A 72089-nucleotide genomic window follows, 5' to 3' on the forward strand; every position below is an offset into this window, starting at 1 on the left:
GAAACTAAGAGATGTTAATAATGGGGGAGAAGAGAAGGATCTGGAGGAACGTAGACAAAATCATCATAATGAGATTGTGATTCTCAGTTCCTCATCTGATTCATTGAAGCGACATTCTTCACTTGAAGAATTTGGCCTTTAATGATGTGCCTTTTTGTTGTAGGATTCTTGTCAAATGTTGTTGATTAGAACCTTTCTTGCATGCTCCTTCTCATGTGCTTTTTATAATTTTATGTATATTTAAGTGTTCTATGAAGTAGATATACATGAAGTACATGAACTGAGTCAAATGGACTCTTATTGAGCTGCTTCTTATTGAAGTAGCCACTTGTTGGCGAGACATGAAAGTTGACTTGCGAGGATAATTAAGTTATCTTCACTAAGGATGAGAGATCAATGTGTTGTGAAAATTTAAGTTTTCATTTGGAGAGGTTTGCAATTTGAAGGAAAATTCCAAGCGATGGGTTGTAAATTATGATCAATTACCCTATGGGTGATTTGATTTTTAAAAGACCACGCTCCCCCTGTGGGATAGGACTAGGTCTTACCTACAAATCATATCCTTGAATCTTTGCATGGTCAAGTTGTCGGACGAGTAGGAAATTTTCTCCAAGTTAAGACTTAGTAGCTATCTTAAGTGTTTCCCCTATTTTGGAAGGGGGGAACCTTACAACAATGAAAGACAACTAATTTTTGTTTTCTAAAATATGTGTACAAATGTGAAGTAAACTTAAAACACATGTACACATATATCTAAACCTATATCGAAGGTTCTTTTACTTAATATATTAGAAATATTTTTAATTTTCCAAGTTTAGAAGCACTACGTTGGAAGGAAATGCCTATTTTTTTTTAGCTTACGGCCTTTAGATATTGAAAGTTGTGCACATAGTACATTAAGTAAATATTACATAATTTGAAAAAAATCTAATATTTTGGAAATTAATCACTCCATTTAATTTTTCAGATATCTTAAACATGCTAACTCCAAATTCGTTGGAGATTGTAGATCTAGATTTTACTCTTCACTCAAGGTCTTTCCAATGATATGTCACATAAGGGGGTTCTGACAAAATTTTGCACAAGTTCACCATGATTCCATTTTTCAAATGGGAATGGGATTTTTCCCAAATTATCTAATATGGTGTTAATTGGGAATGATGTACTATTTTTGTAGTGAGTTATTTTGATCGATAACTTTATCGATCGATAAAGTTATCGATGATAAAGTTATTGATCAAAATGTAAGGGCCTTAACTTACAACCCAAAGTACGTGATGTGTCATTGTATAATACACATATAAAATGGATATTATTTGCATATAAAATGAATCTCGTTTAATGTATAATGCAGCTTAGGAGAGGTTGACCTATCTTGGGATATAGATTATACATGGATATCATTGATGGACACAAACCATGATCATGATGATGACTTTAGAGATTGTGAGGATGACATGGTTAGTGATTTGATGGATGATGCCACTTTCATCTCATGTGTGGATACAATATCAGTATTTAGTGATGATGATGCTTATGGTGATCCTATTGATCATGTGTTTTCTTTGGAGGACCACACATATGCAGAGGGTTTCACACATAAGGGCATGTTTCATATTTTAGATCGAGCCTATATACATGTTGATGCAATGGATCATGCCCTAGATGATTTGAGCTATGTTATAGTGGATGATGGCATTGGTTCACATGAGTTCTTACACGATGCCGAATTTGAGATGTGTTTCTTTGGCTTCCATGATTGTCTACACGACCCTAGTTTATTTGGAGCCAGTACATTTATCTTTAGGTGCATCATATGCCACTTGGGATGTATGGTAGATGATTATATGGCATACCATTTAGATGCACTTGTGACATCTTTTGGTCTTGATCTATAGGGACCAGTCAACATTCCAGATAGGAGTTTTGCTTCCATTTGGTGGATACCCTAGATGTAAGTTCCAGATAGGAGTTTTGCTTCCATTTGGTGGATACCCTAGATGTAAGTTCCATGTTTTAGTCACAAGGATGGGCTTATGAGCTATCTCTTGGACTTGATCTTCTCTTTGACCTAGGAGGATCCGTGATGCATACTATATTTATCCATTTGACCCAAGAGGACTCATAGCTAGGCCCATCATCAACATTGGCTTCTAGCATCTCCGATTTGACCCAAGCGGATATTCGGCTACCTTCATCATCGATAGTGGTCTCTTACATTTTCCCTTTGATCTAGTTGAGAGATTCTTAGTTTCATCCAACGGAGCCTTTCCATTTAACCCTGGGGGTCATACTACTCATGTTATGGTATTTGGGTCTTCCATGACAGTGACTTATGTCATGATTTTTAGCTTTTTTATATAGCCTTTGTATATGTGTGCACGACCAACCTTCAATTTTGAGGACAAAATCATTATAGGAGAGGATGGTTTGTAATGAAGGTATTTTAGTGAGCACATATATATGGGTGATGGCTCTAGGCACATGGGGCTTAGAGGCATTTTCACATGTGTTATAAAGGGCATATGGGGGCCTTGGGACTATAAAAGGCACTAGCCCTAAGATATTGTAGCTTTTTTACGTATTACCATTTTGGTTATCTTCTTGCCTAGAGTAAGGCTGATTCATGGTAGTCCTTCCATGTTTAGGTGCTACTCCCTATGATGAACTCCAAAAATACTACAACTCTCTCATACATTTTTTTTTTCAAATTCCTTTTGGAACACATTCAAAAACGAAATGCGAAATCTTTCGAAAAAAAAATCATCTTGAGACAGTGATGATGAAAATTAGGTTTTGAGACCTCTTCCATCTCGGATGCTATTGGCATGCACTTTTTCTAGAAAAGTTTATCCTCCTAAGGTATATATATATATATATATATATATATATATATAAGTTTATACAAGAATCAATTCCATACAAGCCAAACCGACTCTCTTATTCTTTTCCTTTATGCTGATCTAGAATTCGGCCTTCCAGCCTCTACAGATTGGGCAAACCTTACGGGACCATACATCTCATCGTCGCGGTAGCTGGTGAGGACTCAAACCGGCATGTTGTCCCCTCAGGCTCCATTGCTCGATCCTCCTTCCCTTTAGAGGGATGTCTACGCACGAAGGTGGGCTTATTCACCACCGCACTAGCATGGGCCCTCAGAACTAGGCAGCAACACAATTACTTACCTCAATCAACAAACCTCATTCTCTCAATGGTATGAGGGATACCATGCAAGCCTTGCTAACAACACCGCCCAGCTACACAAGCACGGAAATGGAGTTAGCGTCGAAGCAAGGAGAAAATACATGTACTCTTTTTCTTAAAAATAGCAATACTAACTATCGATTACAAAATACAACATCATTTCAAATATAATAGCTTCATAGAATTTCTAACATTTTTCAATGAAAAAATTCACATCTTCTTTCTTGATTTATTGATATTAATATTAAAGAATAATTTAAAACCCATTTTAAATGATGACCAAGCTAACCTAGCTACCATTCCCTTGTGGAGCTTACAACAAAAGGGTTGGAGCCATACGAGCATTTTCTCTAGTATTCTTGTCGAGTCTAATTCTCACAATGGCTGTAAGTCCCTTCACACCGGGGGGAGAGAAGAGTTAAGGACACCCTCTCCTCACAAGGGTGGGGTGACTGAAAAAAGGGCTTGTCTGAGAGATGGCTGATTAGGGGGTGTTGTGAGGAAGCCGGTGAGGGTTCCAAGGCACGGCTTGCAGGTACAGTAAGTACATCGGGCATAGTTACGGTATACAGGCTAATGCTAGGGTTGCAGCTACTACATAGTCTTGCACAGACTAGCGGTACGGCCCCATGCTGGGTGTCGGGCGGGTGCAGCCTATAGGTGTACTCTACTCAATGTGCTACTGGCCATGGAGTACACGGGGGTTTATATAGGTGTGCAAGGTACTTTGCGGGTACATAGCAAAGTATGGGTGAAGGGACGATGTACCATCAAAGTGCACCGGTCATCACTGGTCTACATGAGCCTAGGGAAAGGTACGGTGGGCGGTGCATTGTCAAAGGTGTGGTACGCATGTACCCTTTTGGCCAAAGCCAGCATGGGTGTCCACATGGCAGTATGTGAGGACCATATAATGGGTGGTTGGCCTTTGGTCCTTACGCGGCTATTTGTACGGGCACCCTAGTGAGTGTGTACGATCTTTTTGGGTGGGGTTCCCAAATTTGGGGCACTGGCCTCGATTTGCATAATGGAGCGTCTAAGGGGGTGAATTTTTTTTTCAGTGAAAATGTTGGGGATGTTCCCCTAGTCGTTGGGGTGTAGACCGTCCGTCAATCGGATGTCAAGTCATGCATTTATTAAGGTTTAAAGGTCATTGTTTTTTAAACTAAAAGTAACTAATATTTGCGTAGTATAAGTTTGATTTGATATCCGTTTTGGATGCTATAAAATCCTATGCTAGGGTAAAATCGCACGCAAATTCCAAATTTGGACTCAAAATTTGAAGATTCTAAGTAAAAATGGCTCGTTTAATAAAATCACCGATTTTTACACCATAAAAACTCATAAATTCATCTATTACAAGGACATTTTTTTAATTAATGAAGATGGGCATGTTACATCCTTCCCCCCTTAAAGAAATCGAGATGTCCTCATCTCATGAATTGGGGTAATCCTTTAAGAGTGTAGCTTCGTCTTCCCAAGTTGCATCAGGGTAGTCTTTCCACTGTACTAGATGTTCTACAAGAGTTACAGAGTTACCTTTCTCTAGAATCTGTGATCCTACTAGGCTGTAATTCAAGGACTCCTTGAGTAGGGATTACAACTTGGTCATCATTAAGAATATGATCGAGACTAGGTACATAAGGCTTTAACAAACTTACATGAAATACATTGTGGACTTTGATATGGGCCGAGAGCTGGAGTTTATAGGCACTTTTACTTAGACACTTGATAACTGTATAGGTACCACAATACCTTGGACTGAGCTTCTTATATTTACCAAGTGATAGAGAACTACGTTTGGGTCATACTCGTAGAAGAACTTTGTCTCCTTCCTTGAAGATCCTTTCAGACCTCTTGGTGTCAGCATAATTCTTTTACCGATCTTAAGCAGCTTTAATATCCTTTTGGATTACCTTGGTCTGTTCCTCCATCTCTTCGAGCATTTTCCTGGATGCCTCAACTCTTGGTCAGATCTGAGAAATTTAGAGGAGATAAGCATTCTTGCCCATAGAGTGCTTTGAATGGTGACATTCCTATGCTCTGATGATAAGGTGTATTGTAGGCAAATTCTACCAGAAGAAGGTATTAAATCCATCTTCTTGGTTCTCGTCCACAATATGCTCTAAGAAGGTATTGAATCCATCTTCTTGGTTCTCGTCCACAATATGCTCTAAGAATGTCTTCAATTACCTGATTAACTCTCTTTAGACTGGGCCATCGGTCTCTGGATGATAAGCTGTGCTAAAGCAAAGTTGAGTGCCCAAGGCTTGAAATAAGGAATGCCAGAACTTTAAAGTGAAGTCAGAATCTCGGTCACTTACTATCCTCTTTGGGAGACCATGAAGTTTGAAGACTTCCTTGATGAATAATCAAGCAACATCAGAAGCTTTGAAGGTCTTCTTTGCTGGTATAAAGATAAGCTACTTTGGTAAGCAAGTTCGCTACCAAAATTTTAGTCATATCCTCCTTGTAAAGTGGGGAGACTTGTCACAAAATCCATACTAATGCATTCCCACTTCATTTGGGGAATATTCAAGGGTTGAAGTTTCCCAGGCATCTTGACCCTTTCAGCTTTGATCCTTTGGCATGAAAGACATTGCTTCAAGTACCGAAGGACATCATTTTTCAGGCCTGCCCAATGAAAGCTCCTCTACGTATTTAATGTTTTCGCATAGCTTGGGTGGCCTTGCAGTGGGACTATCATGAGATTCATGGAGGATTAGTTTCTTTAAAGCAGGATCCTTAGGGATACATAGCATGTGATTGAAGTAGAGGTTTCTGTCATGATTGCAGTATCCCTTGATTAGATTATTCTCCTTCTCTAAATTTTCCCCCTAACTTCACCATCCTTTGATAATCTGGATCATGAGATGAGACTTCTTTCACCTTGACCAATATGGGATCATTTGGCATCGAAATTGTACTTAAGAAAGATTTATGTATCTGCTACCACATTATCTTTCCTAGGGAGGAATTTGATGTCAAAGTCATATTCTTGTAGGATTTTAAACTGTCTCCTTTGCTGCATGTTAACGTTAGGCTGGGTGAAAATCCACTTCAGATTTTTGTGGTCAATTACAAGCTGGAATTTGCCCGCCAAGAGATAATGTCTCCATAATTTCAGGCAATGAACAACTGCTAAGAGCTCCAAATCATGGGTGGCATAATTTGCTTCAACTTGCGGGGAAGTATAAGCAACTGGTCTTCCTTCTTGGCCTAAGACACCATCAAGTGCTAGACTACTGGCATAACCACTTCAAATTCCTTGTGGAAATCATGAAGTTTTAGGACTGGGGCAGAAGTAATAATGGCCTTGAGCCGAAAAAAATTATTCAGATCAATTGGCACAACCACACTATTTTGCAATCCTTCTTAAGAAGATCCATCAAGGGTGCAGCTACCAGGGCATAATCTTTGATGAAAATCCTGTGCCATCCTGTGATTTCCAAAAACCCATGAACTTCACGAACTGATTTAGGTGTGGCCACTCCAGTATATATTTGACCTTGGCGGGATCTATTGAGATACCATATTCAGAGATGATGAATCTAAGATACTCAATTTGATAAGTAAAGAAGGTACATTTGCTCTTCTTAGCATAGAGTTTATGTCTACGTAGCAATTGCAGAACCCTACGCACATGCTCCTCATTTTCTTCCACTAACTTAGAGTAGACTAAGATGTCATCAAAAAAGACAAGCACAAATTCATCCAAGTAAGGACCGAATATATCTTGCATTAGGTGGTTGAAGGTTGCAGGAGCACTGGTTAACCCGAATGACATTACAGTAAACTCATGGTGGTGGCCATAACAAGTATTGAAGGCTGTCTTGGGTATATCTGCTTCCTTGACTCTGATCTAATAGTAACTAGACCTTACATCTATTTTTGAGAAAACTTTGGCCCCACGAAGCCTATCAAGAAGCTCCACGAAGCCTATCAAGAAACTTTGTCACCCAAAAACCCCACCCCCTCCTCTCGCCGCCTCCAGCTCACAACCCTTGCCTCCTCCTTCCTCTCCACCTCCAGCTGACAACCCCCACCTCCTTGAAGCCATATTACCATAGCATAGCATACCTCCTACGTAGGAACAAACAAAGTGGGATGGAAGAGATGTGCTGGCACATGCTTTGCTTGCTTTGTCAGTCAAGAGGAGTATCATTCCTTACATTCGATCATGCAAGACTACTAAACATTCTTGGGATGCACTTGTGTGATTGTGCTGGGTACGTAATGAAACATGTGTTGCGTATATACGCAACACAATTAGAGTTAGAGCATATGGATGAGGGAGACTCCATAGCATAGCATAGCACACGAGAGAAGAATAGCAATCCAGGCAAAACAAATCTATCATGCATATAGGAGCTCAGGCTTTTGCTACTAGTCAACAAAGAGGCAAAGGTAAATCCTTTCCTTAGGGTAGTTACAAGCCGAAATTAGAGTCATTGGGCAAGCCTGTAGACAAGGAAGGTGGCAAGCCAAAGAAAAAGTTCAAATGCAACTATTGCAGGAAACCAGGTCACTACATTAATGGGTGCAAGAAATGACTATAGAAGGAGAAAAAGAAAGACTCGGGTATGGCTGTAGAACAATTGTGTCAGCATCTAATGTGCAAAAAACAAGGAATCTACAAACTATGCACATGATGATTGGGCTTTCATTGTGCAGTGTAGTTTTGACTCTTTGCATAAGGATGTATGCATGGCTGTTATAGATGTACATGTCTGGTATTTTGAAAGTGGTGCTAGTCTACCATTGGGGCATAAATTCTTGTGCATCATCAAATTCATTTTCCCCCTTGGTTTGTCTAACTTTTTTTCTTCCAAAATAGGTTATTCTATGGGTTTACAATTTCTAAAATTAAAAAGAGTTAATCATATAAAGAATTCATATCTCTTTCTTTGTAAGGGACTAGACATTGGCATCGGGTCACTCCATTTCTAAGACCTTCCTATCCTCAGAAAGAAATCATGTCAACTCCACTTATATAGTCGATAATTTTTAATGGTGATGGTTTCCATACATGGCAAGTAAATCTTAAATTTGTAATCATGAAGGATGGATAGGAATTCTGAGTGGAAGGGAGAATCGTCTTGGATTGGAACGAGAAGAGAAAAGCCATCATTGCATTAGGACTAGGAGATAGTTTCAAGCATTATGGGATATTGCCTTGGAAGAAAATTCAAAAGGAGCATGGGATAAACTAGAAAATTTGTTTGGTATTACATTGGAAGAAAATTCAAAAGGAGCATCGGATAAACAGAAAAGTTATTTGATGCCAAATAAAAGAAGCCTGAAACTAGTTTGAAAATTCAATTTTTTGGATTGGACATGAAACAAAGTGAGTCACTTCAAGCTCACTTAAACAAAATTAATTTTTTGGAATTAGACATCAAAGAAAATGAGTCACTTCAAGCTCACTTAAATAAAATGAAAAGTGTCAAACAACAACTTGCAAGTGTTGGAGCTCTAGTGGTGGATGAGCTCTAGTGGTGGATGAGGAGGATGCCATAACAATTCTTCTGAAGAGCATGACCTTGGAAGCATTTAGCCCATTCGTGGATACCTTAAAAAATCTACATGACCTGACTTTTGATGGCATTGAATTAGCCTTGATTAAAGAGGAGAAAAAACTTAAAGTCACAGCGACTGGAGCTTCATCACATTATGAAGAGAATCATTCTTCACCAAAGGACCAAGGGTCTGAGTAAAGTGTAACTTTTATGGCAAAATAGATCACATGGAGAGAGATTATTTGGAACAAAAAGAACACCATTAAGAGAAAACATAATGATCAAAGAAAAACCAAATGAAGGGGCTTTGCAAAGAAGGAGACCAATCATGGATCATCTCCTCTAATTGATGGAAGAGGGCACCTCTCCCACCTTGTATTTAAACCCACTCATTGTATTCCTACCCTTGGGTAAAGCGAGTATGATTTTTCTGTGAGCTTTCTCTTGCAAGCTTTTTTGACCTTCTAGTAGAAGTAAACAGAACCATACTCATATATACAATAGTTGTAACATTACTCAGGTATCACAAGATAAGAAAATCTAAAATATCATTTGAAAAGGGACATTTCGGATTGATAAGTTATAGTTTGTTATGCACAAAAACCAACACTGCTATACATTGACATAGAATTTTCCCTACATAAAATACCAAAACACCATGACCATTATCTTAACGCATTTGATCTTTGTGCCCACTATGACACCCTATTTTCAACATGCCCATCCCCTATATATGCCATCGCCAATTACATTAGTTATGTCCTTTGTGTGTATTCCTTCTTCACTCATGCCTCTTTGTCTCCATTACCATTCTCCCATGCCTCCATGCTTCTTTATATATAGTTTAATAATGCCTCTCCTATTATACATGCCATACCCATTTGCACCTTAGCCTCCATCCCTCTATGTTACCAATGCATAAGTGAACTCTAGTAGTGAAAACACCCTATTCTTCTTTTCCTTCATGCTAGCATGCATGAATCCAAGTGCCACAATGCGGCCTTGACCCTTAGTAATGCCCTTATGCATCCATAGGCCTCAATACCTTCATGCCAACCAATGTTAAGAAAAGAAAGGGGACTCCCTATACTCATGAGAGAAGAAAATGGACTTTAGGTGCTCCAAATTCCATCATAATGTTACCAACTTTTTCTAGGTGCATAATTTTACACTTTTGACATCCGAAATGAGCTCAGAAGGCCTGAAAATGGTAAAAATAATTGTAAATATGCTTATGTTTGGAATGACTTTTTGGATCTTTTTTTTTTAGAGAGGTTCTAGGAGCGCCTAGGTAACCGAGCACCGATTACCCAGGTGCTATCAAAATCCCTCTTTTTTTTAAAAAAAAAAAAGAGGTTTCAAAAATTCATCCAAACATAGGCATATCTACAGTTGTTTCTGTCATTTTCAGGCCTTGTGAACTCATTTTTTATGTAAAAAATATAAACTTTTGCACCTTAAAAAAGTTGGTAACATTGTGATGGGATTTTGAGCACGTAGAGTCCCTCTTCTTCTCTATGAGCATCGGGAGTCCCCTTTTGTTTCTTAACACTCATTGGGATGGAGGCATTGAGGCTATGGATGCATGAATGCATTACTAAAAGGGTCATTATGGTAAAGGTCATGGAGCCATTGTTGTATGTGAATGCATATTGGCAAGAAGGCAAAGAAGCATAGGGTGTTGTCCATGCTAGAACATTTCTATGCATTGGTAGCATAGAGACATAAAGGTGAGGAAGCATAGAGTGTGGATAGAGACATACATAGAGGATGAAAATGGTGTGGAAGCATAGAGTATATGGATAGAGACATATATAGGGCATGAACATGGTGGGGTAATTGTTGTTGAGGATGACTCAGGGTTTGTGAAGGATCATCTCTCTCTTAACGTCAGAAGTGACCTCTCTATCTTGCACTCATCCTCCACGGACCACTACCAAACAACTTACTTCTATTCAAGCCAAAAGTTGGCCCAATTCAAACAAGGTTTTGAATTATAAGAAGTTGTCCCATTACAAAAAAGTTGTTGATTTGCAAGGGTCCTACATTAGTGGCCTGGATTTCATCACAGGACACTTATACTTGACAAAAGATTTCCTTTCCTCTCTGTTTATCTGATCATTGTCGCTCTCTTATAACTTCACTTCTTGCATTTACCTTTGCTCGGCCTCCCAATCTCTTCTTTTCCTATCCGCCTTTTCCACTTTTGCATAACTTCCATTTGTTGTCGGATGGTTAGCTGCTCTCCACTCTGATTCTTTCTTCCATTCTCCAAACGAACGAGCACTACATTTGACATTTGTTCTTCTCCTACTTCGAATGGGTTTGCACAAGTGTACTCTAGACGATTTGTGTCTTGTAGCCACAAACACAGCCATGGCACTAGTGTTTCTTCCAAGAAGTGCTCTCATTGCTATGCAATTTGCCGCTCCAACTTTGGAGCAATCAACCAAGTACCTTTTGGGTTTTGAAACAACTTGTATCTTTTTTCAGCCACTATTAGAGTGTTTCCATGCCCAAATCCTGGGTTTAGACACCAAAATTTGCTCATCCCTTTGAAGAACACAGGTTTACTCTGAAAACACTCCTATGATAAAACACCTGCTCACAACACACTGTGATAAAACACCTCTGCTAATCGAGATTTCTGTGCTCCAAACACCGTTTCGAGTATCTCGTTGACCTTGGCCAATCTTCTTATGCTCCATTGAGTATGAATGTTTTGTAACAATGAGATTGAATATGAAGTACTCAATTGCCTTAATTGTCTGTTATCTTAATGTCTTGCAGTACCCAGGAACACAACAATTTCAAAGGCCACATAATCCTCATGTAAACCATTTCTTGTGCCAATGAAGCTTTTTCTAGGGGCATGTTTGCAAACCCATATGGGGCACCCGTCCCACCCCATGTCTGCCTGCCAACAACCAAATACAACTCGTGTTGCCAACATGGCAAGAAAAATGGGAGGTGGTTGCTATGAGGATCAAGTAATGGAGTGCTTCAGATGCTGTGGAAATCAATAGTTGTTGTAGTATGTGGTGAATGAAAGAGTCGGTTGCATCCCTATGTATAAAGTAGCTCAATTTGCAACACGAAAGCCAATGGAGTGCTTTGGATGCAGTGGAAATTACCGAGTTGTGGAATTTTCAAACAAGGCAGTCCAAACAAGGTAATAACAATGCATGCATGAAGATTGTGGTGAGAGCCATAGGTATCTAAAGTCCAAGATAGAGCTTGTTAAGGAGATGGAGACAAAGGCATTAGGTAAAGTCTAATCAAATGAAGTTGTGGAAGCCTCCATGGCATACACAACTAAAATACTAGGGAGCATTAGATTAGTGCTCTCTTGTCATGATAAAGGGTGTAAGCACGTTAACGTGCTATGCTTTTTATGGTTGTTAGCATGTACCAAATAGCATATCTTGCTAGTATATGAAAATGAATATATGACGTCTGCACATTGTAATGTAAATATATATTATTTGCTTTGATATTACAAATGGTAATCATGCATTCAACACAAGTTTAGTAATCACGCAAAGGTGTGCTAAAATTTAGGATTTGACATGCATTTGTATTCGAATTTGAGATTGGTCTAAAGTAGCTTTTCAACAGTGTTTCAAAACAATTGTAAAGTCATGAAGATAGTGGGGGCCACAAGCAAGAAGAGGGGAGTGGGGGAGACAATGGTGGGGGGGGCCAAGCCGAAGCCCAAGCAACGTCAGCGTGCAGGTTCTGTTAGGGGAAAGAATGCGGAGGATACTGCCTCAAAGTACTCACCGAAGGAGGACATGGGTTCGGAGTCAGCCTCTCTGCCACCACGACACTAGAGAGAGAAACAGGTGTGGGGGCTCAGGCAAAGAAGCTCCCACTCAGAGCCTCAAAGAGCTGGCTCTAGCTCTCCACCACGGCGAAAAAGGGTGAAGTTGATACACAACAAGAGCTCTCCATTGGAGTCAGTCTCATGAGGTCTCCTTGAAGAAGGAAGGGAGGGAGCTCTTCGACAGACTCTAGTAAGATCTCTCTCTTTCTTTGTCTCTCTCTCTCTCTCTCTCTCACTCCATGTCCATCTCTCTCTATGTATGCTCCCCTCTTCATTCTCTTTGTCTCTTTTACTAATTTCTCATGTTGCATGTATGCAAGCCAGTGGAAATCTCCAAGGTGGTTTATCGGAGGCATAGAAAATTCAATCATACCATGGCGAAGTTCAATAGAGAATATATCCTTGCCATGGAAGGTTCCCAAACTGTTGAGGTGGGGAGTAGTTGACTGACTCCGACTGTCTATAAGCACCTAATGATGTTTCATCACAAAGTCTACCAGAAGTGCCCTCCCACAAACATGGAGATCACTGCAACATTTGCAAAGGGATATGTGAAGGAGTTCATCCCTGCAGGGTTGGTCATGTCTTCCAACTCAACAGAGTTTGTTGTGCGATATTTGCAAGGCCTACAAGGAAAGAGGTGCTATGACAGCCATGTCAAGAAGTGGAGGATGCGTAATGAGGACTTACCAGCACCAAAAGAGGAGTTGTTTGAGGACTTGGGTGATGAGTAGTTTGTACCATCTGATGGCATCCCTACCACCACAACAAAGGCTACGAAAGCCACACCCCTCATCAAACACCTTGTGAGCTATCCAAGAAGAAGGGAGTAGGCCTTGGTCGCTCCACAATACCCTACCCATCATTTGCAGACCCTAATGACGTGCAAAATGAAGGCAGTTGTGGCAAGCACCAAGAGAACCTATGAAGTGTGCAACAGGAGTTAGAGACTCCAAAGGTAGTAAAGGCCAATAGTGAGAGGGTAAAAGAAGACAAAATAGCGACAAAGCCAAACAAACGTTCTTCATAAAGAGAATTATAACGTCTAAAAAAGAAACCCTAAAGAGTTAAGCAAACCCCACTAGGGAATCAAAGCACACATAAGGACTTCCCAAGTAGGAACTAGAAAGAAAACAATGTGAGCAAAATAAAGGAGCAAAATAAAGTAAGTTTTCTGTATCTTTTTTAGTAATATGTTATTTCTACATGGTGACATTGCTCTTGTTTATCCTTTTGCACGACAGAGATGGAGAGTCTAAGATTGTGAAGACGAATCATCTTCCATCACAATTGTATACTGCCACAAATTCTAACAGTTTTCTAGGAGGAAAGAGGAGGAAAGGAGTACAAAAACTTGTGAATAATATACTCAAAAGTGATTGGTACAAATATAAGTTTTCGCTTGTGCCAGAGCGAGCTCAGACAAGTAAAAAGGGATACGATGCTATTTATTCCATCATAAGAGATCCATTGCATTCTAAAGGACATTACAAATATCTAGTGCCAATGCGAAAAGAAATATGTATTTCTCTCTTCGTAAATTCATATGTAATTATTCGTCTTAAACATTTTTAGTATTCCGGTTCTCAATATTAAGACCTTGATATTAAGTGTAAAAATGTGACGACAACCATAAACATGACAAATCAAATAATCGATGTGAGATGATGGATCGCAGAAGATGTAGCCATTTTAAAGGCAGGTGATTATTGTATTGAAACCTAAACCAAGATAGAATCACAACAACTACACCGAAATATTCTGCGTTTCATTGGCTGGAGGAACTCTTCTTGCCTAAAGAGGTGAAGCATAACCACAAGGAGCATGCTAGAAACATGATCATGTGCAACAAGAAGAGTAACATTGCCTTATGCATCAGCAGTAGCAGCAATGAAGTAAGCCCTCATTAACTGATGTCAAAGAAGTAACCAATATAAAGATATGCATGCCTTGGAAAAAATTTTAAAAAAAATTCCTTGCAATAATAATGCTAACACTCTCTACACATGTTACATGAACCGAACTTTTTGGCTGCTCTTCTTCCCCCCCACCTAGGCGAGATAAGAATTTCCACTCCTTTGAGGTAGTCCTCATCTACAAAGAAAATTAAGATGACATCATCTCATCCACCATAGTTATTTGGGTACTTGGTGTCTGAAAGTAGGCATTGCAGTGTCCAAATATATTGGGGGACGAACAATCAAAAGACAAAAAGGAGCGCGACGCAAACTTGCAATTTGATCGAAACAGACCCATAATCAGAGAGAGCACCGTTCTTTTTGGGCCGTGGAATCCAATTCAAAACAAAGAGTCTCCAAATTGCAAAAGGATTTCTCGTTTGAAAGGGATAGAACATGGAGACCATTTTTTGCAGACCTTATATCTAGGAGCATTTATTGTCAGCACTGGCTTAAGGGATGCCACAGACCTAGCAAAAATACTCTTACAATTACACTGATAACATATCTAGAATGCGGACCTGTAGCTAGATATTTAACTTCCAATAATACTACTCTACTGCACAATCCAGCACGTCCACCCATTGCAACCAGCAGGATTGGAACTCGTGACATCACACCTGGGACTCTGGTCCTTTAACCAACTGGGCTACATCTTGATTTCTATCACATAACGCCAAAACTTTTATGGTGTATTCCCCCAAAAAATTGTTATACTCATGATCATACGTGTGTGCTTAAATATTATTTCATGTACAACAGTCAGGGTACACTTACACCTACAAAAAATCTGGCTACAAGGAACTTCAAACCATAAGCAAGCATCTATGACGCATCAGAAAAACAGATGGAAGTAACTGAAGCCAGCCTCTTTCCAACTACTCAAATCAGGTTATCAGCAAAGATCAAGGCGCTGCTTTCTACACTTCCAGTAAGAAATTCGCCCGGCAATAGTTTAGATGCAGCCCATTCAATCTCTGATGGCCACAAATACTTTCGCATCCAATACAGCCACTTGAGATGTCATGAGCAACATGCAGACTTCTGCTTGCTTTCAGGTGAGTCTTTGGCTGCATTTGGTCTGGATATGGTGATTGTTGGTGCCTGCCATGAGCAACACCAGAGAACCGAATCTTCACACCTGAATCAGTGGCACTACACAACACAAGCACTATAGCACTATCCATGAGTTCCTTTTACTTACCTCTGCTTTTGTGGCAGCTTCGGACAGCCTTTGCTTGATGTCCCTTGCAATAGTAAAGAAAACCTGCTCAACATTCATATTTGTTTTTGCACTCTGCAAAAGGTAACACCACACAATGTAAGAACCCATTAGCTGCTTATATTTAAAAGCTCCAGTTAAGGTTGTCCCTGAATACAAGCAGAGGATTGTTACATCTACAAAAGGTTAACCATTGAGGCGCACCTGAGGACCGGAACCTGCTAGTCCATTTCCCTTGAGTATAAACAACCCAACATTCTTCAGCACAATCAAATGGTAACCTTTGTTAACCTGTAAACTTCCATCCTAATCCACGACCTCACCACTTACAATCAAGAAATCCAGCACTGTAGTAGCACCCACTGTTTCACAAATAGAGGCTCCTTGCTACTGAAGGGGAAGCTAACATGGCAGCCTCTCCAACTTCCCCAACCAAAGCAACCGTCAATTATCCTTTTTCAGAAGTCAACTTCCAGCTCATCTATCTCGCTGTGGCCTCTTGGAAAGCACCACATTGGTTTGCAAATTTGTTGGCCGTGGCACGAGCACATTTGGGAATGGACGTATCACCGGTATCCAAGGGACAAGGGTTGAACTCCATGTGGCACCCGCATGTGACAATATACATATACAAAGCATGTTGTGAGCGCTAGTCCAGGCACAAGTCGGCTGGGACCAAGCCAGTGCATTGTCCAGAAAAAAGATACAACCCACTCAGATTTACTTTTGTACAAGTGCACAAGCAGCTTAATATTATAAGCCAAGAGCCCGGCACTTGACACAGGTGTAAACAAGTCTAGGATCCACAAAGCATTCCATGAGCTGAACCAGCAAGTTCCAGACTGGTCAGAAACATCCAGAACAGAATGGACAGATACGGGCAGGTTTCGGGTAAGCTGCGAAGCCAATTGCCATGCAGTCCGTTGAACAGGTCGTGCAGATAATGCTGATTTTCCTATTTTTACACATATATCCCCATTTTCTCCAATCGTCGAGAGGCTGTAGTGCTGGCCAGCTTGCTCAAAAGGCGGCCCAATTGCCTAAAAATATAATAGGCACAAATCCGTACAATTAGGGTTTACAAGCCTTCTAAGCTGCAGCTAAGGTGGGTGGAAAATATCCATTGCGTTGATTTGTGCTTTTACAATCTTCAGGGCCTTGCTTTTTGGCCCTGGAGTTGCTTTTTGAAAAAGTGGCTTTCAGCTTTTTGATCCAGTTCGATGTCCTCTTTCCAATGGTTCCCTTAGCTTTTTGGTCAACAAAGTTTGACTTTTGCTTTTTCTTGCTTTTTGACCAAGATTGATGCTTTTTCCAAGGCCAACATTAGGAACCCTATTTCCATGTGTCCATAATTCTAGACATGTGTTCGGGCATGAGTTCTATCATGTGAAAAGAGCTTGGAGGACCCGAGTAGAGAGTGCAAGAGAGAGAGTGAGATATGGAGCAACTATGCTAAATATACTGAAGTGGTACAATCCCAAGCAAAAGACACAAGCAGTCTCATAAGTGAGGGAGCAAAAGATAGACTAGGCAAAGATACTAGACTGAGAGGCCAGCCCACCTATTTATAGGTGGGTAGTGCTGGCCGACTAGAGACATTGAAGCTGACCGACTGGAGGATTGAATTGGTGTCGATTGGGAAAAAACCATACCGGCTGGGAAAAATCGCAGAAAAATATATAAAATACGGGTGGCCAGCCCACAATCAAGGGCCATGCAAAAGGGGCCAAAAGGACACCAGACATGGGCAGAAATTGGGGATGCATGTGCTAACACCCCCTCTCAGCACAAGATGCTGAACATACTCCAAAAAGCCAAAGACAAAAGAATGCAGCAACAACAAGTACCAGGAACGCTCCACAACAACTCAGCTACAAAAGCAACAAAACAAGCTGCCAGATACACTGCTCCTCTAGAAGAAAACAACCATGTAGGTTGCGTCGTGGTGCTCCAAATATTGGTGCTAAACCTAAATGTAAACACAGTGCCACAGAAATCCCTAGAAGCTTGTAGCTCCAAGAAGATAATACCCTCAAAAGAAATAGAGTCCATCTGCTCCAACTCTGTACCAAGAGTAGCCAAATGCTATACAATAGCATCCTCTTTGAAGGTCAGCATTGCCAGATGTAAGAACTCAACTGCCCTCTCTGAAAACTGATGTCGGGACTCCACAAGCCCAACCAAATTCAAATCCCAATCTTTCAAGTCCTAGAAGTACCATTGTGCCCCAAGCACGGTCACGGACACACCTGACCACAATTCAAAATCCTCACACAGAGGAAGGGAAATAGGAACATTCATAGTAGTGGTAATTGAAGTAGTAGTAGCCTCCTCAATACCATCACACAGCGTAGAAGTAGGCTCCTCCATAGAAGGCAAAGGGACCAGCAACACATCCTGGTCACTCGTTGTTGAAGAAAGTGTCGGAGGCGAAGCAATAGGAGACAAATCCCCCTCAGAAGCTGTGAGCAAGGATAGCCCACTAGCTTCCTCAAAAACATTACCAGAGATATCATCCTGGCAAGGAGAAGTATGCACAGAAACTGAAGGCATGGTAGCAGGAGAAACAAACTCCTCAGATGCAGTGAGCAAAACTAGCCCACTATCCTTTGCTGCAAGAACATCTCCAAAAGAAGTATCCACAAGATCACTGGCTGCATGGCACCCAGAAGTAGAAACCATCTGTCGATCATTGGCATCACCATACAAGTCACAAAGCAACTGCCACACATAGAAAGTAGAAGCATCATCACGAGCATAGATGAAGTGTCGGAGAACCGAATCCTAACAATTCAGGAGGAGAAAGCCATAGATCTGTCCGTCAGTCTTCCTCCAGTGACACACATCCTCCGCAAAGGCAAACTTGTCTGCCTCATCTAGGAAATAACAAGAAAGTGGTACGGGAGCCAAATCTGAAGCTATCATCATTGATCCAACCAATAGGACCAAACCTCATAAGGTAAAACTGTCCAAATCAGAAAACACTGATCTAGATCCCTTCCTCCCACCAAAACACAGCCCTAAGAGACTGGACAGCACGCAAAAGTCCTCCTGTAGCAAAAAATGCAGAAGCTTCTGTCGACTGTACTTGCAACCTTGAGGCCACCAGAAGAGGGAAGCAAAAAATACAGATTTGATATGGAGAGGAAAGGTAGCCACAAAAGGGCCTGGGAATATGCTGTAAGAGGGAAAGGCATCAACTAGGACTGTAGCTTGGGCTCTCCTCAAGAAAAAAAACGCACAATCTCAGAAGAAGAAGTGTCCACCACAGGTACCAAGGTTGCCACCAAAGCCCGAACCACCACAAAACCCCTCTGCAAAAGGGAATGTCCACCGGAGAGGAAAATGCAGCCAAAGAGGGGCTGCTGTCCTGAAAAAACAGGCCGCCTGGATCCAAACTCCAAGTAGAAGTAAAACGCTGATGAGAATATTACCTTTTGGCTGCAAGTGATGAAGCCAAATTGAAGGGAAAACAATCAGCAGAAGCTGTCCAGAAAACGCAGCAAGAAGAAGGCTGCAAATATGAGAAAAACGCAGTGGTTAAGGGGCTGTAAATAGGACTAAATCTCGGGCAGTAGATGGAATCGCTGAACCGGGAGCAATGATACCATGAAAGAGTGCACAGAGCGGAAGAAAAAGAGCACTAGAGTGTGCTAAATAGAGAGTGCAAGAGAGAGAGAGAGAGAGAGAGAGAGAGAGAGAGAGATATGGAGTAACTATGTTGAATATACTGAAGTGGTATAGTCCCAAGCAAGAGACACAAGCAGTCTCATAAGTGAGGGAGCAAAAGATAGACTAGGCAAGATACTAGACTGAGAGGCCCCAATGGATTACTGTTCCGAAATGGAAAGGTTTGTGTATTGGATGTGCCAGAAATGAGGAGGAGGATCCTCATTGTTGGGTTTTGCGAGACCTTAATGTTCAATAGAAATACATAGAAAATAGCAAGAACACATAGTAGTGGAGGATGAGGCTCTAGGGTTAGGGTTCCTAGGAGTGCAAGCAATTATGGTGGCTTGAAGGGCTTCATGGTGGAAGTGTACATGCAGTGAGAGAGAGAGAGAGAGAGAGAGAGAGAGAGAGAGAGAGAGAGAGAAACTCAATGCTGTAGACATAGTTGCAATGAAACGCGTTTCATTCCATCTCAATGAAACAAAACGTTTCATTGGAATGAAATGCGTTTCTTTCATGTTGCCTAGGAAAACCTACGTTTTTCAACGTTTTCTATCCAGAGAGCACGTTTTTCAAAAAAAAACGTCTCCAGGCGACTGAGAAACTGATTGAAGGAGCTCCTGCCTTGCACAAATCAGCTCCTCTAGTTTACTATTTGTCATCATTCATGCATGATTGCATCTATCAGGCTTCAACATGCTTTACTTTGTGTATTTTAGACTTCAGTTTACTTTTTTTGTATCATCTCAGGATTCAAACTTTTTGTGATCACTTTGAGTGCCATTATTGAGTAGTTGCCATTATTGATGATGAAATCCAGATCTTGATTCTTGATGTTGCTAGTTTATTTATGCCAATTGGTCAATGACACAGTTGGGTGCCCACTGTTACTGGGTCACCCAGATTCTTTAGTTTTAGCTTGTAAATATGTTTTAATGTGTAAATGATGCATGTTTAATATTGTTTTGCAGGGAAGGCAACATATTTTTAACATATTATAAACCTGTATATAAATTTTGAGGCCTGTACCCCCCTTTTTGTATGAAACGTTTTTGAAACTTCTGGAAAATGAATGAAACGTTTATGAAACACGTTTCATGAAACGCCTGGCAACTATGGCTGTAGAGCAAGATGATTGCATGATCTAATGATAGATTGATAAATATGTTGAAGTACACCAAGTACATGGTTTTATAGGTTTCAAACCTTATCTTTTGACTCACATAAATCACATACATCTTATCCAGTTATAAGAGAGTGTTCACACCTAAGCAGGTGTTCATGCACACATATACACGAATAAGGCTGCACACACATACATACGAACACATAACCCTTTGGGGGCACTACACACATGGATACACAAATACACAAGATTCCGAAATACCCAACAAATCCCCCCTTCGGAGCGAAGGTGGTGAGACCCTCACGTAAAAAAGTTACTACCACCATCCACCTTGCTTTAGAGCTAGACTCACCATCTGCACCTCTCGTGCCATGGTAGCCTCTCCTATCAGGGTAAGACCGAGGCAGCAAGGCGGGAGAGTATATGTCTAATGCTTTCAAAGCATACTTGGCTGGAAAAGGCATTAAGCACCAATGTACTATGCCATACACACCAGTGACCACAACCGAATGGTGTCGCAGAAAGAAAGAACATGTCCTTGATGGAGATGGCCAGATATATGGTCAAGGACAAGGGTTTGCATTAAATTCTGAATCGAGGCAATCATGTGTGCTATGGATGTTTTGAAAAGATGCCCTACAAAAGCATTGAAAACCATCACTCCATATGAGGCTTGCCATGATAAAAAGCCTAAACTTGATTACTTCAGGTTTTTGGTTGTCTTTCATATGCCCATGTGCCTCAACAGATGAGAAGCAAGCTTGATGACAAGGCAACAAAATGGGATACAACAATGGTAGCAAAGGTTACCATCTCTATAATCCACTCAGCCAGAGGATTTTTGAGAGTAGAGATGTGGTGTTTGTTGAAAATGTAAATCAGCATATGGGTAGACAGCTGTACAGGGGTCAACAAAACATGGTTGAATGGCTGCTTCCACTTGCAATTGATGGTACAGCAGTACAACCCGCAGTGGAACATGTGTTGCAGCCAAGTAGACATCATGTGGATGCTGAAATTCAGAAAAATGAACAGCTTGTTATGCATGATGATGTAGAAGAGGTGAGAAGAGCGGATAGTGCTACAGGAGGCCAGATCAGTCCCTAGATGGTTGGTCTGAATTTTCAAGAGAGCAAACTCTCAGCTCCTCTCAATAGCAAGACACAAGCTCAGTACAAGACGGCTTTCACTACTACAGTTGAGTGTGTATGGTTGAGAAGAATCAAGATTGATGTGCCCCATGTCAAGATTGAAAGGATCGGGGAGCATGCACAAGCAAGGAGAGAGGGAGAGAGAAGGAAGAACACACAGCACGTAGGTGGGGAGACTCCCAAGTGGTAGCTCCCCCTATACAGTATAATCACTATATGTATAGGGTACAGTGGGCGGGCGCCCGTGACTCGGGCGGCCGGGCAAGGCACATACGCCTTTACCCCAACAAAGATGTTCTCCCATATGATCCACAAAACAAACCATCAGTCCCACACTAGATTATTTAGGCAGAGTTTGCTGCAGCCTTGATGGTAGTGGGAGCACTCTTCCAGAAAGTCATGTACCTAGGGTTTGCACTTTGCAATATGTTTCATTTTCAGCCCTTGCAACATAATGCTGAAAACACACAAAGACCTCCGATTTGCTTTCAAAGGGTATACTTAAGCAAATCTAGAGTAATCATAAAGGCGCTCTAGAAGAAGCCACATGTAGGCAAAGCGCGTCGAGGATGGCTTCTTCATCTCCAAGTCGCTGTGATGGCAAAAGATAGCAAGGGCTCTTTGACTGAAAAAAGTGACAATTTGAGTGGCTTGTGTCACCACACTCTTTACCCACTCTAACTTGCCTATGTCAAGGCAATGAGAGGCACAAGGAGTCCATACTATGGACTTAAACTCCTCCTCAAACAAGCGGCCCATCTTGCGGCAATTGGACGCATTGTCCGTAACCACTTGAACTACATTTTCGGGGCCAACCTACAAGAATGATGGATCATGGATCATGGATGCAATCATGCATGATGCATGAAAAAGGAAAAGAAATAAGACTTGAAAAGTTGAAAGTTGAGTAAAAGGCAAAGGCTAAACTTTGAAGCTTCAAACTCAAAAATTAAAATTGTATCTTATCTCGATTATGGCTTGTCGAATGTGGCGATAGATGACCTTGCCTGAGGTTTTCTTCCCCGCCTTTCCGGTATCCACGGCCCGCAAGAAGTATGTGCCATGAGGGCAAGATACTAGAATGTTGAGGATGCTCCTCTTTTATGGTCCATCCGTCGGAGAGGATGGAACACCCATACTTCACCCATCCCGCTCGGACGGGCTCGAGGGTCTTGTTGATTCTCTCCTTTCTTCATCAAGTGCCTTCGTGCGCATGTCGTTGTAGGTGATGCCATGCCAAGGGCCATGGCATGGTCCTACTTCGGCAATGGCTCTCACCATTCTTTGCCATTGAGGAGTTTTGAGGACAAGAAATGCGAGATAGCACTCAATGATCGTGCGTGCAATCTCCACATTTGCGTCTTGTTGCTTTGCTCGGACCCAAGAGAGAGAGGCCACATTTGCTCCAATGGAGCCTCCAAGAGTGGCTTGCCTCGTGTGGAACCTCAAACTCACTTAGCCTCTCTGATGAGGGGCTGGAGTTGGTGAAGGGGGAGAAGGATGCGGAGAATGAAGAGGATGTATCCCTTGCCGGCGCGATGACTTCGTGTTGAGTGGCGGCAACGGCGGAGGGGGCTCTTCCACTATTACTTGCTTTTCCAAGCAAGGAGTACTTCTTCACAATGCTATCGGAAATGTCTTGAGGGATCATCTTGTAAGGTGCAATTTGCCCCCCCATCTTGGAGAGATGTGCAAGAAGCCTAGTGACACTACTAGTGTAGGACTTGCTACAATACTTGCAAGCATAGTTGCCCCTAGTTCGCGAACCGCCACAAAAGTTCGATTTGAACGATTCGGTTCCATCTGGTCGATCAGAGATTATCGTTTTTTTTTCTGACCTTTTTTTTCGTTGTTTTCGTCCATTTTTTCTGCCGTTTGATGGCCCTTTGGAGAGCCGTTTAATGGGTGTTTTTTGGGGCTCTTGCTTGCCAAGCCCTTTGGTTGCCATTGCCTTTGCTTGAGGCTGGCGTCTCTTAGCTCTAGGCTCTCCCTATTATCTAAATTCTATATAAGAGGCCCTCCCCAACCCCATCCTCACAAGTTCTCATTGCTCAACCCTCCCCTCACAAGAGCTCAAGTCTATCATCTATCCCCTCCCTTGAGTCCCCTCTAGGCTCTCTCCCTCTTCCTCAAGGGCCAAGGCCTCAAGCCTATCATCTATCCCCTCCCTTGAGTCCCCTCTAGGCTCTCTCCCTCTTCCTCAAGGGCCAAGGCCTCAAGCCTCCCCCTCAAGGCTGAAGCCTCTCCCTCTTCCTCAACTTTCTAGCCTCTGCGCTCTCCCTCTTGAGTCTTGAGTCTTCCTCCTCCCCCTCTTCCTCAAGCCTCTCCCTCGCTCTCCCTCTCTCCCTCTTCCTGAAGCCTCTCCCTAGCTCTCCCTTTCCTTCTCCCGGGATCCTTCTCTCCTCTTTCACCATGAGAGAAAAGCATGAAGCCTTTACTTTGCATGCCATTACCCATTAGAAGAACGAGGCGAAGTCGGGGGCATGGAAGTGGACTTGCAAGTATTGTGGCAAGGCTTACACTAGTAGTGCCACTAGGCTTCTTGCACATCTCTCCAAGATGGGGGGAGCAAATCGCACCTTGCAAGATGATCCCTCAAGACATTTTTGATAGCATTGTGAAGAAGTACTCCTTGCTTGTTCCACACCAAATTTAAGGCTGATGGTACCTTGGACAAGTACAAAGCCCGGCTTGTAGTGTCATAGATATCTCCTCCAGCCGGGTGAAAGGGAGGAAGCAACGGCTAGGAGATGGGAGCCCAACCACCCACATTGCTCAGTGCCCTAGGGTGGTGTGTGTGTTGTTGCTGCGTGATTTTGACATGGTATCAGAGCTCGGCCTATGTGGTCTTGGGCGGTCCTAACCTCTATTTGATCGAGGTGCTCAAATTGAAGGAGGGTGTTGGAGGTGGAATTCTCGTAGCTACTCTCGGGTTATCGCATGACTAGAAGTTGTGGTGGACGAGCATGGGAAGTCAAAGAACCATATATCGAGTGTGGTGGCACCTTGTCATAGATATCTCCTCCGATCAGTTTTTTTTTTTTTTTGGGGGGGGGGGGGGGAGGCAACAACTAGGAGATGGGAGCCCAACCACCGACATTGCTCAGTGCCCTAGGGTAGCGTGCGTGCGTGCGTGCTGCGTGACTTTGACATCGTCGTCATCTTCCCTCTACTTCTTCACGCCACCGTCTCCTCCACCTCTGCTAGTGGCAACCGCCCTTCCAGCGCCAACTTCTACCGTTGCTCCGCCCTCTGTGCGCCACCTTTGCCTGCACCACTTCTGCCATTTGTGCCACCGCCTGCACTATAGCAACGCCACCTTGTGAAGACACGCCGCTGTAGCTTGCGCCACCCCGAGAGCTCTGCCTCACCCTGTCGCCTCCGTCTAAGTGTCGCTTGTGCCCTGTCGAACCTGGCTGCACCGCCACCCTGCCTATTGCAGCTACCTTTGCTACTGCTTCTAGTCGCTGCCTCTGCCTACAACGCCGTCTCTACCCTGTGTGACCATCGCCTCCACTTCTGCCAAGAACGTTGCCGCTCTGCGCCACCTCTGTCTGTAGCGCCCATCTCCACCCTGTGTACCACCTGAGTATTGTCAGCCTTTCTAAACCCGTAAGGAGAAGAGGAATTACCTTGTGGAGATACTTACTCATTATTTTGGGTGTGAGCCAAGGATTGCCTTTATCCACATTGAGTATAGAGAGCTTTGTGGATATTTGGGAACATCAGTTTGATTCATCGGATTTCGGTACTAGACCGGTGTAAGACTCTTGTGGGTCATCCTCGTGGTCAGCTCTTAGCGTCAGTTATCTTGTGCCTCAACATCGACCTCAGTCCGACCTTGACATCAACACTTTGTTTAATATTGTATTCATTTGTTGTATTGGTCCTGGCTTGGAAAAGCCCGTGGATTATTCTTGAAATAAATTCCTAAAGAGGAAGTGGAGCATGTTCCCCGCTCAGCGTGTACTGTGTGAAACCCCGGTCCCCTATTCCCATCTCTCTCCCCCCCTTCTCTCTCTATCTTTATCTCTCGTACACATGGTTGCATCTATCACTGCACGCTCCGTTGGGCTTACATGGGACTCGAGAGGTCTTGCTTTTTGCAAAAACCTACCATGCTTTGCTTTTACTTTTTCACTTTGCTTTCCTCTTTATTCTTTTAATAATAAAATATTGCTCAACTTTTGACCATCTTTCCAAAGTTCTTTTACGCATTGCTCATCTGGCTTCAGGGCCGAAGCTGTGAATCACCAAGATCATTGTATATATAGCATGTTTTGGCAATATATAATAGGTTAGGTCTCTCTCTCCTTCTCTTCTGTCTTTGCTAAACATAGGCTGATCCAAGCTAATCCTTGATTTGGGCAACAAATAAACACAGATTTAGGACATGATTAGAATCTTGTCAAGCATTGGAACGATCCAAGTGGACATGTATCACGTCGGCCAAGTGTGAAGAGTCTTATCCTGGTGGTCAACAACTTTTCAGTATTTATTTGTCCAAAGGCTAGTCAGACAGGTCATTTAGTATTCCAAGCCCTATATAAGGCCAAGTAGATCATCTCTCCCCGGATATGCAGCTTGATGCCATGGTGGATGGGTGAGTGGGTTTCCCAATCTCACCTTTACCATCCACAGGATGCTCTCACCCTAGGTTGCCGGATTGAGTCACGTCCCAAGCTCTCGTACCAATGAAGCATATACCAACCTAGGACCGTATGAAACAACGAGGCCTTCTTTAAACCTTTAGTGAGTCTTTAGCAATCCTTTAAACAGCATACATGAATCTGAAAGATGTAGTCGAGACAACACCAGATGTGTCACGTGCATCCCGCACTTGGATGCCACGTACACATTTCTGTATAGAAGGTGCAGGACCTGGGATGGTGAACTGGTCCCATGTGAGCCCAGTCCAAGACGAGTCAGCCAGGGATCCATCTCAGTCGTCCGAGGTCAAGTGTGCATTGTCCTGCACATGAGTCAAAGGTCACATGTGCACTGTTCTGCACATGAAACAATGCCAGTCCGCGCTGTGAGTCTCCCTCTAGAATGATGTCAGTGGTTCTGTGTATCTGGTATGGTACCGGATGTCAGATCACTGAGTAGATAGTGGTTAGGACAAGGGGCCAGCCCATAGGGCTATACCCCGGATCTTAGTGTGGGCATGGGAATGGTGTAGAACCACCCCCATGAGCGCCAGGAAGGCCCAGGCTGAACCCACCAGCCATGGAGGGGCTGTAGGACAGCCCTAGGGCAAAGATAAGGCTATTTCCAGGAGTTTACAACCTTTATATGGCTGTAGGGCAAGTATGGGGCAGCCCATACAGGCTGCCCAGCCCTTCGACTATGGGCAAAAGTTGTGTCCAACCAATCAGAAGCAGGCGCCTGATGTCCAGCCAGCCAGGAAGAGATGCGCAGATTTTATGGGATTTTTTCCAGCATTTAATGCTGAATTTCCAGTCGTGGGACATTTCTGGGCTGGCCGACTGCCTTTATGCTGGCCGACTGCTCCTGATGGGGTAGTATAAATAGAAGTGTCCATAATCCCATTCATTCATCTCATTATTCACCAAGAGCTCACGCCAAGGGAATTGCTAAGCAAAGGGGTGGAGAACTGAAGGTCAAGGGCAGGATTTTCCAGCCAAGAAAAGGTCCAAGGTTGCTGTATTTTCTTTCAGATTTTCTCATCATTCTAATAAAGCAAATACACCATCCGTGGTGGGGGCCCAACAAAGGGTAATTGGGACCCAATACTGTGTTCTCTCCATCTCTCCCTCTCTCTCTCTATTTTCTGCACATCTCCTTTCAGTTTGTGCGTTAATTTCCGTCGCGATAAGAGTACTGAATTCTGAGTTTTGAACTTACCGATTCTTCTCCGAAGCTTCCGCATATTACAGTGGTATCAGAGCCTACTTCAAGTACAAAGATTCAGCAAAGAAACCAGATTTTTTTCTCGCTCGTGTGGTTGGTTTTTAGACACCGGTGGACTACCCCTTTCGGAGTGACTCCTGTCCCTCAAAGGACAGTTGGTTTTTAGCCGCCGGAAGTCTCCCACACAAATAGTGGATGGTCAAATTGCGTTCCGGAAAGGAATTGCATTTTCCCGCTATGGCGAGCTTCGACGACGAGAGAGACCAAGAACCATGGGACCAGAGTGCACCAGGCAGCCCAGCTAGGGCACCAGGCTTGAGTGTCACAGACATGTTCCAGCAGATGATGCGAGCAATCGCAGAACAAACCGCCAAGTTGGATGAGCAGAAGGCGCAGATCTTGGCTCTGGAGGAGCGTACCCGCTCTCCAGCGTCGCGTTTTCCATCTCCTCCTCCCTCTCCTTCCGTATCCCAGATACCAGATCCTCGTCACAGGGACCCTCTCGTCGCGGGGTCACAGCTACAGCCAAGCTCCTTGCTTGAGTTGCAGATGCGTGCATTGGAGATCCGACAACAAGAAGACAACGCCATGCGATGCATGGAACACGAGCGTTACCTCAGAGCTTTGGACGCCAGATTGACACCGACGGCGCCCTCAAATCATTTTCCTGAGAAAATGAATTTCAGTAAGTATAATGGTAAACTCGATCCCACAACTCTTTATTCATGGTTACATCAATTTGAAGCTTACTTTGCCGCAGTGAGAAAAACAGATACTGACAAAGTGATCTTAGCCAGTTGGTACTTGGAAGGTGAGGCCATTCCTTGGTGGACTCAGTGTGCTCATGCCCACACCAGAGTAGGTGTGGGACGAGTTCGTCCGCGACCTTAAGCATCGGTTTCTACCGCCCCACTACCTTGAGCAACTCGAAGACGAGTTCCGGGGAGCGTGTCAGAACGCGCAACCAATCCTTCAGTTTGCCAATAAAATTTCGACCTTATGTCTGCAATTAGGCTTATATGATACGGACAAGAAAGGGCAGTTTTTGTATGGCCTGGACACGCAAATCCAATGGGAGGTGCGTATGTTGAGGCCAGTCACCTTTGAGGACGCACTCTCGCTTGCGCAGAGTGCAGAAATGAAACACAATGGCGCAAGCCCAAGACTTCCCAGCCGGCTTCTCCCAGGGCTAACGCCTCGGGGGGCAAATGCCAGAACCAGACGGGGTCTTCCCTAGGACAGAGCCCAAGAGCCTTTGGCTCCAAGAACTCGAACAATGCGTCTAAGCTTACTCCGGACCAGAAAGCGGAGGCAGGCAAGACAAGTGGCAAGTTGAGTGCTGAGGAGCTTTCTCAGTACAAGGAGGAGGGTAGATGTTTCTTTTGTCATACAAAAGGACATACTTCTCGGGATTGTCCGAAGAAGCCTCCAAAGGCCGCCGCCGCCTCCACAGCTTCCGTGGTGAGCTCAGCTCCCACACAGACCCCAGCGGCTAACCCTAGTTCTTCAAACCCCGGTGCTTCAGTTGGAGCAATTATTAGCCGGGAGCTCGAAGATAAGCAGAAGGGTGTCCATGACCAGGAGTATGAGCGCAACGAATTGCTCAAGTCCTTTGGCTACATAGGTGGCCAGAGAGTCGTCGTCTTGTTTGACAGCGGTAGCACGGAGGATGTGGTCACAGAACAGGCCGCTAGGCATGCCCGTTTCGAGCTGACTTTGGTGGACAAACAGGTTGAGGGTTTTAGCACAGGTATGACAACGAGCGTCAAGTATGAAGCTCTAGGTGCTAAGTTAGTGATTCAGGGCAGAGAGTTTGTGCATGACTTTATGGTTGCGCCTCTTGTAGGAGCAGACATAATTTTGGGTATCCAGTGGTTTCACAAGTTTCTTCCTGATGTCAAGTGAGACAAGCACACGTTCCAGATCAATTGGAATGTGTCAAACACCCCGTGACCATTAAGTGTGAGCCAGGTATTCCGAACTTTCCGCTCATAAGCCACTTGCAGGCTAAGCGAGCGGTCAAGAAAGGCGCACAATGTGCGATGATTTACATCCAGACAGCCCAGACTGTTGGGGTAAAGGCATTATGCCCACCCTTACAGTGTGTACAAGCCCATAAGTTTTATAGTACATAGTACACTTAGTACTTTTAATGCACTAAGTGCACTATGTGCACTAGAGCAAATATACATGTGTGATAGGGGAGTCACACACTCATACTTTGTGAGTTGACTTATCCCCACATGTCTCTCTCTCTCTCTCTCCCTTCTTCTCTGTGTGTGTCTCCCACATGAAACCCTAATTGTTTCAGCTGAGCTTCTTTAGCTCCCTTCAGCTGGTATCAGAGCTAGCACGAAGGCAAGGTGGGCATTTCTCTCCAACTACTCAAAGCGACATCGGCTGTGTGGGTGTTTCTACTACTCCTCTGTCGGGGGAAGAAGGGCACATTGTACTACTGTGTACGCTGGCAAACAAGGTCATATGGCTTCGTCTGTAGTGTCTATGGACCGGCAGTTTTGAGGAGTTTCGCGCGCAGCTGCAGGAGTCGGGCGCCGTGCGAGAGAGGCTCCGTTCCATCATCGCCGACCTTGATAGCGCAACTCGCCTCATGCAAGCTCAGCTCCTCCTCATCCACCATTCGCCCGGTCCGGCCTCCAACATCAACGGAGTTAGTGGGGAGACAACCATTGCCGCCCGACTCGCTGGGGCAGCGCTCGCAGCAGGAGAGGCGCCTATAGCGAAGCTCCGCCAGCCTACAGTTCCGTCCTCGACGCCGCCAGCTTGCAGTTCCATCCCCGACACTGCCAACCTGTAGTTCCATCCCCGTCTCGCCGCAACCAGCCTGCAGTTCCGTCTATCGTCATCACCAGCTCCCCGTTACAGAAACCGCCTGCCCGTAGAACTTGAAATACGACGCCCCCCTCTTTTCTGCAACAAAACTCAAAAATTTCAGAGGTATTTGCTTGCATGTCCATTATCATCAATTGAGCAGGTACAGGTCCTCATGGCTCAAATTTGAGCACAATTGGCAACATTGGGTGACATTGGTCACATTCCGGGTCAATTGGCAGGAAATTGGGTGTTAACATTTGGGGCTTTTGATGTAATTGTGCCATTGGGCATTCATACATGTTGTATGATGGAAGCAATCTCACATTCGGGGCTAAATTGCAGGAAATTGGAGTGCAAATCAAAGGGCTTTTGTGCCAATTGGGTTGATTTGCATGCAAGCACTGGCATTTGATGCTTTGGGCAATGTGTTGATGCCTGTCAAGCACTCAATGTGCCATTAAATCAAGGGGCTTTTATGTATTGGATGTATATGTGGCCAGGGGGAAGCATTGTGAAGACTCTGGATGCCTTTCATGTGCATTAATGTACCATTCATGATCAAAAATTGATCTTGAATCAAGGGGCTTTTCAAGATTCTGTGCTTGTTGAGCTTGGCAAAGCAGCAGGGAAGACTTTTATGCCTTGAACCCTCAGAAATCCACTTGCAGTCAAGGGGCTTTTGCCCAATTTCTGTCCGGGACTGTTGTATGCAGTGGTGAGGACTGTCAAGGTCTGATTTTCACTCATTTGGACAGCCAGGAGAGCATTTATTGCTACTGTACTTGCTGGTACAGATTTGGTACAACTTTGTACAAGTTTTGGCATGGCTGTACATTGATTTGAGTGAGGAAAAGGCTCATTTTCAGCTCCTGTACTTGCCGGTACAGATTTGGTACATTTTTGGTGAGCACTTAGTACTGTTGTACAGTATTTTGGAAGGGGAACAGAGCACATCTAAGGTGCTGTCATAAATCTGCAGCAACCAGATTTTGGTGATTTTATCACATTCAGTGGGAGGAGAGTTGCATTCGTGCTTCCGCAGTACTTTGTGTGCTTTAGTGCAGTGTTTGCACATCTTGCAGGGAGTCAGGCATTGACTGTGTCAAAGGTTGCATATTGCTATGGCAACCACAGGTGAGAGCTCTTCGTTGCTTCACATCAAGAAGCTTGAAGGCTCACATAATTATGACATTTGGCAAACCCAGTGCTATAATGTGTTGCTCCAGAAGAAGCAACACAAGCCCATCAAAGAAAGGGGTGTAATGCCCGCTTCTCTTATTGCTAAAGAATGGGAAGATATGGATGAACTGGCAAGATCCACCATCATATTGTCTGTGTCAGACTCTTTACTTTTCAGCATACGTGAAGAGAAGACAGCTTGGGGAATGTGGCAAAGATTGCAGGACTTGTATGCCCAGCAAAGTGCCTCAAGCAAAGTGTATTGGTTGAAGAAACTCATAGGTCTTCAAATGAAGGAAGGGGCATCTATGACAGCCCATCTAAATGAGTTTAATGGTGTTGTCAGCCAGGTCATCAATCAAAAGTTGGCAATGGACGATGAGTTCAAAGCCACCTTTCTCTTATGTCTTCACTTGATGCCCATTCACTCCATGCAGGAGATGGTCATGGTATGCACTCATGGATCATTGATTCAGGTGCCTCCTTTCATGTCACAGGTTGCAGAGACTTGTTTGTCAGGTATACTGCTGGCAATATAGTAGTTTATTTAGGTGACAACCATGCATGCCAGATTCTTGGCAAAGGTGATGTGAGGCTTGTGTTTTCAGATGGCTCACAGCTTATGCTCCATGATGTCAGGCATGTGCCTGAGATCAAGAAGAACCTGTTTTCTACTGGACAGCTTGATGATGCTGGTTATGTTACTACATTTGGTAGTGGAAAGTGGAAGATTAGTAAGGGCTCACTGGTTGTTGCCAGAGGCTCTAAGGTGGACACTCTTTACTTGATGCATGCTAATGTTTGTCACCATGCTAATGTAAATGCAACCGAGCTGCCGGAAATCTCTGTGTGGCATAGCCGGTTGGGACACAAGAGTGTCAAAGGAATGGAGCAATTGTCTCGTTTTGGTTACTTGTCTTCTCTAAAGTTCTCAAGATTTCAGTTTTGTGAGCATTGTATATATGGCAGGCAACTCCAGTGCCCCCACAAGAAAGCTCTTGGACAGAAAGATGCTCAGTTAGAGCTTGTGCATACAGATGTATGTGAGATGCCTCAGCTTTCTTTGGGAGGGGCAAAATATTTTGTGTCTTTTATTGATGATGCCACATGCAAGGTGTGGGTTTATCCTCTTCGTTTGAAGAGTGATACATTCTCAGTGTTTGAGAAGTTTGTTGCTCATGTTGAGAATCAAACTGGCAAAACACTGAAGGCTTTGCGTTCCGACAATGGTGGAGAGTATATGTCCAAACAGTTTCAGGACTTTTGTGATGCTAAAGGCATCAAGAGGGAGCTCTCTGCTCCTTATGATCCTCCACAAAACGGGACAGCAGAGAGGATGAACAGGACCATTCAAGAGATGGTCCGTTCTATGTTGTCACATGCTAGGTTACCTCATGGTTTTTGGACTGAAGCTGTTATGACAGCCGTTCATCTTATAAACAGGTCACCTAACACGAGGCTTGGTGGGAAAGTGCCAGAGGAAGTATGGACAGGGAAGCCTCCGTCCTACAAGCACTTGAGAGTGTTTGGTTGCGTTGCGTACGTGCACATACGCAGGGAAATACGCACCAAACTTGATCCTAAGTCTCACAAATGCATATTCCTAGGATATGGTGACAGAGGTGAAATGGGGTATAGACTTTGGGATCCAGTGAATAGAAAGATTATACGCAACAATGATGTCATTTTTTATGAAACATGCATGTATAAGGAGCCTGCAAGGCAACAGGAGCCTGGCAGAGTCATCTTTGATGATGATGGACATCATGGACAACAACCAAGGGCTGTAAATCAGCCATTACAGCAACAAAACCAGCCCTTAAATGGTGCTGAAAATGGCCCAAATGGACAGCCAGAGTTGGCAGAAGATATCCCTATGGATATCCCACAGTTAGAGGAGATACCGGGCATAATCTTTCAACCTTATGGCATGGAACAGGAGCCACCAATAGGTGATATGCAGGCTGAACAGCAACCTGCAAATGATGATCATTGGGTACGGAGGTCCACAAGACCCTCCAGACCCCCTGACAAGTTTGTTCCAGGGATTGACTACTTGATGCTCACTGACTATGGGGAGCCCTCATGTTATAAGGAGGCTTTACAGAGGACAGACAAGGCTCTTTGGGAGCGTGCTATGAAGTCAGAGATGGATTCTCTGCACAAAAATGGAACATGGAAGTTGGTGCATTTGCCTACAGGCAAGAAGGTTTTGCCATGCAAGTGGGTTTACAGGCTCAAAGTTGCACCTGATGCAAAGCCAAGATACAAAGCCAGGTTAGTGGCTAAGGGCTTCAAGCAGGAATATGGTGTGGACTTTGATGAGATCTTCTCTCCACTGGTCAAAATGACCACACTTAGAGCTGTATTAGCTTTGGTTGCTCATGATGATCTGGATTTGATTCAGATGGATGTGAAGACTGCTTTTCTTCACAGTGATCTCCATGAAGAGATATATATGCAACAGCCAGAGGGTTATGCAGTGAATGGAAAGGAGAAGCTTGTATGCAAGCTGAAAAAGAGTCTTTATGGGCTCAAACAGGCACCAAGGGAATGGTATCATAAATTTGATACATTCATGAAATCCCAAGATTTCAGGAGGAGTGACATAGATCACTGCTTATACACCAAGAAAGCTTTGGATGGCAGTCTATTGATCCTCATCTTGTATGTTGATGATATGTTGATTGCCGGGAAATCTCGTAAAAAGATGGATGCCTTGAAGAAGAGGCTGCATCCGACATTTGATATGAAGGATTTGGGTGATGCAAATCACATTTTGGGTATGCGGATACTTCGGGACAAAAATCAACATGTGTTGTATTTGTCTCAGAAGGAATACATTGGCAAAGTTTTGCAGAGGTTCAATATGGAGGGGGGGAAGAAGACTAGTACTCCTTTGCCTCCATATGTGAAACTCAGTGCTATGGACAGCCCACAGTCGGATAGTGACAGGGCTGATATGGCCAAGATTCCGTATGCTTCAGCTTGTGGCAGTCTCATGTATGCCATGGTTGCTACCAGGCCGGACATTGCATTTGCAATGGGAGTGGTTACTAGATACATGGCCAACCCTGGCAAGAAGCATTGGGAAGCAGTGAAAGGTGTCATGAGATACCTGAAGGGCACACAGGATATGTGCATCTGCTTTGGCAAACAGGATGCATTAGTGCATGGTTACACGGATTCGGATTATGCCGATCATCCAGATAACTGGAAGTCTACTACCCGTTATGTGTTTACATTCACAAAAGGTGCTGTGTCATGGATATCCAGGATGCAGAAGTGCACTGCCTTATCTACTACAGAGGCCGAGTATATTGCAGCCACAGAGGCTTGCAAGGAGGCATTATGGCTATCTCGGTTAGTGGTTGATTTGGGTTATACAGGGTCGAAGCAATCACGGAGAGGCCTGAAAAGGGCAATACGGAAATGGGGAAAAGGTGGAACAGGGTCACCACAAAAGTGGAGCTGATTCCGGGTGAAGTAGATGGCCCACAACGCCCAGAATCGCGTCCAATCAAAGAAAAGCACAAACTCTGAAAGGTCCAAAGGTAATCTACCAAAGATCCAAAAAAGGCGCCCAAATCAATGGCGAGGGAAACGAAGCTGTAAGGAGCTAGAGAGGCGGTGAGTACAGTCGCGAGAATGCTGACATGTGCATAACATATGAGGCACAATCTCAGCAGTGCGGAAGCATCGACGACAAAGAGCTGGAGCAATATGCCAACGTGCAAGCAAGGCTCCTATGGGAAGCACGCCAATAATGCATCTCCAAAGGAAAACCCGTTGTTTGAGTCGCATCTTGGATTTCCATACCTTTTTTAATGTAAGTCGCCACCAAGACAACCGCTTGTCAATATGCCAAAGACTGGTCCCATGATCCACAATCAAAGGTGGAGGAATAAGCAAGCGATGTGCCTTTGAGACAGTGAGGAGATAAAATGGAACAACTGGATAACCCAGCTGCTGACAATCAAAAGAACAATCCTGCAATGCATCAACCGTCTCAAGAGGAGGCACTGGCTGAAAGGGCTCCAATAGCTGAATAATCTCATGCCAAATCGGACGGTGGTGCATTCCTAAATGAAAAGTCCGGAGTGCTCTAGGAAAAGACAAAACCATGCCATGCTCATCCACAACATCATGCACAGAACGGATACCCAATACTGATAAATGATAGGCTCGTCGAGGATGATCCAAAGCAAGTGGTCGAGGAAAAGCCCAACTCCAATGAATGCTCTGAGTGCGGAAGGAGTTCCCTCTGTTTGGAGGCCTACCAGACCAATGTAGATAACAAAGGATATGCTACCAAGCTGTAATCAAAGAAGTGGCATAAGGACAACCCGAAATGCGACCAGTGATATGCCCAAAAATGACATCAGAGTAATCAAAAACCCAGTGACCATAAGCATCAACTCTCATATTGACACATAGGGCTGCCAACATTTAGGTCCAAGGCCGTTTTCGACATGCAAAGTCGATAAGCAGCATGGCTTTCCAGGCAAAGACATGGTATTGTATATCAAGAATATTCAATCCCCCATGCATCTTTGGCAAACATATCCAAGCAGCTTTCAACAAATGAAGACCCTTACGATCTGACTAAGTCTTCCAAAGGCACTCCATAGCATGAGACATAAAGGAGTCAATCTGTCTGCGGGTCCAAGGCAACAAAGGAAGGTAGAACTGAATATATGCCATGATAATAGACTGAACGATTCGCAGACGAACATGTAAAGGCCAAGTAGACAGCTTACAATAGTTAATTTTGCATTCCAAACGAGTCATGACCCATGCAACCTCATCTTTTAAGGAAACATCCCATCCAATCGGATAACCCAAGTGCCTTACCAATTGGCCTTTAGGAACAATCTACCCTAGCCACAAGAGAGAATGCCAAAGATATTGTTTGAGTGGCAAAAGTTTGGATTTTGAGAAATTCACATTCAATCCAGCAGCCAGCCCATAGAGCAAAATGGCCTGCATGATGGCTTGTAGATCTATAGGTGTATTTTGGAGGAAGAACGAGTCATCAACATAGGCCTGAGCCACAAAAGTAGAGCTGATGAAAAAAAGTAGAGCTTTTGGGCATCCTAATACCATGCAAGCTGCCTTGCTGTGTAAGTTTGTCCATATATAACAACATAGGATGCGTAGCAATAGCATATAGTGAACTAAGCGGACAGCCTTGCCTCACAGATCTACCCAACGACCATGGGGCCGAAAGCTCACCACCAAGGATACTGTCACCAATTGGCCGACCATTTGGTCCCTCTCCAGATTTTTGTCTTGTTCACTTGAGGCCAGGCTGGTGTCTCATGTGAAGGGGCCAGTATTTTGCATAACATGGACGGGAGCCAAACTGGTGCCACCCGTGTGTTAGCAGGATGGTGTTGTATGGACGGGAGCCAAACTAGTGCCACCCGTGTATGACCTCGACTGAGTTCTATCCATGGGATTGTCACGCCATGGAAGAGCCAGTATCTGTGCCGTGTCTTGCCTATGGGACTGTCACTCCATAGGGAGGCTCATGCCTGGATCTGTGTCTTACCTATGGGACTGTCACTCCATAGGAAGACCGGAATTTATACTTTCTGTCGTGCCAATATTTGTGTCGTGTCTTGCCTATGGGACTGTCACTCCATAGGGAGGCTCATGCCTGGATCTGTGTCTTACCTATGGGACTGTCACTCCATAGGAAGACCGGGATTTATACTTTCTGTCGTGCCAATATTTGTGTCGTGTCTTGCCTATGGGACTATCACTCCATAGGGAGGCTCGTGCCTGGATGATCTGTGTCTTACCTATGGGACTGTCACTCCATAGGAAGACCGGGATTTATACTTTCTGTCGTGCCATCACTGTGCCCGACAGGAATGTCTAGTACTTGTTCCATAAACGGGAGATATGTCCATGATACTGTTTCCACATGCATTCATGTTTGCATGTTGGGAACTGTTTTCGCGTGACTTGTATTCTTGTGTTTGCCTGCCTGACGTGCCACTTACTGAGCGGGGACGCCTGCCATTGAGTTGTGAAGTTTGCTCTAACTTCTGATGAGTTTTGCTGCGTGTGAACAGGTAGTAAGTGTATTTCATTTGTTTATTTTATAGCATTATTTCTAACCTTTGTTTTTTTTTTAAGGTTGCAGGTTCACACTCATTAATGAGTGGGCGGCGGCCTCAATATTTTATGGTGCCCTTTGGTAGGGTGGGCACCCTTTATGGGCACCCACACATGGGCTATGGTGGGGAGAAAAGCCCTCCCTTAATCGTGTGTGTGGGGGTGGGTGCATGGCCACCGACCCACCCCCCCTTGGGAGCCTTCGAACTGGCCGCCCCCATGCAAAGGGTGGGTCGGCCAGCTATACGAGGGGCCCCCACCATCGCTTGGCACCTCTCTCACTCTTGCTCTCTACCCCACAAGCGGGCTGCAACAGGTGACTCTCTCCCTTTTTCCATCGCTTGGCGACCAGGTGGGCAGCAGCTGCAGGCAACTCCCTCTCTTGCTGGCTGGCGGGCAGCAACCAGGCGGTTCTCTCTTGTTGGCTATTGGGCAGCAACAGCAGCCAGTTCAGGGCTTTCTCCCGTGCATGCACAGCCGGTCAACAGCAGTCTGCAGCAGCCCATCTCTCCATCAAGCGTGAGCTCCAGTCGGGTGTGTGTGGCAGCCCGATTCGGACCCAAAACAGTCCCATATTCAGGTCTCTCAATACTTGATGCTGTAGCCCGGGAATAGTACCACGAACTCACACATATTGGCCAGCTTATACTCTGTTGATACCAAAGGTTTTTGCAAAGCTTATTGAAAGGGATTCAAGCAAAGGTCCTTGGTGTAAATCTTTCGAGGGATATTCACTGCTGCTAACACCCGTTCGGTGCCGGGTAGTCCAAGCTTTTGGAGAACCACGGTCCGTGGGTGCCAAGATCGGGAGAGCCAGGCGTTAGTACGGGAGTGCCTGTTTGTGCGTGGTCCTGGAACACTAGTGGGGCGCTATCTGCGGATTCCAGTGAAGGCACGGGACCGTAGAGACTAGACTTCTTCAAGTGGTTCGCTCTACTTCGAACGTCTACTTCAAAACTATTGTTTGGTAACTATATTCATTTCAGTTGTACATGGACATCATCTGGTTCAATGAACCCATGGAACATTGTACCCCTTAAATACTCCCAATAATATATTATATATATTGAGGGGGGGTCGGCCCGTTCCGGCCCCAGTGCTGGTGTCCATTGATCTTTATTTCATTTCAGTTTTTTTTTTCAGTTGTTATTGAGTTGTCCATTCATATTGTGATATTTAAGTTGTGCTATTACGCATGTGGGTTTGTGGGTGTCCAATGGAGTCTACTCCCACTTGACGGGATCGGTCTCAAATATTGGGCAATGCCATCTTGATATAACCAATAAATCACATTCCTCATTTTGGGACCAAAGCCCATCCGGTCCATGACCGTAGCGATGAAGTCCCAATGGACAGTGTCAAATGCTTTTGCAATGTCAACCTGTAGGATCATGACATCCTGCGCAGTATACTTGGCATATTCAATGCCCATATAAGCATTTGCTATGTTGTCCATAATTTGTCTTCTAGGAAGACAGCCATATTGCGTTGGATACAAGCCAAAGTGAAGTATGCCCTTAATGTGATTGACAATCATTTTGGTGAGCAGTTTGTACACAACAGGCATAAGCGAGATGAGTCTCCAGTCTTGGAGAGTTTCACTGAGTTGCATTTTGGGCAGTAATTTCAGCAAGCCTACTTTCCAAGAAGCTGGTGACATGCCAGTCTGCCAGCTGTGATTGATCATACACAACAAAGGGATCTTGAGGGCGGGACAAAAAGCATGGAAAAATTCTGTTGTCAAGCCATCCCAGCCTGGGGATTTCCATTTGCCTAAGCATGTAAGAGCAAACTACAATTCCTCTTCAGTAAAAAGGCCTTCCAAGGTTTGTCTGTGCCTCTCATCATGAGAGACGATCAGCGTGACCTCATGCAGTAACAAGGTACGAGCTGCCAAAGCATCATCCAAAAGAGGCGATGGAGGTACAAACAACGCTCTAAAATAAGCGTCACACACACACACAAGGAAGTGCACAATCGTGTTAGCTTGTGAGAGGAAAAAGCATGTAACTCAATAATGTTAGTTGTACCAAAATGAAAGTAGAATAACATGATAAGGTAACACACTAAATGGCTAGGGTGTGTTCCTAAGCACTATGGAGAAAACCCCTTCTAAGGAGAGTAAAAGGTGCCCCAATTATCCTATGGTGTTCACACACCACTGCCTATGAAATAGATATCAACAAACCCCCCTTGAGCAATGATGTGAACACGTACAGGGATAGACCAAATAAACCCAAAACTTTCCAAAAAACTTCTACCTTTTCACAAGAAAGAGCCTTCGTGAATAAATCTCCCATGTTATCATGTGTAGGTACATATACCAAGCTAATCTCCCCTACTAAGAGTCTTTCCCTGCTGACATAGCGATAATGCACCTCAATGTGCTTAGTGCGAGCATGAAACACTGGGTTTTTCACAATTGCCAATGCATTCTAGCTATCAGTGAAAATGGTAGTGGAGGACGATTGTCCAACACCCAAATCAACCACAAGGCATCTAAGCCAGACACAGTCAACTGTAGCTGTAAAATCTGCCTTGTACTTAGCTTCACAGGTGGAAGTGGCCACTGTTGGTTGCTTCTTAATAAGCCATGATATACATGAATCACCAAGACAAAAGCAGAAGCTAGTAGTCGACACTTGTGTGTCGTAATGTCCAACCCAATCCAAATCTATAAAGGCATGCAAACCCCCCCCCCACCACCAATAATAAATCAAGCAACAAACAACCTGTTGATATAATGTCTCATCAAAAGGCTCTCCAAAATCCTGAATGCTAAGCCTCGCACCTATCTCAACTGGTGTAGACATAAACTTACAATCCTCAAGATTAAGCAATCTCTGCATGTATTTTGATTGCATCATGACTATGCCATCTACACGCTGTAAGAACTGAATGCCCAAATATAAATGCAACTGGCCCAAATCTGACATCTCAAATGACGAATGTTTGTCGATGACACAACAACATACTTTTCCGTAGATGAGGGAAACCTCCAAAGATTCGCTGAGGCGATAGAGATCTTATGTCGTGCATCTGGAGCACAGATCAGCTGGCGCAAGTTGTGTGGATTCTAGGTTGGCTCATCGCCCACCTCGACTTGGAGTCCAGATGAGGCTTTTCAATGGATCTCGAGTGGCACTCCAATTTGTTACCTTGGATGCCAGGTGGGCATCAATATCTCCTCAGTGGCCGGGTCGTCATGGCGAACCTAGTTCTTCTCGCCACCATGTGGTACATCACCTCCTGCTGGGCCTTTTCCCAACTTACATTGGTCGGATTCAACGGTTGATCCACAACTTTCTTTGGGCTGGTAGCAATACGAGGCCAACCTAGAGAGTGATCATTCGGCGCAACACATGGGGGGCCTGGGCATCATCGACCCCTCCACTCAGAGCCACACCCTTCTAGGCAACTTGAAAGTTCACGGCCTTCTTCTAGGTGGGGAGTCCTAGAAGGACTTCCTCCTAGCTAGGATCTCTACCCGCATCCCGATTTTGGGAGACCCTTGGCCCCAGAGTACAAGATGGAACTTCACATAGATGCAAGCTCACAACTTAAGCCCTACATTTGAGGACATATTTGCAACCAGCCTCTTGCATGCTTGGGATCATCTCAGACCGGCCCTTCAACAATCTGCTCTAGTTGCATCCGAGGAGCATCTCCAACAGCCTTTGATCTAGAACACATTGGTCCACTTACCCAAGGGAGCTAAGTATGGGTCCCGCTCAATCACTTGGAGATCCGCTTATTTTCAGCCAGCTACCTACGGAGGCCCAAGAGAGGAGCCTCACTAGGATACAGAGTAGGGGCAGACGTAGCCTCGAAATCGACTCTTCCATTCCTCCCGAGGTGGCTAGCACCCCCCCCATCCCGGCGCGCAGTGGTTGGGAGCGTTCACCAAGCACGACATACCTTTGGCTGTCCATGGAGCTAATGAGAGCTCCGCCTTACCCACCTTCTCTATCGGACCTCATGGCAAACTTGAGAGAGCAAAACAAACTCTGGAGAACTTCCATGGAAGTCCTAGAGGATGAGGTTGATTGATTTCCATGCGCATGAGTGGCACATAGACCCTCCGCCGGCCAAGGTGGCAAGGGAGAGATTCTGGCGTTCATGCCTTTGGGAGGGTCGGCCTCTCAAGCGACTCCAGTGTGTTAGACATCCCCTACTTGCTCGCTTCCTATTTGGTATCCTATTTTAGCCTCTAGGGCTGACCAGGTTAGTCTGAGGGACTGGTCACCCCTCACATGTATTTTACCCATATTTATTCCCCATTTATGGTCCTAGGTATTTTTCCCAGTCGTGGAGATATTTATCACCAGTCGACTGCCTTCATGTAGAGGTATATATAGCCGGCATGCCTCCCTCATATTCATTGCTTGCCTAGCTTGTCTAGCTGCAGTCCCTCACTTACGAGGTTCTCCCCTCTTGCTCGGGACATGTATTCCTTTTGGTGATGATATTGAGAGCATGTTCTCACCTGTGTTCTCTCTCTCTCTCTCTCTCTCTCTCTCTCTCTCTCTCTCTCTCCCCTGTGTTTCCACTTTCCCTTCTTCCGCTGCACATTCTATCATGGTATCAGAGCACCGGTGATTTTCAGCGTTGGATGCTCCCTCCTCTACCTCTTCATATCTACGTTTTTCCGCCCATGGACAGATCTGCGTTTTTTCTCCAGTTGAAGCTTGCGTTTCAGATTTTCAAGGGCTGATTCATAACCCTTCAGTGGGCTGCAGTTTCTTCTCTTCAGGGCATCAGTTTGCAGCCTGTAGGCAGCCTGACGGGAGTTTTTCTGGACAGCATACCTGCCCATCTTGGCGGCACCTTCCAAGGGTTCTCAAGCATTTTTTTCAAGTCTGGACAGCAACATAGCTGTCCCAAACAGGCTGCGTTTTTTGGCCTGTTTGGGCTTGCTTTCCTAGCCCTGATCTTGGAGCTCTTTGGGCTCCCTTTTGCCTATCCTTTCTGGTTATCTTGTGCCATCCCTCCCACCCCCTGATTGTTCTCTGCAGCAGTTCTTGATCCGAGGCTTCAGCATTTCCATATTCAGCTCCTTTTACCTCTGCGTTTTCAGATTTGCAGCCATGGTTGCTGCGTTTTTCTAAACCGATTTTGCTAGTAGCTCTACCTTCACTTGGGCTTCATCTGTTGGACCCGAAGGTAGCTTCTCTTCAGCGTTTTTCCTCATAGGAGGTGGTTGGCCTGAATTTTCAGGTTTGTAGCCCTTGTTTGGCTGCGTTTTCTTCTCCAATGGACACAGATCACTTGCAGAGAGGGTTTCTTGTTTGGATTGTGGCTGTGGAGGCAGTTTGGTACTTGAGGAGGATTCTGAATTTCAGATTTCAGTCAGCATTTTGCTGATTTTGGAGCATCCATACCTGTGTTTTGTTCCTGGCCTACACGGTTTCCCGGTTTCTACATGTTCCTTGCCTTCTGTTGGCGGTGGAGTGCTATTTTTTGCTGGATAGCAGTGTTTTGGCTGCGTTTTGCTTCCCAGAGGAGTTTTACACTCAAAGGGGGCCTTTCTCCAGCTACTTCACTTGAGGATCAGTTTCGGGAGCTGTTTTGTATCTATGGAGACTTTCTTCTATGACAGGAGTTTACAGTTATTTGGAGGAGAGCAATGATCCTTTTAGAGATCCTGAGCAAAGTTTATTTTGCCCGAGCTTGTGTTCTTTGCAGTATTTGCAGTACAAGGAGGGTGTTTTGCCCTTTTGCGGTGTGATCCTTTCACATGGATCTTTTATCTGTTGCTGATTCTTGAGATCTGGTTCTACTTCTGGAACAATCTTCTGCTATCTGTGATGCTATTGAGGACTTTGTTACCACTGCAGTTTATATTCCTGCTTCCCTTCCTCATTGTTACCACTGCAGTTTATATTCCTGCTTCCCTTCCTCATTGTGAGGAGTCCATCTCTGCATCTCTTTGTGATGCTTCTGAGGATGCCCCTCCCCCTACCAGCTTTGCACGTTGCTTGTTTTGGAGGATGCTTTTTTGGACTCCGGTGGGATGCTTTGGATCTATGGTTGCTAACCGTGCCTCGGGCACAGTGGTACTTCCAGAGTTTTTTGGATTTGGATCAGAATCAGGTTGGACTTATATCAGTCCGACGATATCTTTTTTCAGAGAGGGATGTGGAGTCCTTTCAGCTTGCGATACCCACCTCAATGGTGTGTACTTATGTTCAGTGAAACCGGCCTCTGATAGAAAACCAGAGTGCGGTAAGAGCTAACACACGTCCACTTGTAGTCTAGATGAAAAACCAAACACAGATTGGAGCTAGAGTGCCCAAATCTGAATACACAACGACACCTGTTGGCCCCAAAGCTTGGCGCCCCTTGCGGTATTTCTTTATTCCATTAAAATAATATGTATGGCTGAGTACAACATAAAAACCAGCCAAGAGTTTACACCTGTAGTCCAATCTGACTGCCCACAAATCCTTCTCAGCACAGAGGATCTATGCACACAGATCTGTGTCTTCAAACAACACACTGTGCCTCCCTCTGATCAGCCAAGTTCACAAAGCAGGCCAGCCATGGGCATACATCTGGCATAACTCATAAGCATGATACATATTCTCAGCTCAACATACATGTGCTGTTCAATCCCTGTCTTAATCTCTTGTCAATCTGCTATACTCCTCCTCTCACAAGGAGCCAGATAACACATACCTGTAGCAGACATCAAGCAATAGAAAGAGAGATGGATGAACAGAGTCAAGGCTTACCAAGTTCAGCTCGTGAGACAACTCTGGAAGAAGCAACAGCACTAATCTGTGCCTGCAGGCACTTGAACCCACAATCCTGCTTCACACATGTGCTTGCACTTGCCTGTATCTTCCTCCTGATGCTCACTCCTATGCTGTCCTTGAAAGTACAGATCTGAAAATCAGCACTGTACTTGATTGTACCTGACTGTACTTGCCTGTACTCGACGGTACGGTCTTTCTGCAGAAAATCAGAAGTGGCCGCCTGCTGGATTCTGCTGCTGGTTGCCTGCGCCTTCCTGCTACAGCACTGTCCAGCACCTGTACTTGGCCTAGAACTGGCCGTACAGTGTACCTGCAGCAAGTACAGGGCTGTACTTGCAGTCGTACAGCGCTGTACAGCCTGTACCCTGCAGTTGCAGGCGCCTGTACCAGCCCCACAGACCTGCGCCAATCTGTCCACAGCAGTCCGTACAGTCGTACAGCACTGTACGGCTGTTGTACAGCTTCTTTTTCACACAGTTCAGCAGCTAAAACCAGTCTTTTGCAGCCGCCTTGTGCTTTCTCAGCTTTCCCACGATTGTACTCCAGCGCATGAAGAGAGGCTCCTCTTTTGCTACACGACTCCCCAAAAAAAGAGGAGAGAGAGTGAAGAGAGAGAAAACCTCCTTCCCAAGTTAATCCCTAGGGCCCCAACTTAATAAGTTCCCTAGGGCCACTAAGGCCTAGGGGCAACTTTTATAAACATTAAAAGTTAATGTTTTAATGTTCCCCCTTCACACCTAGGGTTGTCCACACATCTTTAAACACTGTCCGGGCACCCCCCATGTGAATCATAAAATATTCTGACCCTGCAACCACCATGCCCACACTTGTCCTGCTCCATTTTCACAGGGCCATGACATACCCCCCTCTTGAAAGATGGCAAGCGTCCTCGATTGCATTCTGGTGATGCATCAAAATATCCAAAGTGAAATATACAATATGGCAAGATCAGCGTCCCAATCTCTCTGAGCCATACACATGTATCATCATTCACTGCAAAGCAATGGCATAGTAATAGTCCAAGTTGTATACCACTGTGAACCATACATATCCACAAAAATTTCCATGTGACTAGTACACATATATCATAGAAGTCCCATAAACAGATGTACTGTCAGCCTCAGTACCTTCGGATGAGATAAAATCTGCACCAAGCGACCTCTAGATGTCATCTGAGCCTGTCTGTATCAAGGGAGTGGAGGTGCTACCCCCCTCTTGAGCATCAGGTAATGCTCCAGACCCATGCTCTGCTGAACCTGAGTGAGCCACAATAAGAGTCGGCTCTAACTCAAAGGCATCGAGATAAAGCTGCAAAACCTGAGGTGAATCTGTTAAGTCACCTTCCTCCATCCACTTCGCATCCATCGGTGAATAGTTCTTGAACTTCACAAGATAGCGACGGGAAACTTTACCTCGTACCTTCCTTTCTTTATGTGCCAGTATCTGCTCTGGAATCAGAACCTCATCAAGTTCCTCAACTTCCGGCTGAGCCTCATCTGATACATCCTCAGGCACATCCCCACGGAAAGGTCTAAGAAGACTCACGTGAAAAGCATTGTGAATCCGCCAGTGATCTGGTAACTTCAAACGATAGGTTACCTCACCAATCTTTTCCAAAACCTGAAAAGGCCCATAATATCGCATACTCAACTTAGGGAATAAGCGCTCTTTACCCTTCATCTTCTTGAGTCTAGCCTTTTCAAAGCGCAAAAGAACCCAATCACCCAATGCAAACTGTAAATCACGTCTGTGACGGTCTGCGGCTTTCTTTTGCTTCTGCTGAGTTTTCTGGAGGGCCAACTTAACTCTCCGATAAGCTTCATCCAAGCTCTCCACATACTGATCAGCCTCAAAGATCTTATCCTTTGTATGCAAAATGGGTGGTACTTTCTTCCCTCCTTCTACAATCTCAAAAGGCGCCTTGCCTGTCGAGCTATGTACAGTGTTGTTATATGCAAACTCCACCAAAGGAAGATACTTTTCCCATTGTTGCTTGTGCTCTGACACATAACACTTTAGAAGATCCAACACTGTAGAGTTAGCCTCTTCTGACTGACCATCTGTCTGTGGATGAAATGACGATGAAAACTTGAGAGTTGTACCCATGTTGTCAAACAACCCTCTCCAAAACAAACTCGTCATCCGTGGATCACGGTCACTAATGATAGACGTAGGCAAGCCATGATACTTGAAGATGTTCGCCATGAACAACTTCACCATATGATCCACTTTAATTGTCTTCCTCACGGGAATGAAATGAGCCTGCTTACTGAACCTGCATATGATTGTCCAGATACCATCATTTCCCGTTTGTGTCCGTGGAAGATCAAATACAAAATCCATGGCAATGCTCTCCCAAGGTCTATCCGGAATAGGTAAAGGCTGTAATAACCCTGGTGTCTTCTGACGGTCAAACTTTACCTTCTGACATACGATGCATTGCCTCACAAAGGCATCAACATCTCTCCTCAAGGTTGGCCAATAAAAGAAAGTCTCCACTGCTTTGACCGTGGCGTCAATACCTCTATGACCTGCATACGGTGGAGCATGACTTTCAATCATAACCTTGAGTCGCAATGGCCTGGTAACACACAGTCTGCCATGCATCAATAAAAACCCATCTCTAAGAGTGTAATGCTCATGCCGCTGACCCTCAGACATCTGATCATACAACCTTTCAAAATCCTCGTCATGGGCATACTGCTCTTTCATTTCATCAAGCTCATGGTGATAAGCAAGTGAAACTGCAGAGACCTGTGGCTTGCGTGACAAAGCATCTGCCACTACATTCTTTTTGCCTTCCACATGCACAATCTGGAAGTGAAACATTGACAAAAAGTTTGCCCAACGCATATGCTTCTCTGAAAGCTTAGTCTGCGTGAGGAAATATCGCAAAGTCTGATGATCTGTCTGCACAGTGAAATCAGCCCCAAGCAAATAGTGTTTCCATGTAGAAAGAGCGTGAATTACAGCCAACATCTCTTTCTCATACACCTGTAAATGCTTCTCGGCATCTTGCAAAACTCTACTCTCATAGGCTATCACGTGTCCTTCTTGCATGAGAACTGCACCAATGCTACTTCCACATGCATCACACTGGACAACAAAAGCCTTTCGGAGGTCCGGTAACACCAATACTGGGTCCGAAGTAAGCTTTTCTTTGAGCTTTTTGAATGCTGTAATTTCCCGATCAGCCCATCTAAACGGAGTTGCTTTCTTCGTCAAAGCATGAAGAGGCGAAGCAATTTCAGCAAAGTGCCGTATGTAACGCCTGTAATAGGAACACAATCCTAGAAAGCTGCGTACATCATGCACGGTCCTCAAAGCTGGCCAATTAAGTATTGCTTCCACCTTTGCTGGATCCATACGGACTCCATGACCAGACACAATATGCCCCAAGAAATGTATGTCCTGCAAGAAAAACTCACTCTTCTTGCCATTAACCACCAACCTATGGTTTCTGAGTTCTGCAAACACAATGGCCAAATGCCTTCTATGCTCTTCCTCAGTTTGTGAATGCACAATCATATCATCAAAGAATGTGCCCACAAACTCTCTATGAGGTCGGAAAATCCTGTCCATCATTCGGTTAAATGTGGCAGGCGCATTCGTCAAACCAAAGGGCATAACCAAGAACTCATACAACCCAAACGTGGTTCGGAATGCTGTCTTATGCACATCCTCGGGTCTAATGCGTATCTGATGATACCCGCTTTTCAAGTCAATACGACTAAAAACTGTGGAGCCCTGTAAGCGGTCCAAGATGTCATCGATCCTCGGTATGGGGAATCGATTCTTGATGGTATTCTTATTCAACGCCCTGTAATCTATACACATGCGCCAAGAACCATCCTTCTTCTGCACTAAGAGCACAGGTGAGCAAAAGGGTGATGAGCTAGGCTGTATCAACCCCTTATTCAATAGCTCCTGTACCTGACTCATAATCTCTTCCTGTTGGGCTGCACTAACACGATACGGCGGTCTATTCGGTGGAGTACTACCAGGAATCAGATCTATGGCATGATCTTCTGGCCTCTCAGGAGGTAATTCTCCTGGCAATGACTCGGAAAAACAGTCTTGAAACTCACTTAAGAAATCAGCCCTGTCTTTATCTAACATTGACAAATTAGACTTAGACTCATCATCCTGTGCATCCTTTACATAAATCAAGTACGCGGAAAGATGCTTTTTCATTACTGATGAAATCGCCGAAGCGGATACAATAGGAACAGATTCCCCTTTGAGTTTTACATCCAATACATGCTCTTTCCCTCTATGAGTCAGAGTAATTTTCCTATTGTAAGTATCCACCACCGCATGTACCCTGTGGCACCATGGCATCCCCAACAAAACATCACAGCCATCCAAAGGCATGATGAAGAACTCTTCGCTGTCCACATAACCCTGCAAATGAAGCCGAAGCTTCCCAATGATAGGAGTAACAGGTTCTGCATACCCTGGACAAGCCATATTTGCCTCATGTAACGGCCCCATCTCCTCTGCGCGAATCCCCAATCGGCCAGCCAAATCTGGTGAAATGAAGTTGGCTCTAGCACCTGTGTCAAAGAAGATCAAAGCATTCTGATCTCTCACTTTGCCCCATGCCCTGCACAACTCTGTAGCTTCACCACTTAGCTGCTCACCCACAAGATCAGGAACTAAACCTGCAGAAGGCTTTTGTTTCTTTGGCTTGGGCTCTCCTTTATTGTCAGGGTCCTTCTTGGACGTTCTTTTGGGACAATTGAATGACATATGCCCCTCTTCAGTACAGTAAAAGCACTTTTGAGCATCTCTCAAAGCCTGTCTTTCCTCAGAAGTCCTTTTGGGCATTGGCAACTTCTTATACTTTGTCTCTGTAGACCCTTTAGCATCACGAGAAGCATGCCCAAATTTTTCAGCTTTCTTGCCCAATTTCTTACTGCCTTTAAATCCAGATGAACCACCTGTGAGTAACGCATTAGCTGTCATAGCATTTTCAATCATCTGTGACATGTTCGTTACTCTTGTCTTTATACAGTAATCTCGTACCTCCTTGGGCAGCCCACAACAATACTTCTCTACCTGCTCAGATAATGGCACGGCACGATAAGAAGTCACTGGGAGTAGAGCTTCCCAAAACTTCTTGTTATAATCCTCCAAACTATCACACTTTGAAGCATCCAGCTTGTGCCATGCTGTCATAACATCCACCTCAAATGTAGATGTGAGCCATACGGAAGAGAAAACCTGTTTGAATTGGACCCATGTGGTGGGTGCTATGCCCTGCAAAAGAAGAGTAGACCACCACTGCAAAGCATTGCCCTTGAGAAAAGTGGCAGCTTTCCTCACCTTCGAGGACTCTGTGTAATTCCCACCAGAAAAAGCAGCATCAAACTGCTGTAAAAAGGTAAGTGCCTTCAATTTATCCTTGGCCCCACTGAAAGTGTCAAACTTCACTGCAGCTCCCCCTTCCTTGTAATCCTTCGCCTTGCCCATAGGCGTTAGATTATCATATGGAAGTGGTTTCGTAAGATTGCTGCCCCCAACATTCATACCCATCATTGGGTCAACATTTCCCATTCCAACACCAGGCATACCATACATCCCAGCCATGTTTCCATACATGCCATGCTGCATACCTGGCTGCATGCCACCAAACATATTGCCTTGCATCCCAGGTTGCATGCTTCCAAACACATTTCCTTGCATACCGGACTGCATACCACCATACATATTCCCTTGCATGCCAGGCTGAAAATTGGCTCCAAAAGGCCCATACATACCCATGCCTCCCTGAGGATAACCCCCAGTCATGGATTGAAACACTGAGCCACCACCAAAGTACCCTGGATGCATGTTCTGCTGAGGAATAGGTGGCTGTCCATAGAAGGAACTCTGTGGGTTTGCACCAAAAGCATGCTGCATGTTCGGAAACTGTGCAGGAGATGGATCCTGTGGAGTGGTACCACTATGACCATGAGAAAGATTCTTCGAACGAACCTTCTTCTTCTTTTTCTGGGGCTCTGTGCGGGGCTCTGAGCGAGATCTCATAAATTCAGCAAATCTCTCACTCTGTGTGAGCTGCATAAAAGTATCCATAACACTAGCCAAGCGATCTTTGAACCGAGCATCATCATCCTCTTTACTATGCACATCTTCTGGCTGTGTTACATCCTCATAAGGCTCAACATCTGCAGCCTGTTCTCCTGCAAAAATATCCTCCGATACATCTCTTTCAGGAGAAGTCTCTTGCTCTTCTTCTTCTTGATAGAAGTACTCTTCCTCTGTATCAGACATGGTTGCTGAATTTTCAGCGATGGCTTTCTCCAAAACAACCACGAGCTCACCCCCTTCAGAAAGTTGATGATTGGTCCCGGGGACGGAACCTTGAAACCGGCCTCTGATAGAAAACCAGAGTGCGGTAAGAGCTAACACACGTCCACTTGTAGTCTAGATGAAAAACCAAACACAGATTGGAGCTAGAGTGCCCAAATCTGAATACACAACGACACCTGTTGGCCCCAAAGCTTGGCGCCCCTTGCGGTATTTCTTTATTCCATTAAAATAATATGTATGGCTGAGTACAACATAAAAACCAGCCAAGAGTTTACACCTGTAGTCCAATCTGACTGCCCACAAATCCTTCTCAGCACAGAGGATCTATGCACACAGATCTGTGTCTTCAAACAACACACTGTGCCTCCCTCTGATCAGCCAAGTTCACAAAGCAGGCCAGCCATGGGCATACATCTGGCATAACTCATAAGCATGATACATATTCTCAGCTCAACATACATGTGCTGTTCAATCCCTGTCTTAATCTCTTGTCAATCTGCTATACTCCTCCTCTCACAAGGAGCCAGATAACACATACCTGTAGCAGACATCAAGCAATAGAAAGAGAGATGGATGAACAGAGTCAAGGCTTACCAAGTTCAGCTCGTGAGACAACTCTGGAAGAAGCAACAGCACTAATCTGTGCCTGCAGGCACTTGAACCCACAATCCTGCTTCACACATGTGCTTGCACTTGCCTGTATCTTCCTCCTGATGCTCACTCCTATGCTGTCCTTGAAAGTACAGATCTGAAAATCAGCACTGTACTTGATTGTACCTGACTGTACTTGCCTGTACTCGACGGTACGGTCTTTCTGCAGAAAATCAGAAGTGGCCGCCTGCTGGATTCTGCTGCTGGTTGCCTGCGCCTTCCTGCTACAGCACTGTCCAGCACCTGTACTTGGCCTAGAACTGGCCGTACAGTGTACCTGCAGCAAGTACAGGGCTGTACTTGCAGTCGTACAGCGCTGTACAGCCTGTACCCTGCAGTTGCAGGCGCCTGTACCAGCCCCACAGACCTGCGCCAATCTGTCCACAGCAGTCCGTACAGTCGTACAGCACTGTACGGCTGTTGTACAGCTTCTTTTTCACACAGTTCAGCAGCTAAAACCAGTCTTTTGCAGCCGCCTTGTGCTTTCTCAGCTTTCCCACGATTGTACTCCAGCGCATGAAGAGAGGCTCCTCTTTTGCTACACGACTCCCCAAAAAAAGAGGAGAGAGAGTGAAGAGAGAGAAAACCTCCTTCCCAAGTTAATCCCTAGGGCCCCAACTTAATAAGTTCCCTAGGGCCACTAAGGCCTAGGGGCAACTTTTATAAACATTAAAAGTTAATGTTTTAATGTTCCCCCTTCACACCTAGGGTTGTCCACACATCTTTAAACACTGTCCGGGCACCCCCCATGTGAATCATAAAATATTCTGACCCTGCAACCACCATGCCCACACTTGTCCTGCTCCATTTTCACAGGGCCATGACATTCAGCATTGGGCAACTCATGTTATGGAGTTTGAGTAGATGGAGCCCATCTTTTCTACAGAGTCTTTACATCTTGCGATGCCGACCTTTTCAGAGGATGCTTTTGTTCAGCATTTGGCTACTCTTGGCACAGAGTTGGAGCAGATTGACTCTATTTCTTTTGAGGGTCCCAATGAGGAGCAATTTGCTTCTCCCAAGATTGATTATCTACAGGATCTGATCTTGGTTGGTTATGAGGTTTTTTTACATACCTTCTCCAGGCTAGATACACGACATTCGACTTCGGGGAGTGTTCTTACACTTGGGTTTGGAACCATTATTTGGAGCAGCACGTCACAGCATATATGGTTGTTTTCTTCCACAGGAGCGGTGTACCTGGCAACTTGTTCTGCTGCTTTTGTAGTTGAGTTACTGAGAAGATTGCTTGTGGAGATTTCTTGGTACCTATTTCTGCAGTCTTTCATCTTTGATCGAGGACGGCGTCTCTGGCTTCTTGGAGTTTGCTCCGCATCCGGTGCTGAGAGGGGGTGTTAGACATCATCCCCTACTTGTTGGCTTCCTATTTGGTGTCCTATTTTAGCCTCTAGGGTTGACCATGTTAGTCTGAGGGACTGGTCACCCCTCACATGTATTTTACCCATATTTATTCCCCATTTATGGTACTGGGTATTTTTCCAAGGTCGTGGAGATATTTATCACCATTCGGCTGCCTTCATGTCTCATATTTCATTGCTTGCCTAGCTTGTCTAGCTGCAGTCCCTCACTTACGAGGTTCTCCACTCTTGCTCGGGACATGTATTCCTTTTGGTGATGATATTGAGAGCAAGCTCTCTCTCTCTCTCTCTCTCTCTCTCTCTCTCTCTCTCTCTCTCTCTCTCTCTCTCGTGTTTCCACTTTCCCTTCTTCCGCTGCACATTCTATCATAGTGGGACTACGGGGGAGTGGACATAGCAAGATCCAGATGACAATGAGGAGACTCTCGATACCCCCTTCTTTGCCAACACCACATGGTTCGGCCGCAAGACTTAGATGCTAGAGATTGAGGACACTCCAACAGCAACAGGATACTCGCAGTCTCAAGGCCCCCCGTCAGTTTCTATCAGATTTCAGGGAGAGGCTCTGAGACAGTTTTCGATCGCGAAAGATCACTCCCTTTGTGAGGCTTCTGGCACATCAGGGCCTAGCAGTTAGCACTTGGCTAGCCATGAGAGATGGTAGGCCAACAATATGTTCAAGGTGTGGCCATCCCCAGGAGTCCCAGCGTCATTGTCTTTGGGATTGCCCGAACGCTCAACAAGCTTGGCAACGGATTCTCCGCGTCTTCACTATGGACCGAGCCCCCTCCCATCCCAGTTAGGTGGGGCATAGTTGCTTGGGCCACCAAGCCCGAGACCATCATGGCATATGAGGAGGATGGTGGGGGACTTACCCTTCAAGTCTCTCACACTTCGTATTTCTGCAATGCCAATCCTAGCTCTATCCACTAGTCATTGGACTCTAAACTCTAGCCACAGATGGCAACAGTATTGCTGCGTGGCACATCTGGAGAGCTCGAAGCAACGAGGCCATCGAGCTCTCGAGGCTCTAGCCAGAGATGGGAGATACTGCTACGTGGCACATATGGAGAGCTTGATGCAGCAAGGCCATCGAGGGTACCCTCAACCCGCAGTAAAGTCCATCCAGAGCATCTAGCTTGATATCATTCATACCCTTCGTGGGTAGTGGGAGGGGGAGCTTCCGGGTGGCTCTTATCACATGCGAAAGCACCATGAGACCTTCCTGAGGATTTGGCATCATGGTCCCTTTCTCACTGACAATGGTGGTGAGCTCACTTGGCACTATAGACCACCTATGGTTGTTTCTGTCCCCATTGTATGAGATAGCCATCTGCTCTTAGAGCGACCAACCAATTTAAAAAAAAGTAGCACATTTGATAAGCCAGTATCACACCGCACCTCAATGCATGGTGCATGTGACATTCCCTTCTCCTTGGCTTGGCGATAGTTGCATGGCCTCCAAGTAGTCCGCCAATAACTAGGGATACTCCTTGAAGAAATCCTCGTCCAACCAAATGGCATCATGAGTGCCTCGATCCTTGAACTTTGAGTAGAGCTATCTAATTCTTCAACTGGAACCATGTCCACGTATGGAGGAGAATCTGCTCGGGTTTAATGACTTCTAATTCCTTGACCACTTCATGTTGCTGCTCATTTGGAACCTCTTATACGGATGGTCCAACATACGGCTTTAACCATGAGCCGCGGAAGACATCAAGCATAGTCGATCTTTCTAGCAACTTTAACTTCATGGAGACATGACTGTGCTTCTTTACAATAAGGAACGGGCTAAAACTTCGGAAAGAGAGCTTGCGACAATGCTTGCCCACTTGCTTTAACCGTTGCTTCATGCTGAAATACACAATCTCCCTCCTTGTAGTTGACATCTCTACAAGACTTGTTGGCTTGCCTTGTGTATGCTTCATGTGCTTTCATTAGGCGCTCCTTTACCGACTCAATGATCCAGTGTAGCACTGTTAATAAGCCAGTGTGTCACACTACACCTCAACGCATGGTGCATGTGAGTGACAGCTAGTTTCATGTGACAATTCATTCCAACTAGAGAACCCAACTTAGCTACTTATGATTTGCATTTGGAGAACAAGCAAAATCCTAAAGTGCTATCGCTTTCGTTATGGATTGCTCTTGAAATGCAACGTGACTCAAGGAGTCATGCCATTTAGGCCAGGACTTTGAGTGTGACTTGAGAGAATATTAATTCTTCACGAACAATTGCTTCGACTGGAAATCCTCTTCTACGAGCCCAAGACTAAAAGGTAGAAAGGAGGAAATTTCATATTTTGGTCTTGATTCATAAGGGTTCAAGAGTTCTTTTCAGTTGCAAGCTTTCTTGTCCACGTCATGGAAGAGAGGAGATCGAGACAAGGAAATAAGACAGGCAAAGAAGACGGGCAATTGTCTTTGGTTATACTTGAAATTTTTCAAAACGATTGATTGATTTTTGCATCGTTGCAACAAGGAAAGCTCCATTAAATCAAAAGAAGGGCCTCCTAACAACTAGGAAGACTTTAGATGTAAGGAATGGATTTGCCCCCAAAAGACGTAGAAAAGCACTTGGGCATTTGTAAAAACTTCTTGGGCGGTTTACGAAATCTACCCAACTAGATTAACTCATCACCACTCACACAAAAGGTTACCACTCTCCAACCCTATCAAAACATTCACGAATGGTGATTGAAGCCCATCAATTCACTCATATACTACCCTACATCATTTATCCTCCAACTCACCAACATGTCAACAATAACAGTACACTACACACTCTCACTTGCAACAAGGCATCAACTAACAATTACCACATGCTTGAGACAATAATGTACCACTCACAGTCTCATAAAAATTCAGTCCGTATTCACTAGCCAAAGCTTGACCACGGGCAGTTGAAACAGCCTGCCAGATCAATGAGGAGACAGTAAGAGCGTTCAAATCCTGTATAGCAGCGAAGTCCTTCAAAATGCAAGACATTCCAAGAGCACATCTTACCCTCTTGCTTTCATCCATGTCAGCTTTGTTACCCACCAGGATCTTGTTGACATTGTCAGATGCATGTTGCTCAATGTTCTTTATCCAGTTTCGGATGTCTAGCAATGCCCATTAGGAGCACAAAGCAATAAGCACGCCTTCACATGAAGCTGGAGCAAGGAAAGATAACCTCCCAAAAAAGCTTCAAGACTCATAGCCCTAGATATAAAGAAAATAAACAACAAAAGCCTCAACAATGCCATGCCCATGTAGATCTGGACTTCAGAAGGATACTATTGAAAGAGGACTCATCGGTAACATCATACACAAGGATGATCCCCATTGCCCCTCTGTAGTAAGCTGTAAAAAGGGGCAGGCAGATCATTCTAAAAAACTGTCATTGCACCTAAAAAGACCTTGGAAAAGGCTGGATCCGAAGCTTGACCTGTGGTGATTGTTCGAAATCTCTCTTGACCCGCGGTATCCCAAATCTGCAGCTTGACGCGCTTGCCATCAAGATCTATGGTTCTGATCTTGAAATCGATCCTTTAAAGAAACACGGTGGCATTGCAGAGCCCACGAAAATTGGGGCAGACAAAAAACAAACATTATCAACAAAACTCCTGGCATTTACAGAAAACCATAACATTAACAGAAAACCCTAGCATCGCCCTGACATCTCCCCAAAAGGAAAACACCATAGCCGAAAATCTTGAAAACGAAGCGCAAAGCCTGATATTGCAAGAAAACCCTAAAAATGACCGACAGTGCCGACCGAGCGAAGGCGATAAACATACCCTATCGTCGTGATAAAACTCGTCGTGAAGGTGTCGTCCGAGAATCGCAAAAGCAAGCAACTTTTCCCCACACCTGCATCGGCGAGACGGACAAATCAGGGAGCCGCCATTGCCGAAGATTTGTCGAGCATCGTCACAGAACAGAAGAAAACCACTAGCTATTGTGATGGAAAGGTGAAGATGGCGATGAAGGGTTACCACTATCCCCGATCAGCAAAAGCTTGATGAGGTAGTCGTGATCTCGAGCTCTGGCTGCCGCAGATGCCATGAGAAAATAAAGCAGGAAGGGTGTAGGGTCAGGAGAGTTAGAATTTCTTCCTGCAACACACAGACGAGGGGTACCTTACGCAGAAACAGCGAAAGAAAGAGTAGATGATAACGAGGAAGAAGGCAGGCCAGTTAGCTAAAACCAGCTGCCCCCACTGTTTACTAAGGGACCGTTAGCGCGAGAACAAATGTACAAAGACATGTGAAGCTAGTGAATTATTTGTTGTAACCTTTTATTTTATTTTAAGGAATGATTTTTCATATATTTTATTCAGAAAAAAAAACAGATAGATTTAAGAGTTGTCCACATAGGACCAAGTTGGCCTCTTTGACAATTAAAGAGAATGTGGGGGAGAGAGAGAGCTTGAGTTTCTTGTTGCAAGAAACACACACACACACACACACGAGAGTGCAAGACACAAGACAGAGATGGATGGCTGAATTTTCTTCTATCTTCTTCTCTTCTCTATAACCATATAACTAAAAGATAAGAGTACATACATAAAGGGAAAGTACTCTCCTACAACAACATACAAAGTGGTCAGTCTATAGTGTGAACCCGACTATATGAGTTGGCGCTATAACTATGCCATAACTCTAGTACTCCAAAGTGACTGTCACACAACCAGTCATCCACTGGCAGTATATCAACCATAATCTCACCAACCATGCCAATGGCATAAGTACGAAAGCTGTCACCCAGACGGGTCATCAATGTCCGCCGTAGCATTAGTTAAGCTCAATATCTCAACACTCCACACACTACACTTCAAGTAAGCCCATAAACCTATGGAGCTTCAAGTGAAGATGTCAGCCACCTGATCCTCTGTGCTGACATATACCATATTTACATCACCTGCTAGAACCTTCTCCCTCACAAAGTGATAGTGCACCTTAATGTGCTTCATTCTAGCATGGTATACTGGGTTACTGGCCAACTGTATGCTACTCATGTTATCATAATAAATGACAACTGTATGCTACTCATGTTATCACAATAAATGACAATTGCCCTATCCACGGGCTCACCCATATCACTAAGTAGCATTTGAAACCAAGCTACCTCACAAGCTGCCATAGCAACACCCCTGTACTCTGTCTCTGTACTACTCGACAAGGCAATTGTTACCTACTTCTTACTGCTCTAACTCACAATAGCAGTCCCAAATGAGAACATAAAACCATTGTTAGATCTCTTATATGCAGCCCAATCAGCATATGTGTAACCATGTAGCTGTATCTCTATACCAGCCTCATAGAAAAGTCCATAATCAATTGTGGACTTCATGTACCTAAGAATCCATCTAGCCGCATCCAAGTGTGGCTTCCTAGGAGCCTACATAAACTGACTCACAAGTCCAACAGCATGACTCAAGTATGGCCTAGTAATGGTCATGTAGATCAAGCTATCCACTATGTGTATATATGTAGTGGGGTCCTCCAAAAGCTCACCTGTATCTGCAAAAAGCACTGTGCTCTGCTCCAATGACACTGAAATAGGTTTACAACCTGTCATACCATATTTGGACAACATGTCCAAGCCATATTGCATCTGTGCGATAACAAAATGGCATGAGGTGATCTCACCACCTCTATGCCCAAGAAATACCACAGCTCACCCAAATCCTTAATCTCAAACTTTTGCTTCAAAAGCCTCTTGACATCATGTATGTCAACATCACTATCACCAGTGATAATCAAGTCATCCACATAGATGACTAATAACATGATCCCTTTATCTGCCTTTTTCACATAAAGTGAAATATCTATATTGGATATTTGAAATCCAATGGTAGCAAGATACTCCCTGATCTTGTTTAACCATGCTCTGGGTGCTTGCTTCAAGCCATACAAGGGTTTGCATAGCCTGCACACAAAATCTAGGTGTGCATCACTCTCATAGCATGGTGGCTACATCATGTAAACTTCTTACAAATCACTATGCAAGAAGGCATTCTTTACATCCATTTGATGTAAAGACCAACCCTTAGTTGCAGCCATAGTAATGACAACTCTCACGGTTGCCATTCTTGCAATCGGGTTAAATGTATCTTCATAGTCAGTGCCATAAGTATGCGCATAGACTTTGGCCACCAATCTTACCTTACACGTGCTCACTGAACCATCGGTGTTATGCTTGACTTTATACACCCACTTACATCCGATTACCTTCTTTTTCTTATGCAAAGGCACTAACTCCCATGTTGCATTGTATCCAATGTTGCCATCTCCTTATTCATGGCATCTTTCCATTTCTTATTTCCAACTGCCTACTCAAAACATGTGTGCTCTAATTCATGTATTGTTTTAACCATGTAAGCATAATGATGGGTTGTATATCCATCATATCTCAACCGGTCCAACAAGGTACCTAACCCTCGTAGACCTACGTACACCTGGATCACTACCAGGTGTCCTCAAAATAACCCTTGTTCTCCTTACACTAGGAGCAACTACAGATGGAATACCAAGCTCCTCATCAAGGCTCTGTTAAGAGCTTTTAGAGTCACCATCCACATATGAGTGACTTGCTGACATATCAAGCACAAAAGGTTGATCTACCTTTTCCTTCCCTTTGAGTGATACATGTGTATCTATATATGTCCTCCTCAACCTACCTGACCATAGGCTAGTATTGGATCCACTGCTAATAAAGGACTCTCCAAGTCCACTAAGCACCTATGATTGTTGCTCTACATGTGGTGCAGCATCAACATTTCTTACATCTTCATCTTCTGTTGGCTTCACTGCTGGTGCATACCAACTACTCATCTCATCAAAGATAATATCTCTGCTTACTCGCATCTCATGAGTGGTAGGGTTATAACATCTATAACCTTTCTACTCCATAGCATAACCAATAAAGATGCATTTCTCTAACTTTGGATCTAATTTTGTTCTCATTTCATCAGGAACATGCACATATGCAATACACCCAAACACTTTCAAGTGAGACACATGCGGTCTTATCCCTGTAAACTTTTTGTTTAGGTGTCATACCATGAATAGCTGCAGTGGGTGTCCTGTTTATAATGTACACAGCAGTTGCTACTGCTTCTGCCCAAAAATAATGTGGCATATTCTTTTGAGCCATCAAGGCACGTGCCACTTCTGCAATGTGCCTGTTTTCACTTTCTGCAACACCATTCTGCAGAGTATACCTGCATGTAAATTGTCTCTTGATTCCCTACTTCCTCAGGAAATCGCTGAACTCATTGGAGAAATATTATCCCCCACTATCTAATCTCAGTCATTTTATTTGCATGCCTTTTTTCCTTCTCAACCAAGGCTTTAAATCTCTTAAAGTGAGCAAACACCTCACTTTTCTCCTTTATGAAGTAAACCCACACTTTCCTAGTGTGGTCATCAATGAATGTAACATAATGCACGCAACCTGCAATTGTTGCAGTCTTGACCAGTCCCCATACATCTAAATGTATGACATCTAATGGCCTTGCACTGACATGCTTTTCATATGGAAAAGCATGTTTGGACTGCTTACCAAGCTGGCATACTTCACATACTTTGTGCATACCACTTTAGGAAACCTACAACAATATTTTGGGCCTGCATAGACTTTAGTCGTTGTAGATTCACATGGCCAATGCGCTTGTGCCATATGTCAATATCTATAATGTCACATATTCCATGTGCAAACATAGTTGCCTTTACTTCAAGCCTTTTCACATCCAAAGTAAACATCCTGCCATTTTTGTTACCCTTTGCAACCAAGCGACACTGATTTTTAAAGTCTCGCACAAAACATCCTTAAGGATTAAACCTCACTTACAGACCCTACTCAACCATATGTCCAATAGAAACCAGGTTCTTTGTAATTTGGAACATGAAGTACATCTGCCAAGTACTTCATTTTGCCATCGTGCATAGACAATGGTACTTTACCAACATGCGCAATGGGATGCGCAGTATCATTACCTGTTTCTACATAACTTGGTTTTTCTATTTTTTGCATGTCTCTAAACCACTCAGCATGACTGGTCATGTCGTTAGAGGCGCCAAAATCCTCATACCATGTATCTTGAGATCTTGACACATCTCCTATTATGGAACCGAGCTTGTGCTGCATCACAAACAGCTGCTCACTTATCTCATCACCTCCCTACTACTAGATGATGCATAGTTGCCTTGCTGCAACTTTCCACTTTTAATATCATTTTGCTTTTTATAGCAGTCCTTTGCCATGTGTCCTGGTTTGCCACAATAACAGCACTTTATGCTGTTTGCATTTTGATTTCTTTGCCAACCTCCTCGGTCTCTTTGTCTCCCTGTGCCTCTAGACTAGTCTCTTCCACCTGTGTATGATTGGTGCTAATGCGAATCATGGGACTGTTGTTTTCCAGAATTCTGATTTCCTTGTCAACCACCACCTTGGCCTTGACCACGATCTCTACCTCTGCCTCTACCTAAAGTAGAGTAAAAGGGCTGTTCCGATGTGTTCATGCTTTGTAAAGAAGAGCCGTCACCTAGTGACTTTTCTTCTCTTATCAACATAGACACCAAGTCCTGAAAGTTGGGAATATTATCCCTAACTGCAATGGAGATCTTGAATGGCTTGTATTCTTTGCCAAGCCTATTCAAACAGACACTCGCCAAATCATCATCTTCCACCGATACATTGATGGACCCAAGGGATTCAACAATGACTTTGATCTTTAAAGCATACTCATTAATAAACATGCTTTTCTTTTCCACAGTATGCAGTTCTTGCTTTAGCTGCAATTTTCTTGCCTTTGTGTTGGTTTGGAACATCTGCACCAGGTTCTACCATGTAGTTGCCGATGTTGGAGTGTTGGCATCCTGTATGTGTCCTATCATCATGTCTGTGACACTAATTGAAAGCATTATAATACATGACTTTCCTTGCACCCTGGTTCCAATCCTTGAATGCCTTTATGTCTGCTGAAGTGGCATTCTCTTCTTCAGACAACTCAGGGGGCTCCTCATTGTCTCCTTTGACATGGTTCTAAAATCCAACCCATAAGGACATTGGTCATTCTGAACTTCCATGTATGTAAGTTTTTCTTATCCAACTTCTCACTGACAATCTGATTGATTCCATTAGACATGTTTTCCTACAACAAACTGCAACATACAATTTATGTATGCAATCTGTAACACAACAATATCTTCTGTGACTACTGCAGTGGTAATTTAGCATAACATGTAGGTCACCAGATCTAACCAGAGTACATATACATACACCCAATGTCAACAATACATGTGCAAACACTGTCTGTACTCCCAAAATGCACTGCAACAATAACCAGATTTCAACTAGAACTTCCCAAAATTATCAAAAATATCTTGCAGTGAGAACGGAGATCGAGACGCGTCCGAAATGCGAATCTGGCCGCAAAACTTCAACACAAAGTATTACGCACCACATAGGCACTTCCAAGTCTACGAAGACAACTCCCCAATCAGCGATGTGTAGCTCTCGCAGCTACCGATGGGTGTTATACCTAAACTAAGAAGGGAAAGAGATGATGATGCTCTTACTCGTGTACTGCTTCCTTGCTTGCTTGTTCTCGACTCTTGCTTGCCTCCTTAGCTCTCACACAAACCGGAACTCTGATACCATAAAGAGTGTGGGGGAGAGAGAAAGCTTGAGTTCTTTGTAAGCAAACACACACACACAAGAGTGCAAGACACAAGAGAGATGGATGCCTGAATTTTCTTCTATCTTCTTCTCTTCTCTACAACCATATAACTAAAAGATAAGAGTACATACATAAAGGGAAAGTACTCTCCTACAACAACATACAAAGTGGTTGGTATATAGTGTGAACCCGACTATATGCGCTATAATTATGCTATAACTATAGTACTCCAAAGTAGCTGTCACACACAACCTGTCATCCACTGGCGGCATATCGACCACAATCACACCAACCATGCTAATGGCATAAGTGTGGAAGCTGTCACACTATAGTAGCTGTCACACACAACCTGTCATCCACCACTGGCGGCATATCGACCACAATCACACCAACCATGCTAGTGGCATAAGTGTGGAAGCTGTCATGTAGGCGGGTCATCAATGTTCACCATAGCACTAGTTGAGCTCGATATCTCAACAACAATGGGTGTAGAGTGCCCTTAAAAAGCACATAAATCTCTATTTGGCACACATATATCATGCCTCTTTGTGAAGAAAATGGCTACAATAGGAACTAAAAAGATGAGGATGAGAAATTATGCTTTTAGGTATTATGCATTTTTTCAATTGATTGACAATATAATAGACCTACCCAAGCTAGTGTATGTACGTGAAAGCGAATGTTTTACACTCTTATATACACCTACACTTTGGATGATGTACCTAAAAATTTTACTCTAAGAAAAATAGGTCTTGTGCATTTTTTCAATTGATTGAAGATATAATAGACCTACCCAAGCCAGTGTATGTACATGAAAGTGAATGTTTTACACTCTTATATACACCTACACTTTGGATAATGTACTTAAAAAATTTACAAAAAAATACGTCTTTGTTACCTTAATATAGAAAAGTGAACTATTATTTTTTGACACCATTGACCCATGTGGCCCATGTGATATTTAGGGAAGATTAAGTTAAAGAGATTTTCTGACGTCATTCACCCATGTGGTATTTAGGGAAGAATAAGCTATAGAAACTTTGTTCTCTTGAAGACAAAAATGTAAAGGATTCAAAGCAATATCTTAAAGTCTTAACAAGACAATTTGCATAAGAAACATAAGTTAAAATAAAAAACACAAGATCTTCACAAAATATAATAAAGAACACAACAAGAAACTTTTATAATTCAATGCTCCACCCTCATAATCATTTTTCCATGTTTTAACTTGTTCATATCTATAAGGTTCTCCTCATATAGAAAAGCCATGATTAAGAAGCAAAGCACTCAAACACAGTCATTTGCAACCAAGAAGGTTAGGACAACTTTCTGAAGTCCTTGCTTGCCGTCATATAAGTGGTTATATGCATGGTCCTCTTTACACAATAGAGACACATATAAAACTAGAGGGGTGTATCTTATTCAAGTTAGGGCCACATACAAGTAGCAAATATCCAATGACACCGTTTGCATGGTATGAGGAGTATTTCTGTGGAAGCTAGTTGAATGTAGATTGAAAGCTAGTTGTTTATGTTGAGTTTTTTTCAGTTAGTTGGCCAAGAATGTAGATCAAACCTCTTGGGGATCTATATATAAGGACTTGTATGCTTCATTTTCCCTTGAGTCATTCAAAGGTCTCCTCTTTCTCCATCATATCTTTTGTATGCCATCTAAGCTCTCATCTTATGAGTGTATACCCAAGGAAAACGATTGAAGGAAGGTGTCGCTTCTTTTAAGTTATAGAGCAATACTTGAATTTTGTTCTTCTTATATATACATTAAATCTTACTGTGAGGTATCCTTGTGCTCTAAGTGTGAGTTGACGATTTGTATAAGATTGCTTGAAGAAATTGCCAATCTTGAAGCTCAAGTGCTATGCTTCTATTCCATCCAACTTGATGGCACAAGCTATTGTATTCGGAATTAAAATCTAAACACAAACTTAGAGGTGTTCCATAACCTTAAGCCAAAAGCATAAATTATCATTATGGGGGGAAAGGTTTAGGTGATTCTCCACCTATACAATGAGGATAAGAATCTATAGAGAAGATGTCAGAAAGAAATGATTCCTTATCTAGCCAAGAAGGAGGCATTTAAAAAATATACATCCTCGGCATGCTACATGCATCTAGTTTTACACAATGCCATTGTCATCTTTCATGCCAGATGTTCCTTGGTGGGACTAGAGAGCTTTTGAAGATTGCCTATAAAATATACATCCTTGGCATGATGGTGGGACTAAAGAGCTTTTGAAGATTGCCTATAAAATATACATCCTTAACACTCTACATGCATCTAGTTTTACAAAATGCCATTGTCAGACTTTAAAGATTTCCTATAGAACCTTATCATCATTGATCACGTAACCTTCGTATATACTAGAGGATATAGCACACATTGAATTTGGAGAAAGTGTTGTTTCAAGGATCCTTAAGAAGTTTGCAATTGGCATTGACCTAGGACTCGATGGGTTGTCAAGGACCTAGGGCACACAACCTTTTTGGGTAGTATCAAAAATCAAAGCTCTCTTGGAGTAGGCTGAGCAAAAGGACTTGTTGTGATGTAAACATGAAATTGATATCACACAATATACATATTGTGATGTAAATATGAAATTGATATCTAATACATGCCTCAAAGTTACATATACACCCTAGCCATAAGTTCACACCAGGTAGGACATCCTTATAAAAGACTTGGCTTTATAACATTAGCCTTGCACTTTATGGACTAGTTACAATAACTCTTTGATAATTACTCGTAGCTTATTTCATCAAAATAATGATAACATTAGCATTGCATGGTCTTCATGGACTAGTTATAATGACTTTGATAATTACCTGTGGCTTATTTCATTGAAATAATAATATGATGGACCATTACAAAACTTAAGCTACAAAATGGCATTAGCATGCCTCCCTTCCTAAAGGAGGTTCCATCCTCGAAAGCCTACCTGGTGAGCTTTTAATTAATACTAGCAGTACCAATTACTAAGAAGGTTGAGGCTACTCATACTAATGGATTGTTTCTTTAACTATTGCTATGAAAACACATTCTTCAACATCTATATCAAGATAAGTTTTAATACTTTTTAAAGTGTCTTTAGGGTTAATGGGAATAGAACAAGATGAACTAGAAACAAAAAGAGTGCAATGTAGTGGTTTTCATGATTATAGAGCGAATTGTTTATTAGTAAGTGTTTTATGTGAGCCCTCTTGTTGGTGTCATAAGTGTGGTATGTGAGTCCTCTTGGTTGCCTAAGTCCTTTGTCAATGTCAAGGCATCCTTATTTTGTGGCTCTTTGTCCTTATCTCTAGTTGTTGGTGGCTTTACATTCTCGAAGGATTATTCCACATCTTCAAATAGATTTTTATCTTTATATTGTCATTGGGGTAAGCAGCATGAGAGTCATTTTAAAAGAATAGACCCTTCTTGCAATTATAGACTACATTGTTTTTGGCTTCAAGGTATCTTATGGTATTTCTCACTTTGAACTGTCTTTCATTTACCTAGTTATGACATTGTTTTTGGCTTCAAGGTATCTTATGGTAGTTCTTACTTCAAATTGTCCTTCATTAGCTAGTTACTACTATAAGCTTACCTTGAGTAGATTTTTTGATAAAGGTTTAGGTGTCAGTGTGCTACAACTCTAGCATTTGCTATTCGTGCTTCTCATCGTCTAGTAATGTGACATCTTGGAGGACTGAAAGTTTAGTATTATCACATCTTCATCTAGTAATGTGCCATCTTGGGGGATACATCATCTAGACTAAAAGTTTATTACCATCACATGAAGAGGGAGCTTAAAGATGTTTCTTAGAGTCTCTAAATGTAGGGGGGCATGGCAACCAAGGGATGTGGAATGATTAATGATTCCATTAACGTGATAAGGTGGTTGATTCCATTAACGTGATAAGGTGGTAGTCATTATGAGCAGTTAATATCATGTTGGAGAAAAGATAGGGTTAGTGTAGAAATAGAAAGGTTAAAGGATTAAGAAGGCAACCTCGGAGAGCATGGCAACTCACCTATCTTTGCAGTTTAGCTTAGCACTTGGTGTAGCTGTGTCTTGATCTCCTTGCCACCTTATATTGCCTTGGCGAGTGCTATAGCTCTAGCCTTTGAAAACTCTATACAAAGATGTCAGATCTCTACATCTCTATTTGTAGGGCTCTTTGGTGTAGCATATTCTCTTAAGGTGTTGTGCCTCATGATTCCTTAATATGCTTTCCAATAGCCTTCTTTATCTCGAGCTGGATATCCACTACTATCTTCTCTAAATTTCAATGCTACTTTGAGGTCCTCAAGTTGGATATCACTACTATCTTCTCTAGATTTCAATGCTACTTTGAGGTCCACTACTTCTCTAGAGATTATTGTCTAGTAATGTCTAGTATAATGACTCTATTAAAGCATCTATTGCCTTTACTTGTTCTTTCAAGCTATTTTTGTTCATTGCTATCTCTTTATTCACTTTGTTTGCCTATTTCTTTACGGCTTCTAACTGTTTGTGAGCCTTGTCTTGATGTCGCAACTTTAATGCTTCCTCTTTGCTTTTCGATCGCTTTTGCTACTCCTTTCATGGGATCTTGCCTACTTTTGCTTCTTAGCTATAGCATTGCTTTAAATTGTGTCTTCATAGCCTTGATGGTGGTCATGACTTATGTCGTGTAAGCATTGCATGTGTCACCATATCCATTGCATGTGTCTTCATAGCCTTGATGGTTGACTTACGTTGTGCGAGCATTGCATATGTCACCACATCCAACATCTTGTTTTGCAAAAGGATCCAAACCCATGGTCATCTGCAACTTCATATGCTTCTTGAGTCATGTGACCTTCCTTTATCTCTTTGATATAAATACAGGCATTCTTGAGCTTGTCACCAATGGTTGACTTTGCTTTGCTAGACTCTCCTTAACCACGAGTACTTGTTACCATGGGAGTCTTGACCAATGGTTGACTTTGCTTTGCTAGACTCTCCTTAACCACGAGTACTTGTTACCATGGGAGTCTTGATTAGAGAGAGGTGCGATAGTAGCTAGACTAAATTTTCTAATAAGAATATGCCATTTTTGTGGGCTCTAGCTATGGCTCTAACTCTTGTTGTGGTAGCCATTGTTGAAGCAACACTTCTTATGTCCCTTTGTGCACCTCTAGAATTGCCATATTATATATGCCGTTTTTGTTGGCTCTGGCTCTGACTTTTATTGTGGTAGCGATTGTTGAAGCAACACTTCTTGTGTCTCTTTGTGCACCTCTAGAATTTCCATATCATCTAGGCCCATCATCACTGGTAGGCAACGGGTTGTGTAGGGTTTTACTACTATAGCCTGTGAAGTTTTCTCCCTCTTCCTCTTATCTTTATTATGGCTTTTTGAAGATTTCTCTTACCTCTAGATGTTGGGGTGAAGTATTAGCAAGTGCTCTTATCTATTGAATGGCAAGTGCTCTCTCTCTCTCTCTCTCTCTCTCTCTCTCTCTCTCTCTCTCTCTCTTTGTGGAGGTACTCCTTCTTCAAAGCATGATAAATCACCTCTATTAGGACTTATGGATTTTTTACTTTAGTTTGATAAAGTTTTACATGCTATTTTGGTCTCTTGGTAGAAGTGATTTTCCAATTGATAGGTTAGCCTTGGTTGATCTGATGTGCCATATTCATATTATTACATCTATTTGATTAGCTTCACTATAATGATGAGATGGAGAGCTCTTGCACCACATACTCAAGTTTTAGGTTCTTAAGGGGCTCGGTCACTCTGCAAGATATCTATACTTCATGATTATCTGCTTCATAAAGTACTTAAATATATATAAAAGCATAAAAAGCACATGGGAAGAAGCATGTAGAAATAGGTCCTACTCAACAACATTTGACAATAATCATGCCACAAAAAGGGACATCATCGAAGGCCAATTTCTTCAAATGATGAATGTCAATTCAATGAATCAAATGAGGAACTTGGAATCACAATCTCATTCTGGTGATTATGTCTACATTCCTCCGGATCCTTCCTCCTATTCTCCCCATCATTAACATCTCTTATTTTCCTAACTAACACAAATCACATGTAACTCTGCTTTTGATTGCCAAAAACAAAGTGACCAAAAAATATAAACAAACAAAAATACTCACAAAAATATGAAAATGCAATCACTCGTGAAAATCCCACCACCCCCACCCCATTAGGAATTCTCGCTAATCTGTAACCTTTTCATTAACTAACTATCCCTTCTTATTCCTTCCGGAGGAACAAAGAACACTGAATGTCACTCAACATTAAAAGCCATCAATAAAGCTTGTCAATTCTCCCCACACAAAGGTCTTCAACGCGAATAAGGACGCGATCGACATCAGGAAGGGGGGAATGTTAACCCATATCGAGAGTTAACAAGATATACTACCATTATTTATATCAAGGATTCAAGGTAGATACACCCAAAGGTCATACATTCAAGATATGAAGCAAAGATGTCCAAATCTACAACTTGGACGGGCGCCCGGAATGGTCCGATGGAATACTTATGAAAATTCCCGCTTCACGAGCGTGTGGTAGCAAGTTAGGATGAAGTCCCAAGTGATGTACTTCATGGATATATTATGAGAGTAGTCATTATAATAGTGTTAGGCCTCTTATGAGCCTAAAGTGCCCGGTCGGCCACAGTTTAAGTGAGTGTGAACACTTATAGCCATGTATATAAGTGAATATCTCCCATAATACAAAGGACTCTCCCATTGTGCAATAGAGTCTCACTCTTGCTAAGTCTTTTGCTAATCTCTCTCTAATTCATGCCAGTGAGTGTGTGTGAGTGAAGTGAGGTGAGAGGAGGGACGAGCACACGTAGTGCAACACAGTGGTGTGACAACGCTCATGGGAGGTGCAGTGGAATTTCATCTAAAGGAGTTATAGAGCTTGGAGACCTCAAGGGTTACGAGCTTGGCCATTGGAGAGATCCTCAACGACAGTTGCAGTTCACCAGGTAATCTCTTGTTGGATGTGTTTCAAGGGGGGTTTGGGTGAGCCATAACAAACGAGATGCAATTACACGTGGCGTTTGTGCCACAGGTGATGGCACTAGCATTGGTTGCTCGTCTTCACTTTAAAATTTCAAAGGTATCACACATCTATGGGAGCCAATGCTTTGCCCTAAGGAGATTGATGTAGGTTTTCATAATAGAATGTGTCTAATGGGAGAGTGCAACAATTGTGGTATGAAGATGTTGATACTTTCTTCTTAGAGACAAAAACTAGAGATAAGACCATTATTGTAAAGGTATTTGAATATGTGGATGTAATGGGGCTACGAAAATAGAGTTTTGCTTTGAAAGGACAGTGTGTTTGGTTAGATGGTGCAGCCTCACAGTTTAAGGCTGCCATGCCTTTCTATTTTGTTGCAAGATATGTTGGACTAACAGGGATGGAGATGAGCTGGCTCTGCTTTGGAATAAGACATGGCAAGGGAGTGCATGTTAACCCAATTCTAGGGTTAACAAGAGCTACCAACATTATCTTACATCAAGGAGTCACGGTAGATACACCAAAGGGTCATACATTCAAGATATGAAGCAATAATGTCCAAAGCTACAACTTGGACGGGCGCCCATAATGGTGTGACAGAGTTTATGGCAATTCTCGCTTTAAGAGCGTGTGGTAGCAAGTTAGGATAAAGTTCTAAGTGATGTAGTTCATGATTATGAGAGTAGTCATTGTAATAGCATTAGGTCTCTTATGAGCCTAAAGTGCCCGGTCGGCCACAATTTAAGTGAGTGTGAACACTTATGGCCATGTATATAAGTGAATATCTCTCATAATACAACACACTCTCCCATTGTGCAATTGAGTCTTGCTCTTGCTAATCTCTCTCCCTAATGCATATTAGTGAATGTGTGTGAGTGAAGTGAGGTGAGAGGAGGGACGAGTACTCATAGTGCAATGTGACGGTGTGACAACGCTCGCCGCGGGAGGCACAGTGGAATTGCTTCTCAAGGAGTTGTAGGGCTTGGAGACCTCAAGGGTTACGAGCTCGACCACTGGAAAGATCCTCACGACAGTTGCAGTTCACCAGGTAATCTCTTTTGGATGTGTTTCAAGGAGGGTTAGGGTGAGCCATAACATTTTTGGTGCCGCTGTCTGTTGGGGAGCCATCCCTTGGCTTTTTCCATCGTTTTTCTCTAATCTACGTATAACCCATTTCCCATTATCTTGATTTATGGTTTCCCATGAAAAAGATTTGGATTGGATGGTGATTTGTGTGAGATTTGGTGTAGAATAGCTCTTTTTTTTGTTTTTGAAAAGAATACTTTTTGCTTAATTTTTAGATTAATTTATTATTTTTGTTGTTGTTTTTGTGGTTTTTCATGTTCTTAGGGCTTGCACATAGTTTTTATTAGGCTTAGTTTGCATCCATTGCATCAAACAATGTAATAGAATGCAATTTTTAGTGAATGTTAGCTCTCTTTATAGTGTTAAACATAGAACTAAGATCATTAATTTTAGTTTAATTATGTGTTTATTGTTGAAATTATTTGGATTAGAGTGTTAGCAAGAATTAGAAGTAGCTTAATATTCTTTTAAAAAAATTAAAACCATAAAAAATCATTGAATTTGACTAATTTCTCTTAATGGACTGGTTTTTGTCATTAAGGGAGATTAATCTTGCTCAAGAGGTTACAAAATTAGAAAATGTGTTAATTGGGGTCTAAATTGATGAGTAGTCGAAATTGGTGTTTTTGAGTGTTTTAAGAGTATCTAGATGTATCAAAATACCTAATCACATCAATGTTTTCATCAATTGGAGAAATTTGACTCTCTTTGCTTAATTTTACCTTAAAGGGGAGATCATAATTAGGAGTCTAATTAATCCCTTATTTTAGATAAATTTACACATTTGTTGATGCACAAAGATTAGCATTCTCTTGCTCTATCCAATGATGTGCTCAATTGTGTGAATTAGTTAGGGATTAGTGGTTAATTAGAGTCCTTGATTAGTGTAAAAAGAGAAAAGATTAGTAAAAGAATTAATCTTAGGTTAATTCTTAATTAATTTTATTTTACATAACTCATCAAGGCTAAATGAGCATTCAATGAGTAGATGCTCATGAGTTGTCAATTTGTCGATTTTGGGGGTCATTTATGAAGGGTGTAAGGGGTGTCATTAAAAGATTGACTTTTTTGATTCCCACTTACCTTTTTGGGAAAATGCCCATATCCCTTCCATTTTAAAGTAAAAAAGTATTCCCCCCAAAAAGGGAAATTCGTATTTCCCACTAGACTCTATTTTTTTTTTCAAATTTAATAGTTCCGTGAGTCCGGTTCATGGCATGAACCATTTTACTGCAACTTCACGAAACTTGAGTTCATGTCTAAAAGGTTCACGTCCTCGAGAACCACGTGTTTAAAAAAAACAAATTTAATATTCCGTGAAGTCTGGTTCACAGTGTGAACCATTTTTTACAACTTCACGGAACCTTTTAAAAAAATCAAATTTAATATTCCGTGAAGTCCGGTTCATGGCGTGAACCATTTTTTGCAACTTCACGGAGCTAGAGTTCACGGAACCTTTAAAAAAAACAAATTTAATATTCCGTGAAGTCCGGTTCACAATGTGAACCATTTTCTGCAACTT

General features: G+C 43.4%; 1 protein-coding gene across 2 annotated transcripts; it reads right to left on the minus strand.

The window, feature by feature from the left end:
• Positions 1 to 15179: 15179 nt before the first annotated feature.
• Positions 15180 to 57017, minus strand: LOC147636479 (ras-related protein RABE1c-like). 2 transcript variants are annotated; one of them, XM_086801933.1, is made up of 8 exons: positions 56773 to 57017; positions 56575 to 56647; positions 56223 to 56323; positions 56072 to 56137; positions 55799 to 55896; positions 55643 to 55705; positions 15712 to 15804; positions 15180 to 15611 (listed from the first exon to the last, which is right to left on the minus strand). In XM_086801933.1, the coding sequence occupies exons 1-8, from the start codon at positions 56840 to 56842 to the stop codon at positions 15531 to 15533; spliced, it is 645 nt and encodes a 214-aa protein (XP_086658059.1). In that variant the 5' UTR covers positions 56843 to 57017; the 3' UTR covers positions 15180 to 15530. The 2 variants fall into 2 exon arrangements, with proteins under 2 accessions (XP_086658059.1, XP_086658058.1); XM_086801932.1 differs by having other exon boundaries at positions 15180 to 15640; positions 56773 to 57016.
• Between the last annotated feature and the right edge of the window lie 15072 nt (positions 57018 to 72089).

The sequence above is a fragment of the Cibotium barometz genome, chromosome 8 (genome assembly GCF_041138505.1).
Source record: "Cibotium barometz isolate CiBa-2024 chromosome 8, ASM4113850v1, whole genome shotgun sequence".
Taxonomy (NCBI): domain Eukaryota; kingdom Viridiplantae; phylum Streptophyta; class Polypodiopsida; order Cyatheales; family Cibotiaceae; genus Cibotium; species Cibotium barometz.

Excerpts from the sequence above, each read along its gene's own strand:
- LOC147636479 (XM_086801932.1), bottom strand. The coding sequence starts at position 56,842 with ATGGCATCTGCGGCAGCCAGAGCTCGAGATCACGACTACCTCATCAAG. Across the intron at positions 56,324-56,574 it reads AGTTTTATCACGACGATAGG|GATCGATTTCAAGATCAGAA; the intron begins GTATGTTTATCG and ends GTTTCTTTAAAG. Across the intron at positions 15,641-15,711 it reads AAGCTGCCACAAAAGCAGAG|ATTCGGTTCTCTGGTGTTGC; the intron begins GTAAGTAAAAGG and ends TCAGGTGTGAAG.